Source organism: Vanessa tameamea, chromosome 3 (genome assembly GCF_037043105.1).
Source record: "Vanessa tameamea isolate UH-Manoa-2023 chromosome 3, ilVanTame1 primary haplotype, whole genome shotgun sequence".
Taxonomy (NCBI): domain Eukaryota; kingdom Metazoa; phylum Arthropoda; class Insecta; order Lepidoptera; family Nymphalidae; genus Vanessa; species Vanessa tameamea.
The window spans coordinates 6330379-6402467 of NC_087311.1; the positions used below are offsets into that span (position 1 = coordinate 6330379).

The 72089-nt window shown below is 31.8% G+C and overlaps 1 protein-coding gene across 1 annotated transcript; it reads left to right on the forward strand.

The window, feature by feature from the left end:
* Positions 1-16143: 16143 nt before the first annotated feature.
* Positions 16144-45934, forward strand: LOC113397402 (carbonic anhydrase-related protein 10-like). Its single transcript, XM_026635721.2, has 11 exons — positions 16144-16394; positions 22355-22586; positions 28879-28929; positions 33912-34048; positions 34589-34780; positions 39556-39651; positions 41189-41255; positions 41380-41534; positions 44415-44546; positions 44620-44668; positions 45070-45934. Exons 2-11 carry the CDS (start codon positions 22523-22525, stop codon positions 45090-45092), a joined length of 966 nt encoding a protein of 321 aa, XP_026491506.1. The 5' UTR covers positions 16144-16394; positions 22355-22522; the 3' UTR covers positions 45093-45934.
* The last annotated feature ends 26155 nt before the right edge of the window (positions 45935-72089 follow it).

Here is a 72089-nt window from a genome sequence, read left to right on the forward strand (position 1 = left end):
TCGTACTCAGACGATGACTTACGCCTCATAGTTAATTCTACTAGGCGTAAGAAAACCTGATTATTTTTAAATTTAAAGATAGTTACTTAAATTTAAAAACAATTAGTTAATAATTTAAATATAGTAACTGGGCATAAATTAATTTCTTATGTTATACTAAAAATAAAAAGCTTAAAATATTGAAAATTACACTTTATTGTAACATTACATTATCGGTTAGAGTCTTGCTTTTTGTTTGACATAAAACTAAAAACCGCCTGTCAGTTCTCGCGAATGCATCGGAAGTATGTTGCGATGACTCTGGGCCCCTCGGGACTCGCATTTCCATCGTTTCTCCTCGCTACGATGTTTATATCAGTTTAAGAGGCGACTTCACCGATCGGAACATTTCCGTTGCGAAAGCATAAAAGAATTTCGTGGAAATAACGGCTGTTTTGAATACAAGTACCACATATTCGAAAATGCTTTTCTCGAGCTTAAAATAGCAACATCATATCATTTCTTTTAAATTCTGTAAGACTCTCAAAACATATTTATAGAGGATAGTCGAATCATATGTTATATAACTTTTATATTTTGTGTAATGTATTGTATCTGATAATTTATATATTGTGAAATCACATTTATCATCATAGTTCTTCTTTGCTATTTGCATTGAAAGCAGGTACAGTCGATGGTAATTAAAATATAAAAGTTTTTTTGGTTCTTCATTATTTTGCCTGATCAATGGACGGCTTTAGCTACCACAGTTACAAAATCCATATTTTTCCATATTAATATTAATATTATAAATGCGAAAGTAACTCTGTCTGTCTCGCTTTCACGCCAAAACTACTGGACCGATTTAAATGAAATTTGGTACACAAATAGTCTAGAGCCTGAGAAAGGACATAGGCTACTTTTTTTTGGAAAAATGTGCTGTGAAGGATTGAAAAGGGGGATGAAATGTTGTAAGTTGTTGAAAGTATTGTCATTTTTAGAATTAGAAGCATAAAACTTATATTTTAGGCTGTACACTTATAAACTAACATATCATGACATCCACTAAGGAGCGAATTTTGGAAATTCTACCCCTAAGAGGTGAAATAGGGGTTGAACGTTTGTATGGAAGTCCGTAATTTTTTTAAGTTAGAAACATGAAACTTTAATTTTGATATACTGATTAAAAAGGAGTAGATACGTATTTAAGCGTTTATAGATAATCTACCACTAAGGGGGTGAAATAAGGGTTTGAAGTTTTTATGGGAGTCAGTCATTTTTTAAGTTAAAAACATGAAACTTTATTTTTGGGTTACTGATTAAAAATGAATTTAAGTGTTTTTTAATATTCTACCACTAAGGGGTTGAAATAAGGGTTGAAAGGTTTTATGGAAGTCGTCATTTTTTAAGCTAAAAATATGAACTTTATTTTTGAGATACTGATTAAAAATGATAAAATACGTATTTAAGTATTTCTAGATAACCCTAACTAAACTAAAACTAAACCCCTTAGAGGTAGAATACCTCTAAGGGGTTTAGTAGGGGTTGAAATTTCTTATACAGGTTAGTCTGGAAGTCCGTAATTTTTGAAGGTAGAAGCATGAAATTTTATTTTTGGGCAACCGATTAATTATGAGTTGATACGTATTTAAACGTTTCTGGATATTTTACGCCTAAGGAGGGAAATAGGGGTGACATTCCGTATACTAATTATAAATACATGTTAGTCTGAAAGTCTGTCATTTTTGAAGTAAGAAACTAGAAATTTTATTTTTGGTTTCCCGATTAAAAATGAGTTGATACGTATTTAAACGTTTCTGGATATTTTACGCCTAAAGGGAAAAAGTAGGGGTTGACATTTTGTATACAGGTTAGTCTGAAAATCTGTCATTTTTGAAGTTAGAACCTAGAAATTTTATTTTTGGGCTACCGACTAGAAATGAGTTGATTCGCATTTAAGCGTTTCTGGATATTCTACTCTAAGGGCTGAAATACACACCAGTGTGCTATAAAAGAGATCTTACGTAACGTTAATTTGTAAATATATTCATATATTACGCGAGCAAAGCCGCGGGTAACAGCTAGTACATATTATAATGTACAAGTGCGTATGATATGCAAATGCGTTTCCTAATTACTCTTTATTTTGACTAATCAAATACGGCTTGAAGGAGTTCAGTCTCAGGAAAAATAACTTTACAGGCTACCTTCAGAACACAAACCCCTAAATAATATTAAAAAAAAACTTACTGAAATACCTAATCACTTTTTACTGAGCCAACCCTTAGTTAAGACCAATGACTTCGGAATAAGCTATCCAATAATCAAAGATAAAATAAGGAAGATGATTAGATGCTGTCCGTATAACATAATCGTAAGTGATCTTAAGTAAGATAAATTATTTAATGAATTTATTTATATACTTTATTATTCTGTAAATCCTTAGAAAGAGGTGAAATAAAACATTGAATGAAATACGTAACAAACCTCTGGACACTTACAACAGATACTTTCCTTGTAAAAGAAACACCTTTTCACTAAGAACCTTTTTGCAGAGTTGTAAATCTCGTAAGAAAAATTGCCGCTTTTGTTTGCTGCGCTCGGATTATCGGAGTTGTTAATGGAAGTGTCGAACAATAATCTTATAAAATAAATATATATATTATATATAAATTAAATTAATCGGATTCTGTTATTCATCCTACATTATATTCTACTCACTGCTCAGTTTAAGACATTGAGTGTACTTGAGATAAATTTTGAAGTGTTTGCTTATTAATTTTTAATGATATGACCAAAATATAGCTGAGCATGCCTCTTACCGTAAGTGTGCTTCTTAAAAAGGTCCAAGGCCTACAAAGTTCACCTCTTACGATTATACCTGCGAGGACCCCACTTCAAACCGGAAGTAAGATAAACGGGGTTGCTCTCATTCTTATTATTTCTTAAAGTAGTTTAGAATAATACCTATAGCATTATTAGCATGTTATTAAGTAAGATATATTTTGATTTTAGTACCGTCGTTTTATTATATACAAATCGGTAGAGATTATTCTATAGTCAGATTAAAGTAATATATTTTTATAATTATTTCTGAGACAATATATAGAGTACTGTTGAAAATATAATGGTGAGTATTCACCTAACACATGGGCACCGTAAGATCTGCGTAGGTATACATACATAAGGTGTACCGTAATAAATTATTAAAAAATGTTGATAATTAAATTAATATCAAAATACAATATCATAGCTTTAATAAATATATTGAGTTATATAAGTCAATGGAACTGAAACTAATAATCTATTATAATATTATATAAGTCTACCATATATAATAGGTATTCTTTATTTCAAGAACTAATAACTCTATCGTACCGTGAGAATAACAACAGTATAAAGAATTCGAAGTTGAATTATTTATGTTCGAAGCATTGAGAGCCATTATTGAATCATAAGCAGACGTATTGAATAGAATGAGAACTGTTTTGACACCAGCTATTGACTGCACACTGCGACTTCTGAGCGATGGTTCCGTATTGTGGACTTTCGTCATTTTTCTTCTTGGCTTTCATTTTTCATGTTTGAAAGGAAATATATTATTATTTTATAAATATTATTTATATTTATTTATTGACCATTGTGTGCTTTGTATAATATTGTATTTTTGACAAAGATAAATGAAATATATATAAGTAAATAGACGAAATAAACCAGTGGTTATACTGCATAAAATGATGAGTGTGGATTCAATCCCAGCAAACACCACTAAATTTTTATGTGCTTAATTTATGTTTGATGAAATTCCACTGCAAGTGGTGGATACAAGATAGAATGAAAAGTGTGGTGGTAGACTTGATGGTACGCCTTTTTGCAAGTCCGTCTGGGTATGTACTCACTCATCATATATTCTACCAAGCAGCAATATTTAGTATTATTGTGTTCCTATTTCATTTCATTGGGTGAATGAGTGAGTGAGTCAGTGTAACAACAGGCATAAGGGGCATAACATCCAAGCTCGCAAGGATGGTGGTACTTTGGTTATGCAAACAGGAGTGAAAATTTCCAATGTCAATTGGCGTAGTAGTGACGACTGATGTCACATCTAGGAGTTGGTCACCTGACGGTAAGGTCACTAATTTACCCGTCTACCTATTAATGACATCAAAAATACCCGCTAACAGCTTATCCCCAAAAATAGAGTGTAAGTAATTACAGTTTATTACTTCTACTTTGTATAAAATTATACAATATAGTTGCATCAAATAGGTATGGCATTTTAAAGAGATTAAAACAATAAAAATGGTTAAAGTTACCGCAACGAAACAACGAAGGTCGTAACGAATTTAAATATTTATGAAACTAAATATGCTTTCCTTTTTGTAGAACTCGACTCGATTGTATTAACTGCATAAAGCTACCCTTTTTATTGTTTACAATTCATTTTTATGAACTACCTCTTTACATATATTTTCTTATCATACACATGAAATATATTTTGTACTTTAAATTTTCAAATATAAATAAAATATTAACTATACTTGTAGATATTCGAATCGATTTTATTTCTTAGTGTATTAATTCTATTCGTTAATTCAATTCTTATCGAGATAAGATCGAAACGTGAAATAGAAAATTCTTTTTTCAAACGAAAAACGAATGGATTAGAATACGAAAGTTATCTGGTAACCCGTGCGAACGGAGCAGGTGTGGTTCACACTTTTTATTTTGCCCGCGAGCTATACTTGTATTGCAAGTGAGCACAAATGTAGATCACCCCTTTGAATAAGATTTTATATATTTTCGTTAAGTGTCTCAGTCTATTTACTAAAATACATCGAGAAGATTATTTATTTCCGAAACCTAAAAAAAAAGTTTCATCGTTTTTCATTAAGGTTCCTTATACCCAAATGTGTATATTTTATTATGATAAATTATGACATTGTATTGTCATATTTGATTCACCCGAAAGGTAAGCGAGAAAAAAATCTCCCTTTTATATTATATTTGTATTAAATTTGATAATAACAGTTTTACCTGTAAAACCTAGTATAAAGGATAAAAGTAGTATCACCGATGACAGTATAGAAGTTACAGCTTCAGGCGAAACTCAAATGTAACTTCCTTTTCTTTGTTAAAATCGACTGAGGTGTTTAAGTTCTATTTGTTAACTTACAATTATACACACTTTTTTCTTTAATACTTATTAATTACTAAGAAGATTTTATTATTGTCTTTTCAAAGTTTTTGTCCATGTTGTGAAAATAATACAAGTGTAATTTATTTTTTATATATATAGTATATTTATAGTTCATGTATATATATGGGTAGGCCTTTTTTATATAACATTTTATTGAGTTTCCTTAACCATATTCTAATCTAAGCGTTTAATTTTTACTTAAATTTTCAACGAATACCGACAAATTACTTTTTAACTGTAGAATTAATAATATTTGATCTAATAGACTTTTCAAATGTGTACTTAAATATATCGGAATGTGTACAGTTCTGATGTCAATTGAAAACATTTGCATGCCGCATACTAATACATTTCAGTAAACAAACAGTCCGCGGGTCAGTCTATGATCGAACGAACCACAAAATTCAATTACGTGGCAGACAAAATAAAAACGCTTCAGACTACACCGTATCGTTGATTTGTTTCAGCTTTTTCTATCATGTCATATTCGGACTCGATTTAACTCTGTCGTTGTTCCCAATGTAACTGTGACAAAACTTTTATTAGTATTTTGTCATATAAATTTTTTTGATCATCACGAAGTAACACAATTATTATTACACGTAAAAATTAATACATTAAATACTAATTATATAAATTAATGAATCAGTAAGAAAAAATAAGACGAAATGATAAATGTCGAACACTTGCTATCTTAAAAGCATTTCATTTATATTGCTCGTGTCGAGTGTGTAAAACAAAATGTTGACGAGTCGCTCTTAATTTGAACCAAATCGTGATCGCCATTGTATATGACAGCTAGCCTGTGGTTATAATGTCAAACAAAGAAAAGTTTAATGACATTTATAAGTTGAATTAAATTTTTGATTGACTTGAGGAAATTAAATTTCAATCATCCACTCGACAGTTACTTTTGCTGTTTGTTAACAATCTTAACACGAAGAGCAAACAGTTTCTAATTAATTATATTTAAAAAAAATAATAAAAAAAATAACTTGGGTAAAAATCAACATTTTTGGTTGCACTTCATTAACAATAATACATCTCGCCAGGACCTGAAAAAAGTGAACCATAATAACATTTTATAGTAACTTCTTCAAAAAGGTGTGATATTTCCATAATTGCAAAGAAAATGATCAGCATATTATCTAAAATCGAATACTTATTTATAATAACAACGAAGCTTACACATTAAGAAAAAAAAATCGTTAAATTCTGAAATGTTGTAAAACTCTGGCACACACACACATTGAACAAATAAAACATATGTAATTTAATAAATACTGTATAACTTTAGGATTTCTATACAATACTGAATAAATCATACACAACGAGAAAGCTTAGTGTATGGATTACACTATTTATTTAATAACCTTATAATATCTATAGATACAATATCTATAGATAGATATAGATAAACAATAAACAGCGTTCATAAAATTTTGTAAATCGTTTAATCGATTTTTATATAAAATATTCAAATATTCCCTAAATTTTTGTGATTTGAAAATGAAGCTTTTCCTTTTTATTGTATTTACGAGTACGTAAAGCTGTCGTAAATAATTTTTTACTTAATATCTTCATTGCGTTGGCGAACTATGATAATGATAAACTATTATTAAAAACCAAAAGTATGACAAATTACAAAAATATAGACAACACGCAACTCCTCTCTTATAATTAATTATTCACAACAAAAATTTAAATATTAATACTATTTCTAATCTTACACTTCCTAAAACCAGCATAATCGTTTAAATAATTAGAACAATTATTACGAATTACGAAACTAGTATAATTTAATGATAAAATGAAAAGGACCATGAATATTACAAAAGCAATTATCTAACGACAACCGATCGCAATGGCCCGCAAAAGTAAGCCTGAGGATGCTGTGACGTAGCTTCTTTCGTCTACCCGACACTGTCAAGCCTTGACAAATAATTGGAGGGTAGGAAATGCTGGCTATGTCTTATTTTCTTGAAAATTCTCTAACACTATATTATTTTAGGAATTGTAAAAAGGTTACAAAAATATATTATAAGATATGCTATAGTAATTACTAAGCGAATCATAACTGTATAGTAAAATGGTGTTTATAAATCTAGTGGCATATACTCGTAATGTCACCGTTTGTATTGCGATACCGATTCTCTATGCGAAACAGAAGTATCCTGTCACCAGTGGAGGCAATAAAGTAGCATTTTTAATATTTCTTGCACAATTGTGCCTAAATATAATGATTTCGAACGAACGACAAAATATATAATATTTAATATGAGATAGTTTTTTTTTGCCTTTATAAGACTAAGTTCTCCAAAGGCGTATTGTGGGTGTCATTGATCTTACTATTACTGTTTAGTAGTGTGATGTATCTGTCTATTTTTATTTTCTTGCAACATCGGATTCGAAATCTCAAGGTTATTTTAGTTGCCTTCTGTATCTTTATTGTTATGTGTCTGTTGTTTAGAAAAATATTTGGCCGTAGAAATACGTTTTTTTTTTTCAATATTATCAATTAAGCCCTATTTAAGAAATTATTACCGAATATTACTATTTAACCCTCCAATCCAGCCTAAATCTTGTGCTAGGAGTGCGGACGATAACAGCCCACTGGGATGACCTCCGATCGAAACTGCGAATTTTTGTATCGCTGGGTGGCCATGATATAATTGCTGGATGAAAATTGATATAAAAACTTAGACTTCGTTTTCTTGTAATGAGGCGTGTTCGGTGGTTGGAGGTTGCGACTACGGTGGCATGATTACTATCGATCGGTTCAAAACAAGAACCATTACAGAAAAGCTTTTTGAGTTTCATGAATGGATATTAATTTACAGATATTTTAATAATTTGATCGAATCTGTTATTACGAAAATTTTGTTAAATATAAATATAAGATTGAAATAATGTAGCTAATTTAAATAAGTAAATAAAAACTAGGTAATTCTTATCAAAATTGTCTATTCTAAATAATCTTAACTGAAAAATTTACTAAAAGGTAACTTTTTATCGTAAATTTTTAATTTTTTTTTTCTGCAAATTCCTCGTTCACGTCAAGGATTTTTTTTATATTCCAGAATATTCCATAAAGTCTTCGAGACAGTATTTTTCGAATATAATAGATATTAAACATTGTAAAAGTATATTTTGAAACGGATAAAACGTTCTTACAGAAAAATATGTCAGGAAAATAATGGCGTACGGGGAACGTCGCCTGTTGAGATCATTTCTGAGACAACGGGGGAAATTGTTTGGTGGATGATATGATGGACAGTGTTTTCCCTTTGGATCGTTTTGTAAATATTTTTATATTCTTGACAACGACTCTCTAAATTTTAAATTATATTATAAATCTAAAGTGACGGTTATATGTTACCTTAGAACCCCGTCAATTATGAGTCAATTTGGAAAATTATTTTATTGTTTGGGATATTCCCTGGTTTTTTTTTGTATCTTTTTTTTTTTTATAGTAGAGGTGGCAAACGAGCAGGAGGCTCACATGATGGAAAGTGACTACCACCGCCCATGGACATCTGCAACACCGGGGGGCTTGCAGGTGCGTTGCCGGCCTTTCAGGAAAGAGTACGCTCTTTTCTTGAAGGTTCCTAAGTCGTATCGGTTCGGAAAAACCGCCGGCAAAAGCTGGTTCCACAGAGTAGTTGTGCGAGGCAGAAAGTGTCTTAAAAGTCGTGTTGTTGTGGATTTTCGGACATCTAGGTGGTGCGGGTGATATTTGGAATTTTGACGAGATGTCCGAAGGTGAAATTCAGCAGCCGGGATTAATCCGAACAATTCCTCGGAACATTCCACGTGATAAATTCTGTAGAAGATGCAGAGCGATCCAACATCTCTACGCAAAGCCAAAGTATCAAGCAGATCGGAGAGGGCTTGATCGTCAATAATTCGAGCCGCTCTACGTTGGATATGGTCAAATGGAAGGAGCTGGTACTGGGGAGCATCCGCCCAGAGGTGAGAGCAGTATTCCATGTGAGGCCGAATTTGCGCCTTGTATAGTCTTAGACGATGGGCCGAAGTGAAATACTGTCTTGCCTTGTTGAGCACACCGAGCTTTTTTGATGCCAATTTGGCTTTGCCTTCCAATTGACCGCGGAACTGAACGAGGCTGGAAACATCGACGCGAGTTCGCCGCGAAGAGAGAGCCTAAAAGATCAGCTTTCTCTTTCGCGGTATGGGCCAATGACTTACCGTCTCTGTGCAAAGATGGAAAAGAGGGCTGACAGAAATTCCCTAAGACAGCCTTAGCAAGAGACCAGAACGCACGTGTTCCTGAAGGGAGGCGCACCAGTCTCTCGCCAATTCTGCCAATGTACTGCGTCTTCGCCCTAGCAATCACGTTTTTGAAGGACCTAGAGGCAGAGTTATATTCCTTTCTGAATGCGCTGGTATTTACATCACGAGACGCCGATGCGTTAGCCCAGTCTTGGTAGCGTTCCCATTTTCGGCGTGAAGCCGTTTTGCAGAAACGACCAAACCAGGGCTGGAACTTGCCACCGATGGGGACCGCAGAATACGGAATGAACAGTTCCATAACCTGAAGTACCACATCGGCGACAGAGTCAGCAACAACGCTCGGATCACCCGGCGAGAAACAAACCTGCCCCATGGGTAGGATGCAAAGAAGGACCGCATTCTATCCCAATCTGCTGACTTGTAGTGCCACACTCGGCGGCAGCCCACGAAACGAGGTCGTGAGTAACGCGCCACCGGCACTGTACTCCGGACGAGACAGTGGTCCGACGAGCCCAGAGGGGGATCGACGATAACCTGGTAGCCATTCGGATGGGAAGTCAGCAGAAGATCCAACAGGGAAGGTATATGATCCTCCACGTCCGGCATTCGCGTTGGCGAGGTGACCAGTTGTGTCAAATCGTATGCTAAAGTGAAGTCGAGAACAGATCTACCCGCATGATCGGTAGTGCGTGATCCAAGCCATTCGGCATGGTGGGCATTAAAATCGCCAAGAATTACGATCTCTGCGGATGGGATCTGCTGCAGCACGGAATCTGTAGCCACTTGGACGTGCTCAACCAGTCGGTCGGTTTCGGCATTACCGCTATGGGACCTATAAAGGCACGCGTAGATTCACGGATGGTCGTCGCAGTCTACACGGAGCCAGATAATCGATAGTTCCTGCCCTTCAAGACTGCCGAGACGTCGAGAGCAGATATTATTTCTGACGTAAACGCACACCCCAGCTCGTGGTACAAAGGAATGTTCCAATTTGTACGCGGGGTAAGAAAGAAATGTCGTATCGGCAGGAGAGGATATCTGGGTCTCGGTAAGAAAAAGCAAGACCGGCTTCGCCGTCTCAAGATGAAAATGAACGGCGTTCAAGTTGGAGTTGAGTCCCTTTATGTTGCAGAAGTCCACAGTGTGGGTGCTGGGGTTGCCTTATGATGCCTGCTCCGCTTGCCCCGAACAGTGGCGAGCGCAAAATTGCCCCCCCCCCCCAGAATTCGGAGGGCAGCCTGGGCATCCCTGCTCAGGTGGTGTACGTCCTGAGCATGGATGCCCAGAGAGGGATTCTCCACCGCAGTCGCTGATGGTACCCTCCTGGGGTAATGAAACCAAATTCTGCACAACCTGTTTTGGGGGGGAGGGGGATCGGGCCTCCAGGACTCTCACATACCGGACGAAACGCGGTAGCATAGCTACCACTTTACGCCGATTTTGAGTGAGAGAGTGGTACTTCCCCGGGCGTGCCGGCCCATTCGGCTGCAACCCAAAGGTATGCAGTGTGGCACTACCACTAGTATCTTGATTGAGTAGTGCTGTTGGCCCTACTGGCTTTTACAGCGTCACCGAACGTTGGGGCGAATGTTAAAACTCTGCCTTAAGGTGAACCCTTTTGGGCTCGAGAGTGACGTTCGTCCTGAGGGTGTCTCCTATGAGATCGCACCTTGGCTCAGGACGTAGTCGGTGGGGTGTGAATTTAAGCACTGATAGAATTTACTGACATCACGGCCGCCTCCGAGACGTCGCTAGTCTGGGTCCTCGTTTCCGCCGGCGGAAACGCTGTGAGTGTGAGTTGTTTAGTGTGGTGGTTTTCCCTTCTAATGGCGCGTTTGCGATAGTGAAGCTATCGTCTTCGTCGTTCAGGACGTGCATAGGTCGCCTGAGTCTATTAGGTAGATTACCTCTGAGGGAGGTGTATTGACAGGCTTGTGCTATCAACGGATTACTATGTTGCTTGGCTCTCTCAAAATACGCCGTGGAAAGTATTTTGAGGTGTTTCGCGATCGAATCGATATTCCCTGGTTGCATCCCTATTTAATTTATATGATGTAAATAACCCACTGCTTGGCTTAAGCTGCCTGCTTTATCTCTAAAGGAGATAGATATGGTATTCTCTCTCGCTTTTAGACGAGAAGAATTATATATTAAAATTGAGCACGTGTAATTTCAGTAGTACATCCAGTTGCCTATATTTGAACTCGCGATCTATTGTTAAGATCCTGTGTTTTTTCAACTAGTCATAGCTCAGATTTTAATATTTAATATTTATTGACAATGATTTAAATATAATATAAAACTTTTATTTTTTACTTATATAAAATGGTATAGTATTCAATAAGAAAAAAATGTATCCAAATGACGAATTAAAAAAGCGGATAATCGTCAAGATATCTTGTTGGAATTATGTTATGGACAAGGCGTGTTAAAATGATCAGTTTATTGTCTTACAACAAAAGTAACTTTTGTTATAAACCGTTTATACAGGAAGCAAGTAACTTACCTCGCTCAAATGCCGTATCTTATAAAGTTTACGTCATCATAATATTGTCTGTCAGAGACAGTTGGGTCGGTTTATACATTTAAAGTAGCTAAGGAAACTACATAGAAAATTCAGGATAGTTTGTTCGTTAAAACTTAAGGGTTTCTCACGAAAAGTATTGAATATTTAGATTAGAAAAACGTAACTGATGACAGAAGTTGATTTGGAATAGATAAGTACACAGATAATTAATGCACTTACGAAACTAAAACTAAATATGTAATACATATATATATTTATTTATTTATTTATAAAAAATATCTGTATAGATTCATTGAAGGAAAGAAAATTACAAATAGGTAGAATTCTTGTAATGAGTAAAAAGAAATAAATTAATTCCATTTTATACAAGAGCGCTTTAAAATAAGGAGGCGATTTCCTACGGTGCGAGAAATACGCCGTGAAATTAACTTCGGGATTCAGTTCACACTGGACACTTCAGGTACGAAAGATAAACGACTAAATTGTAATTAACTCACTAGTAATACTGTAGGTAGACTATATTGATGTTCTTAAAAGTAGCTGTACTTTTGCGTTTAAAGTGATTTTTGATTTTCAAACTGATCGTGTGAAATGTCGGTAATGAATACAAAATACAAATTTTAATGAAAATACCTACACAATATAAATAGGTTCTATTATTCCAAAATAAAATAATAATTATTATTATTTAGATATATTATAGATTATTAGTATTAGTAACGAATATGTAACTTTTTGACTGAGTTAAAACTAAAATAATTGTATTAATTTGCTGCACACTAGACTATATATATATGTATGTGTGTATCTATATTATGTTGAGAACTTTCATATGTGTGTACGCATTCAGTAAAGTTCATGTGATTCAATGCACTCTGATGCTTAAGATGCATCTCAAGCAGTTACGCGTTAGCTTCGCCAGTCCTCTCAAGCCGTAATTATAATATTTATAGTAGTATGTGTTTTGTGCAAGGCGGTCTGGGCAGGTACCATCCACTCATAATATACTCTAATGCCACTCAGTAGTACTTAGAAACGTTGTATTCCGGTTTAATAGATGAGTGAGTCAGTAAAACTAGATATAATTAGACATAGGTTCCAGGGTTGTTCCTGCATTAGAGATGTAACGAAGTCGAATCGTAAGGAAAATAACGTTATGCTCGCTCTATGTGACCTTCTTTCTTCATTATCTTTCTGTTCCTCTCATCTCATCTCATCTCTTTCCATTGTATACGGTTTTAGATATTTTTCTTTAACTTATTCTTTGTTTTTATTTAATAAAAGTATTAAAAAACTGTTTAATCATTGTCATTTAAATATTCTTAAACGCTCTTAATTTATTTTGTTGTTATTCAATTAGAGGTATCGGTGGTGAACTCTTACCATTAGGTGGCCCTTTTGCCTGTTTGGCAATATTTATCTAAAAGATTAAATGTTACTACATTAGTATACTGTGCTACAGCTTTCGTCGTGACAACGGTTTTCTGCCTCAAAATATATATTACGTAAAACTAATCTTATTTTCAAGAAATTTTAGTAGCAGCCCCAAGTTTGGAAATTAGTAGTGTGAACAGCCCCGTTCTAAAAATCACGTAATGCTGTGGGTGCTGAGCCTGAACTCTTCCCGGTTTGCTATCCCGTTGGTTTATGAGAGTAAGGGAATAAAGAGACCTCTAGTTTTTGCGCACACATTATTGGACCTCAGAGAATAGCAGCCGTGGCTGAAATCGGTCAGCAGAGAATCATTGCTATTCGTTTAAAAATGTATGATAAATATTTACAGAACGTTATATTGATGTGCTTGATGCTGCTATAATAATCACTAAAGTACGTTTTAATAGAAACTGTAAAGAAATAAATATAGACTTAATACTGTGTATCGAAAGCTTCTTAAAATACATTTTTATTCAAACACACTCGAAAATAAAAATCATGATTTTAAAAATGTCTTAAGTATAATTATAGCACTTCCTTTAGTTACTACTTTTGTCATTTGACTTTCCATGATGTTATGCCAAGTATATGACCTCCATATGCAGTAATTATCACCATCAATTAATAAGTTTTCAATTCTTTATTTCTTTATTGGTATAGATATAGGTATAGAATCCCAATAGGATTATGACGTTATTAATAATATAAATGATAAAATAAATCTGCTATCAAAAAGACGTTTAAGTTAAAGATGAAAGCGATCAGCCGTAAGTGTCAGATTGTTCTTGACGTTACTTCACGTCGGCTGGCGTTCATAAAAAAGACAATTTCCCTTATTGCCGCAATCTGTTACACATGTTCCCAGCACGGTTATGTCTACAGCAGCCCTCATAAACGACAAAGTAAACCATAATTTATTACGCGAATTTAGGGTCAAACATTGGGCTCGTAAATTCCTTTAGTTGGTATATTATTGCTATCGTTCCGCAATGCTGGACTTAGAGGAGCTAGAAATGTGTGAGTAATGTTTGCTTAATTTACTGAAATTACTTGTTATTTACCGGACGTACTTTTTTGTTCTGACACATGATAAATAAAATTTCAAAATTTTGATTATTGACGTGCGATAATTACTACTTAAATGTGACACACATTAACAGCAAGTTAATTTAATAAAACAATTGCAACACGTTACAATCATATTTTTGCATTGTTAATACATAAATGCATATACAAATGCATCCGTTCTAATTTCATAAGTCTTATACATAGGCTGACTGGTAAATAAACCACCAGATGGTGATTGTTCAAGACTACCCGTGGAAACTTTAGGGGAGATGTAATAATCATTCCTCATATCACCAATTTGCCAATATTGGCAACAAAGATATCATGTCCCTCGTCATTGCACTGGTATACTCAATTTCAAATTCCATTGAAATAAAAAAAAAGAAAACAACTAATTATATTATTTAAAAAATGCATTTTAGTGCATTTCTGTTATTTTTGAAGTTTCTGTTAGTTTTTTGTTCTTCCTTTTAAAGGTGCCGCCTTTTAAAAGATTTGTATCGTGGGCTAAGTAAGTAAGATTTTCTAGAATATTATTACAAACAACTAAAGCCTTATACATATATAAATATGTAAAATAAACAAACATATAGTATTCTTTAGATTTCATATAAACTTTAAATAAAACTGCTTTCAAACCACTAATTAAATATCTGTGAAGGTGGATATTTATTTATTTAGTATATCATAACTATTCTATAAAATAACACTTAAACATTTACCAATCTTTAACAATAACTTAAGATTTCAACGCTTCACTAGAGTATTATTGTTTGTTAAGAAGAATACTATTATCTTCTTCGCTTAAAACAATTGAAGATTTTTGTATTTCATTCTAAAAATAACGAGTTTCATATAAAAGCAACTTCGTTGAACCCGAGATGGCTCTAACGACCGACACGCAACATGAGAAATGTAAGTATCTCCCTGAAAAATACTACCTAAACTTTTGAAAGTCTGAAACATAGCTCTTCTTTTATTCATGCTCTGACATGTGCCGTTTTCTTCGTTGTATACAGGCTTTCTTTCCTAACAAAATAAACAACATTTTGCTTTGACTTAGGTCCTTTGAAAATGTTTACATGTTTCATGAAAGAGTTCTTACACTAGTTCGTATTTATATTATTAAAGAATAATTCTGTGTTATTGATTTTGTACTCCAGTTTATATTATATTCATAAATCTATCGAAGAATCTATATTTCTACCGAGGTATAGATAGATAAACGAGTTTGTCTTCACACATCTTAGAACATTTTAAGATCATCCCCACCACTTGATTTGTGTAGGCCGTACCCTTTTGTCGCTAAAAACTCTATCTATCTCCGTCTGGCATGGAAAAATTCAAACATTTTCCAGCGTTCCGTATCAGGTTCACTTTTTGGCCAATCTCTTGATCACTACCTTATGAATGGCGTTTCAAAGTTTAATTTCCTGTGAAACAATTTGTTTCATTCATCCTTTTGTAACTCCGTTCAGTAAAGCGTTATTTGAAAGTAGTTACAAACGATACTAAAAATGATTCGCGTAAAACGACTTTGAAAGTTAAATATACTATGTTATAGTCGAATCTACATTGTTCAAAACAAGTCTTATGTGACATTTCGAATCGTAGCAGTGAATAGAAAACTTGAAAGGTAGGCCAGCGGGATCATGTTGACTGTGGTTCCCAGTGAAACATGCCTTCAGACTTCAGTCGCGCCGCGCACCTTGTACCGCATAGACGGGACTTAAGACCTATATTTCGTGAAATGGCGGGAACTTTACGACAATGCTCAAACTTTTAACTGCGATAAAAATATTCTCGTAAAAAATCTCAAATATATTTTAATTTCAGAAAATAGTTTAGTTAGTATTTGTAGTAGGTTGAAACTGATATCAGTGTTTTAAAATGTATAAAACTTGTTTTGAGAAACCAGCGTATTTAAAATAGGTACGTACGTTTTTTTTATTATTAGTAATTATAATAATTTATTTAGAAGTACACATATGTTCATATTGTGTATCGTATTACATGCAATAACAAAATAATTTAAAATATTAATCGTATATTTTTACTATCAGAAGTAAATCGATTTCTTTAGTTATTCTAGTTAATGTGCATATAATGCCATATATAATATTTTTTTTCATACTATTCTAAAATAAAACATTAATTGTTGAAGACGATCTAGTGAATAATGATACAAATTTACTTATATTACTTTTTACTTTATTTTATTTACTTTACTAAAATTTTAAATAATTTTATAATCTGGAAAACATTTTTGTCGAATTCAAAAATTACAAATATCTTCTGGTTGTTATATAACTATACCAATAAATATAAGAATAACTATAAAATTAATAAAAACTTTTCTATATTAATCAAACATATTAATTTAATAAATAATTCGTGAAAACTATTTATATTGTGGTCTTCACGATATTATTTAAGTTTGCCTTTCAATGCAATATATTTTAATCTTTTTCACTTAAATATTAAGTTTTTAAATTTAATTTATTTATATTTAACATTTCACAATGTGTATATAAATTCAATAAAACATAAAACGCCTAACTGAAACCAATTTGGAATGTACTCGATGGTAAATCGATTGTAACACTCGGAACTAATTCAAAATGTATCAATCGCTGCCATAATTTTAAATAGGCAGATGCCAAATCCCCGTGGAAATAATATTCGGCCGAATGAAAATTCCAACCGATGCATTTGGTATCGTGAACGCCGCTCCGAGGATTTAATTCCCTAGACTGTTGCGAATCGGTGCATGTTTTTTCATTAAAACGCATTCAATACAACGACGACGTGGCTTTGAAAAAGCGAACCTTTTCAAAAAATATTTTCCTGACATTCCACTCCGCTCTGCTTCCATTCTGTTCACGGCTTTTAGCATAATGTTATTGACATTTTTTGTAACCCTGTTGCTTAATAATTCTAGTGAATACGTTTAAGTTCTGTTCTTTATTTAATTACAGTACTTTTGTTAGTTATACGTAAAATTTAATAAAATATTCACTTATAAGTTGATGTTGTGAATTCACTGGCAAAATAGTAAAATAAATCGTTATACTTATGAAAAAAATTATACGAAAAAAAGGAAGATACTGAATTATCTATTTAACATTCATGAAAAAAAAAATTTTGATGCTGCAACAAGTTTTGCTTTTCTACATAGCATCAGAGTCACTTCCTGCCGCGCTTAGATCTTTTAGACTTTAATGCAGTTTTCACCAATAAACAAAGTAATTCGAGAGGAAGACTTATATGTATAATTTATGCATATTATAATATAAAAAGGAAATTTCAACTATTTTTGTTTCTTTAATCAAAAGTTTTATCTTAAGTATAACCCATATTGCTCTCGTGTGAAACCAGGACGGATACCTAATTATTAATAAAACCAAGTAAGATCAAACCGTGTAACCGCAATAAATTAATCGCCATATAAAAAAAAAAAAGAAAAAGTCCGAGCAATCAACAAATCAAGGACACGTGTGATGTGCTTACACCGTAAAAGTTGACATAAATCTCTGTCGTAAAGGGGACGAGTCACGCAAATTAAACATAATTTTAATTTTAACCGAGATAATCTTACATTGAGTTGATATACAATCGAACAATTCGCTACTATAAAGCCATGTTGCAATTTTATACCACGATATTAACACACACATTACATACAAAATTCAGTAGATTTGAATTCGTACTACTATCTTGCATCCAATTACGCGTAATTACGAATAAATACGACAGCCGCGATAAACTTTTATGTGCACATAGAACAGAGCAATGTGTAAATGTGTACGCTTTTCATTGAAACCTGGACGTCGACCGCGGCTTTTATAATCTATAAAATCACATAACTTTAATTCACCCAACTGTACATTTGATGTATTAATAAATGAATGGTCTTGTTTAAATCCGAAGCAAGTATAATTACAATTTTAAATATCTGAATGGATTACATGCATTGAAATAAAAATAAAAAAGATTTTGACGTTTTTTTAATGACAAGAGAAAATAAAAATCACACACGAATCTTAACTAAAGAAGGCGTCGCGTGTTCCATACAAGATAATGGATGTTCTTAAATAGGTACTGATAAGAAAATCGTGAGGAAACCTGCATGTTGGATGAAATTCGGCCTGCATGTGGAGAGTGAGAACAATGTTACGGAATACGGCTTGAAGCTTATGATTTTCATAAAATCTGGAGCTTAAAAACACCAAAGATTTAAACGGCACTACCCTTGTATAATCCGTCTAATTGAGGATAAAATATCTTCAGTGTTCGATCCAACTCTGAAGAAAATAAATGAACGCATTGATATTAGAGTACGATATAAATGAACATTTTGATTTACATGTTTTTTTTTTGTATTAGTCGTCGTACGTAAAACGCTAAATGTAAGCTAAATAATTTAAAATTAACTAAGATAATCAAGATCATGAACCATAACTAATACCATATGCATAAATTATTGTTACATTATGATTGTTAAATTTCTTCATTGTTTTAATAAACCTTAATTGTATTTAAAGTTGAATTATTATATGAATAGATTTCACTTTTCAATTCAATAAAATTGAAGCAACAAAATTGATTTAATAAAAGTATCCTATTAACAAACTGAGATGATTAATTTTAAGTTGTATTTTTTCAATTTATATTTATTTGCAATACAACTCGGTGGTAGGGCTTTGTGCTAGCCTGTGTGGATGGTACCACCCACTCCTATAAAACTGACAAACAGCAGTACTTAGTATAGTTATATTCGACTTGAAGGATGAATACACCGGTGTAGCTACAGTCATAAGGGACATTGCATTTTAGTTCCCAAGATGTCGCATTGGTGATGCAAGGAATGGTTAATATATCTTACAGAGCTAAAGTCTATGGCCGGTGTTGACCAGTTATCATCAGGTGGCAAAAGTATACCGTTCGCCTTCCTATTAAAAAAAAAACTAATACAATTAAAATCAAATCATTCACATCAATCCACTATAAATATTTTTAATCATCTGTATTTGATTAGACATACCCTAAGGGAGAACAACGTAGAAGAACCGATAGCTAATTAGAAAAATTAAACACGATTATGACAGAAATTAACATTGGATGCTTTTTATAACTAACTAATATTTATCCGTGTCTCAAGTGCATACATTAGGTCATACTACGCCAAAAACTACCTACTCTAAAAAAAATCAACCGATACTCTGTTGTTGCTTGAAAGTAGTACAAACAAGTAAGGAGATTTTCATTTATAATATCAGTAGAGATTGTGGATTGTTAACCTAACAATTGTTGTTTTCAAACTATTATTTTGTAATAAAAATGTACTTTCTATCAATTGACTTAGATCAAAACTAATAAGAAACCTAATATATGAAATGTTCTGTCAATATTTTTACATTTAAATTTTTTTATTTATTGGTATTTTAAAGCTCTGTCAATCTATTAGTCTGATCAGGCTTCAAAGAGTCAACAGTTAACTTTAAAACAATTTAAATTAACGATAATATATGAACTTATTGATTTTAAAACTATATGTTAGAATATAAACGAACTATGATAAGTTATTAAACAAACAAGTATATGTAGTCTCTATTATTATACAAACAAGTATTACAATCTTAGCTGTGCCGCCGCTTATAGTTGACGGTTTCGTTGCGGTCGTTTTGACACCCTCAGCTCCCATTAGTAAACCGTGAAGCAGGGTTAATGACCGGTTCGCGTGATACCACACAACTTCACGCTTATTTATACGATGAAGCGAACCAACGTAGGACCTTACATCCAAGTGTTACAACACCGCTACCTATCAAATTTCCATTATCAGCAAGTTTCAAGCGATAACTTATGTAGACACAAATCTCCGCTTTTACGAAATTATTACTGTAACAACTTTTGAAGTAGCAATTAGTTATGAATTCGTTACAAATCTACCTTACCTTTTGTTATTTTACATCTTTATAGTGATTTCAGTTGTGTTATTGTGGGTATATTTGTAAATGTTTTTGTCGGAAGACTGCGATGCATATTATTTATAACATTCGTTATCACATGCATAGAAAGCGTTGCTCTCCTGTGAAGCACTGTTAGGTAAATATATTCTTTGAATTTATGTGTCTAACTTGCACTTTAGTGCGGCCATGATTTTATTATTGTAAGATCTTGAAAAATAGAACCAAACTGACAAAATATTTTGTTTACAATTTTGTTTTGTAATAATAAATTACTGCACCCATTCTTATCCTTTTTATGTACCTACTTACACGTTCAAAATATATAATTTTTTTCGAACTCTTGTTGTTTTTAATTCCGCTACATTAGATTCATTTTAATTATATCGATGACTAACTAAACTAAATTTAAATCATTTTTATTTCATTCTATTAAATGGTATTTTTGGGTAGTTCACATTTCGTTTGGTTCACTATGCCTTTACCGACTACGCGTATAATATCACTGTTTATATATCGCCTTAAGTTAAAAATCAAGACGCAGAAATAACACAATTAATCATTGTCACTGTCACTGATTGTACGAATAATTAAAAAATAATTTTATCACATGGTAATTTTTAAGTAACGCATTAATGTTTTAAAATTGTATAAAATTTGTTTAAAAAATATTTTTTTAGTAACGTTTTAGTTACTTAAGTAGATATTTGTCATTTCATCATTTTTCCGCTGCAATAAAATATACAAAATGTAATGAAATAGTAAATCTTAATTAATTATTATATACGTCTATACAGATATAGAGGAAGGTACTCAGCTGTATAAATATCTATATAACTGTGTTAGGGTTTTTTGTTTCCGTTTATATATTATAAATTTTTAATTCTCATGAAAAATTCTTCGCTTGAAATTAAATTAATTTTATCGAGTTAGAATCAATACCGAACCGATGTTAATTTACCACCTATCATTTTTATATGACAATTAATGTAACTACGAGTTAACAAATCAAATAAGTAATTAGATTTACATGTAATAAAATTCAAATAAAAAATTCACAATTTTATATTAATCCCATAAAGCAAATCTTTGAATCGTAACGTTACGTGTTGGAATCGCGCCTGCATTAATTTATAAAGGCTATGAAGGATTTATGAATGCTGCGCCAATTTTGCAACAGAACGCGAATGCAAAAATGTTTCTATTTATTGAATAAATTCAGCAATAAATGTACTTGCAAGAGTAAACATTGAGTTCCGTATAGTTACGTTTAAATTAACCAACCTGTTTTTGTGGTTAATTTATCGTTAAATATTTATCTTATACCAATGTCGTTGGAAGCGAAGTTGCTGAAGTCAAACTTACTTATAACTGAATTATATTTTTCATTAATCAAATTCGTTTATATCTAAGTCTAATACTAGTGCCAAAAAAACATACATTTTAGGGCCCGTCTTTCCACAGAATGATAAACATACTTTCAAAGAGAAAATTCACATGCATGTTTTTGTCCAACTATGATATGTTTAAAATAGGAAATCAATATCATATTGAACAAAATATGTTATCAATTTAATTAAATATATATCTTTCACAAACTCCTGTATAACCATGTTTTAAATATTTAATTTTATCCGTAATATAGAACGAGTGATTTTATTTTAATAGTACTTTAAATTATTGCGTTGGAAAATAAAATGTTGACATAATTATGCGCTCGCATTTATGTTCGTTCATTAATAATAATTGTTTTATTATAAAAAAAAATGATGCTTGTGCAACCGAGTACCTACACGTGGCAGAAATGAAACATTTTAGCAAGAGCAACGTTACATATGGAAACATTGCACTATAATTCGACATATTTCTTTATTAATTGTTTTTTATAAAATTTGAAACAGTATATCGATTATTTTGTTTCAGATGACAGTATGAAACGGAGCAACGAGACACGCTTACTACATTCTCAGCTATAAGATTTGATTTGGTCTGAATTATTGACCATGAAAAAGTTAAAGGAAGATAATTATTTTACTCTTATAAGATTATAGACAATTTCAAATGCCGGAGCCGAAAGATATGTCATAGACAATGTACAACCTCCTTGGTGCGGTAACAGCGTCGGCAATACTGCAAATTTTACTGTCTTATACAGGTAAGATTTAAGTAAAACATCGAATTGCTTGTTTTTGAATTCATCAAAGAGTAATTTAATTATATCATAAAGACATGTTTATACAATCAATATAATCGCTATATAAATTAGCATATTGGGTATCTCGATTAATGGCGAGGTGAGCTTGCTACTAAAGGATTAAAAACTACGAATAACTAATAGTATGGTAAATGTATAAAGATAGACAGATATTGTCTAAAATTGTAAATATCAAGTAGACAATCATAATATTCGTAAGGAAATTGATTCGCCTTTTATAGTAATCGGGTTTTAGTTTATGTATAACATATTTAACAGGTCGTCACGTGACGTCAAGTAAATTAATTATTGTATTCATATCAATAAAAATTTACAACTACATCAACAACCAAAACTGTTTGTATTTAGAAAAAAGTTATTAATAATCACCGATAAAAGAGTATCGTATAATATTTGTAATAAAATATCTCAGTTTACTAAAGTCATACTTTATTTATACAATGGAATTCAGCTTTTTTTTATTTTAAATCTAGTAAAATACTGGAGTTGAAAACAAATAAAAATGTATTCATAGAACAGATAAAATAACTAACAACAGTATGGATAAACGAAGTTCATTGTTATGAATTCTATTTATGTTTGAAGTAATAAAATTCAATGTAGCCCTCGGCGATACAGGTCAATATTGTTCGGTATCTGAGACGTCGGTTGGTCTAAAGTAGCACTGCGACACGGCGACGATCGAAACAATCGAAAAAGACTAAGAAAGACAATCGTCTTATGGAATAACTATTAATTATCAACATACGCCGATTATATTAATATTCTAAATACTATGTAAATTGATAATTTTACTTGTGGTTTAATCTAAGCTCTTTACATGTGAACTGTGTAAGGAATGCCTAATAACTTAATCTGTAATATAACAATACAAATTGATATGTCAAAGTGAAAGGTTTATTCTGAATTTCACGTTTACTTTTAACGAATTAAAAAACACACCTCAACACCTACGCTTTGTAGTAAGCGTCGCTTTGGTTATCTGAAAACTGTTTTAAAGTATGTCTTGTCGTAACGTCACTCGTCGCAGTTTCGACTATCTCCGTAGCACTGCAATGGTCGAAGTCGGTGAGCTATGAAGAAGACAGGCGTGAGGTTAAGCCCGGAAACAGCTGTGTCGTTCGCGTGCTATTTACCAATTTATCACTAAGCTGATTATATATAGGCTCGTTCCAGTGACATGTTTTATGACCTTGTTTGAACTCCTTTTGCTTCACACTTTATTTGTTTCCATTTAAATCTCGCTTAAAAGGTTTAGTTTAAAGCAGTTTTAATGCTATAATTTATTTGAAAATAAACCAAGAAGTATCTATTGTACGTATGGAAATCGTATATAAATATAATATACTAAATACTCTCATGTATCGCCATTTTTATAACCATTGATTTTAGCAATAAGGTGTATTATTAATGTTTTATGAATTTAAAAGGGTTTACCACCGCCCATAGACATTGACGCTGTAAAAAAAATAACCATTCCTTACATCACACCATTGCGCCACTGACCTTGGGAGCTAAGGTGTTACATTGGCTGATTCATCCATCAAACCGATTAATAGAAAAGAGAAATCTGATGAGCGGGTGGTACCTACCCAGACGGGCTTGCACAAACCTACAAGTGATATCTGTTTAAAGGTCACAAAAGCTAATAATTTTATTATGACTCAATGATTTCTTATGTATTTGTAACGACTAAATCATATTGCGAAATACAAAATTGAACTGTTAAAAATAAATAGAATTGCTATGAATTCTGATACTAAAAGATTTTCTATACAAATTTTCGATAAATTTATTTTATTGAAATATTGTATTGCTTTTGTAAGCGATTTTTATGCAAAAAGTAATGTTGCCGTATTCTTTTATACTAAGGTAATACAATAAATATTAATTATTTAAATTAGAATTAATACATACTAGCGCTAAGTTTATCTGCACCTTTTTTAGTAACAGAAACACAAAATATGTATAGTTTATGCACAGATTAGTTATTTAATAGGCAAGAAGATTAAGCCGTAAAAAAAATATTATTTATTTAATTTGCGAACATGATATATACAATACAAATTAAACATATATTTATAAGAGCCGTCGTTAATCTAATAAAACCTCGAAAGACAAAACGGCGTATGTTTAGAAATCCTAACAGCGGTGACCATCTGGCGAATTAGAGAAAAGCTTGAATGAATGCTCGTGCAACGTACATAAACACGAAAAATAAATTGCATAAAAGTAAACAGGAGTCACAAAAGGCGCACCGCAAATTGTGTTTTCACTGGTAGGTCGGGACCAGGGCGCAGGTGCCCGGCCTTAAGCTCAGGCGAACCGACGCCAAATCCGCATACGACTTTAATTTAACTTTGCTTCACTGAATATTGTTCTTGTAATAATTTCTAGTTATTAAAACACTATAACGTCTAAAGCTGATTTGCTATTTTAATTTAAAAAAAGAATCCAAGTTATTTCATATTTAGTAACTATATTTATTAACTGACTGAAATAAGAGTATGACTTCGTTTCTTGTTGCTGTTTTAAAATAGTAAGATTTAAAAAAAAATCCACAACAAATAATAAATTAAGAAACTTTTTGTTTATTTTAGTTTAATTAATAAATTTTAATGAAAATATAAACCAGTCTTAACTAAGTTTTTCCATAAGTAAATATAATTTGTCAGTGCTTATGCAAAAATAATGGACTTCATTTAAACCCAGCTGTAATATCTGGAAATATAAGAATTTATAGAACAGATTTACAAACTGTATAATTAATTAAAAAACGAAATAAAGGACAACCTTAATTAACTTTTTATAGATAAAAAATGAATAACAAGTAGATTGTAACTCAAACAATCACCGTCCATACCGGACGCAAAAGTCCGATGACATAGTAATATTAATTTTCGAAATGAGACATACTCGTATATATTTTATCGATTTTTATAATATTACATTTATATTGATGAAATATTTTGATATAATATTAGTCTTTTTTTAAATCTAAGAATACGAAAAAATCTACAATCCGAACACACACGGCTTACCTAGAAGACTATAGTTTTTTGTACGTTATCGATACTTGCTGGATGTTTTATATTGATATTTAGAATATTTTTTTTATTAATAGGTCGAAATATTAAGGACGTAAAATGTGAAATGAATAGAAATGCTTTAAAAATCAAGGCTTTATTTATACAAGACAATTATTTAAAAAAAAAAGTTTCTTGTCATATTCAAATCATTATTATTTTACAATTTACTTAGTTATGTATGTATTTATTTATATTTGTTCCAAATATCACTTGATCAATCGCTTATTAAACACGTTTAAGGCTCACCATGTTATAATTATTCAAATTAATATAAAGAGCATTATTCGATCTTTTGTTTCCTTTCCAATCGAGTGATATTAAAATACCTATTACAATTATACGCGTCAATGCAATCTTTGCACTGCGCCGCGGGTGCCGACGATAAGGATTCATCGCTAGTTGCACTTGCCACGCACAGAACACTCAATGCACCGTGAAATAGCCTATTTTCCACGTGATTTTATTTATTTCATACGTCAATAAAATTGTTCTCCTTCCGTTGTGACTCGCTGTTTCGTAAAGTCGCCATTACTTGAAATGTTACAAACTTTAACTTATTCAGCAAAGCGCTTTAATATGCACCCCATGGCACAAAAAGCAAGTGCAAAACTAAATTAAATTACTTTTAATTCTCGAATGTTCACGAACTTACACTATGAATTTAAAATGCACGAATAAGTACGTTCGATATGTCCCTGACTATTCTTGTTTCCATTCTGGTAAGATTTCTAGTTCGAACATTTTTGCGTATAGTTTAGAGTCTACATTGGATTGCGCTTTGTTGGTGAGATATATCATATGCCCCACTCAAAACGGAAACTGATTCATTTCCGATGCATGGTTGAAGCTCTTTGTGGAGTTCGTCGGCTGCGAATTGCTCACGTTTTCAGCATTTGATTGCGACATCAATGCCATTGAAATATTGTTGTTCGATGGTTGATCGTTTTTCTGCGCTTGTATCGTAATAAATTGTATTCACTTCAAAGTTAAGGTATAGCCTCAATTTCCGAAGGAAATCTAATTCTTCCATACAAAATAATTTCGTATTCCCTTGTGTAGAACCGGCGCTCTGTCTTGCAGACTCGGTCGAGAGTTAAGACTACAAAACAGACGCTGACTGGCATCTCCCAGGCGGGCACTTTCCTCCGTCACGTAGCAATCGCGTCTGCAAAATGCAACAATGCATAAGAATTCAATCTTATGTTTGTTTCAGAGCATTTGCAGTACTAAACGAGTCGAAATGCGGAATAATTTAAAAGTATTTATTTTAAGTCTCTGGAAGTAATCTTGAGTATGAATTAATTCTCAGATATACCAAGTGAAATAATCTGACGAAATTCTTTCGTATAGAAACATTGTGTCACCACGTCATCGTCAATATATGTCGATAGTATGTTTATAGTAAAACATAACATGTCGTGTGTTTTAATTAAGCAAATTTTTGTATTTCATAGATCTCCTACAATGTGCCTGCTGCCCCAGGTGTCGTTTTCGGCGGTAAAGTTACTTTAAGCCGCTGTGAGCTGTATTCACTGGGCTCGTAGGCTCGTAAGCTTGGTTAATGTTATCCACGCTCTTGTATAACAAAGCAATGAAAAAGTCATTAGTTATCGTAACGAACCTTACACAACTAATAGTGGCGTCAGCACTGCGTCTAAAAGGTTAAAGTAATTTACGAAATCGTTCCAATCACAAACTTTAATTCACTGCGAAAACAGTTACTCGAAACATATTATTAACTGAAATAAACGTGAACGTATTCCGTGAGGCAAAAGTTTGTTGAGTAGCATTAAAAGATTAAAAGTCGACAGTTCGCTCAAGCTGTATCGAATCGAAACTGGAAACGATCTCTCGACTCGACTGCGACATATATTTGCAATGCAGGCGGCGCGTCCGTGGCGAACTTCGCCTGGCGAATGCAAAAATTTAAATTAAAAGCATAAATCAGGCGTGTATCGAGTAAGTTCGAGATTGGTATACATTTTAACTGTACGCTTTGGGATATGTACTACGATGGATATCGCTTATATATTTTGAAATTTGTTTGCTATTTCAGTTATTATTTTGTATTCTGCGGCGGAAATAATGCACTACGAAACTGTAATCAAATTAAACATTAATTACAGCTTTGTTAAGACAATTATCCACCGTCCGTTAAGGGAGAATATCTTGTAACAAGAAAGCAACTTCTTAGATAATTACGGTATAAGAATCTCATTTTAAGTATTTTTGAATTAATTGCTCCGAAATATTATGAGTATCATAATTCTATAATCTTAATTAAGAGAACTTCAGAACGCTCAAATTAGAAATTTTAATCTCCTGAAAATCCGTCTCTCGTGAGTTGGTGTAGTCCGTGAAGTTGAAATATTTACGTTTTTAAGGTAAAAATTATTCGTGTTTTAATTTTATCTCTGCTCTGGAGTGGTGAGTCACGGAAAGTTGCCACAATAATAATAAAATTAACTAATATTACGAGATGGTTATTAAAAAATAAAACTCTATTATAATTATAAAACACGAATTATGTCATACGTTTTAATGCAAATACAATAACGGACACTTTTATGTTTTGCACATTGTTTCGGAAACAAAAAGGCGGCAAAATAATCGACATAACGATTTGAGAACAATTGAAGTGTACAACATCGCCTCGTCAAGGAAAATGTTTTGTTTCGAAAGAAGACCGCTTTTCCGCGTCATTGGCTTATTTATTTCATTTCATTATGATTGTTTTTTAGTAAAGTAAAAGTGAAATAGAAATTTCGTACACACACATAAAAATAAATTTAGAGTTCATTTTGTGATTGTTTTTTTTTTTTTATACAGTTTCCATGTTTTATTTTATTGTTTTTAGTCAATCGTATAACGGAGTATTATTTAATTAATTAATAAAACCAAAACTTAAAATAATGTACAAACCAGTTTTCTAACAAAATATACAAAATTATATTGCGAAGTAGTTGTTACTACAATTACAAAAATAATAACAATTAAACTTAAGTAAAGTTGTGAGGACGTAATACTTTTTAACTTCTTTAAGTCAGAAAAGAAAATTGTATTAAAACAAAGGTTATACAAGAAATGTTAAGAGCAATGTTCATAACGAAAGTGCAGTTAATTAGACTTGGTTTTGATTGCAGCCGTCAGCGGCGTCAGCTGGGAGGAATGGTGGACCTACGACGGCATTTCAGGTGAGCACGCCACTTTGATATTATATTTATTACTAGCTAAACCTACGGCTTTACCCACGCGAAATTTATTAAACTTTATTTATATCACACCAGCCATCATCATCCATTTTAACACTAGTCTAGGGGTGAATAAAAAGTAGCTATGTTCTTCCCATACCGATTTTCATCTTAATCGGTTCAGCGGTTAAGCGTGAAGAAGTAACAGACAGAGTTACTTTCGCATTTATAATATTAGTATAGGGTATGTACGCATCTTACATTATATATCCCTTATTATTGTGTTGAAATTACGTGCCAGATAAACTTAATAAATTAATTACTTAATTTCACACATTCGGAAAATGTTATTCGTAAAAAGCCAACTTCAAAACGATCGTTATGAGTTTATTCCAAGTAAATATTTATTATATAAATTAGATTATCATTATTTTGAATATAATTATTTGTATTTAATATTTTATAAGCACAATAAAATGAAAATCAAGCAAAGCATGTAATAACAAATTATTAATTTTATATTAAATTCTGTAAATTGATTCGCTTCTTCAAATCATTTAATTTTATGTTAGCGATTCTCACCTTTATTCCGTTTACTTGGAATCGACACAATATGTAAAGAATTTGACGTCATGGAAATAATTTCGCAGACATTTACGGACACCCACCTGTCTTGCGTTAACTCTCCTTGGGAATGTTTTTGTTAGTGTGAGCGATATCTACTAACCATCATTTTACTCGGTGATTTCGAGAAAAAAATGTCTGGGTAGGTGCCACCTTTTACCGACAAACAGCAAATCTTAGTATTGTTGTATTCTGCTTGTATAGACCAGAAGGGTGAGTGGTAACATCTTAGTTAACAACTTTGGTTATACATGATTTCTTACAGCTTGAATGTATATGGGTGGTGGTGACCACTTACCATGAAGTGGCTCATTTACTCGTCCAACTACCTATTTAAAATGAAAAAAATATAGTTGATGCACTTACGTACTCTGTTAATGGGTGCGCTTCACAAAAAACCCCTTAGTGAGCTTTAACGACACCCACGGATTGAGATAAATTGACTCTATTCAGCTTATTTGAAACCGCGTGGCTGAAATAAACATAAATAAGGTTTTATTTAATTATTATCATTTTAACAATAAATGTAATGAACATATTGTCTTAATTACTTGACTGAATTTAATTGTAGGTTAGTTGAAATAGCTCCATAAAAATACAATTGAAATTAAATGTCCGGGCACAACACACGTTTTAATGCTGGTTCGAAATATATAAGTCTTTCACTGAAGGAGTCGTCTTGAGAAAATGCATTAATAACACAGCAACTGAACGATATGAGCTTACTACTCGTAACAGATAGAGCTCTATATTTATTAAAGCAGTTGGTCGGTATTATTATATAAACGAACATGCTATGGGTAGTTTATATAACTAACAATAAGATTATTGTTTTAAATGTAATTAATTTATTATTATACTATACTGACTTACTGGGTCAATTATGGTGTTACATAACGTAGTTATTCGAAACCAATTAACTATCGATCAACAAAGTAAAGGTACGGAACCATTGGGTTATACGTTTGTTGATCTGGGGTCACATTGAAAATCTCAATCGAATGACCTACCCCAAATCCGAAAATATTTCGTTTGTGAACCGTATCAATTTCTCTGTGCCGATAACATTTTTGCCAGTTTACGTGACATGAAATTTATACGGGCGATTTATCTTGCATTCATATTGCGTTACTCGCAAAATTGTGAGGTGTGTTATCGCATCACTCGGCTACAGATATTTCATATTATGGTCTTACTTGAATTTTATCATTCGATTTTTTCTGTCAATATTTTATGCCAAGATTATCTTTGACTCTATATTCCGATTCACCATCCAAGTAATTCTAAACATACAGTCAAAAATACACAAATTTTTAAAACCATAACCCATTTTTTCAATAAAGTAACAGATAAAATGAAAATTAAGTAGATTAGCAAACAAAAGTTAAAATGTATTGAGCAAACATTGGCCGTGGTTTTCGAAGTCCAGAATCGATGTTGCGTGCGTTAGAGCCCCATCCCTCCTAATATTCAAGCCCATTAGTAATCGTGCTTACGATACTTTGCCTCTCTTTTTTGATAACATTTGCTATGACAGTAATGGCATTTCGATATTATCCCATGTTCCATCTCTTTTGTATATACTAATTTTGTTATTAGCTTGTCTTGTATCTTAACTTTTTTATAATTTTTATTTTATTATTATGCTTTAATTTGTCTCAACTATTTTTGTAAACGAAAGCTTATCTTACAATTAATATCTATTCTATGTTTTTAATACTCCATATATGATTAAATTTCAGCAATATATGTAAACTTAAAGACTATTCAAATAATACAAAAATATCCATTATTTTGTACTTAGACAAAAACTTAACGAAAAATAAAAAAATACCCTTATAAATTATGACGTATACGTAAATCGTTGCAATTAGTGTTTAAAAAAAGATTAGGGAGGTAGCAAGCGGTTTGCGGTCGCATTTCCTCTAATAGTGTAGTGAGAACACTGTCGCTGACGTAATTACAGTTTTTATCCACAGCTACGTGAACAGTGCCAAAAAAATGTAGCCTAACCTATAGTAGCTGCAAGCTATAAAGTGAATGTTACCACAACCGCTGCGCCGCTGTTTGTACAACTAATACAAATTCATGGTTGTATTGGTCGCAATGTTTAAGTAATTGTTATGTGATACTTTTTAGGTAATTAGAAAAATGTTTTTTTTTTTTTATATATTTTCAGTATAAAACAGCGTGTGTTTTAGTTAAGTAGGTCTATTTACGAACTTAAACTTTATAATTGATTTCTTGTATTTCGAACCTTAAAACGTTTTAAACGATAATGAAATGTAAAAAATTAAAATGTAATTACAAAGAGCTAGGTCATTCAGGGCTGGATTTTGAGGCAAGGAGCCCTAAGACCACCCTATGTTAGCAGGGCAAGGCAGTGAGGCCCTTATTATTATTATACAAATTAAATAATTTAATTTCTGCCTATCAGGTACACAATATTTTTTTTTTTTATGGCATTGATTGGCGGTCGAGCATATGGGCCACCTGATGGTAAGTGGTCACCACCGCCCATAGACAAAGGCGCTGTAAGAAATATTAACCATTCCTTACATCACCTATGCGCCACCAACATTGGGAACTAAGATGTTATGTCCCTTGTGCCTGTGATTACACTGGCTCACTCACCCTTCTAACCGGAACACAACAATACAGAGTACTGTTATTTGGCGGTAGAATATCTGATGAGTGGGTGGTACCTACCCAGACGGGCTTGCACAAAGCCCTACCACCAAGTAATTATTTACAGACTTTTTATTTTTCTCCCTTTTCTATTGCGTATGTAAATATAGTATCTAAATGTATATATTAGATTAAAATGGTTTATGTGTAGGGATTATGTTTTTTTAAATCTCTATTGAGTGATCCCCTCTCTTGTGGAGGGCCCGGTTGTGGCCTCCTCTAAATAAGGCCCTGGCGAAACTATTGCTACTATCGAAAGGTCGAGACAAAATCGTGTATTAATTAATTGGGAGTATGTTTTATAAATATATGTATGTTACATTTAAATCTTTTGTGATGTTTTTTTTTTGTATATTGTCATTAAAACTTTCTTGAAGTGCATTTTTTCGTGCTATATAAAACTACTAATAAAACGTTTTCGTTTTAATTCCCAAGTAGAATTTAATTAACACAACGCAATATTCTTTGGCCCCTTTTCATCTTTCATAAAACCGATGCCAAAAAAACACATTTAACGCGTGGCCATAAAGTAGGCGTGACCGCAACCACTGCGCCGGCTTACTCGTGCAATTTTCAAGGTCATAAATAATAAAAACGTGAACGCTATCCAAAGCACTTTGGCCACTTTCGTACAATTTTCTCCATATTGAAATACCGAATATGAACGTTAACTTGATTTTATTACCAGAGTCGGGCGAATCAATTAGAAATAATAATATTTGTACATGGATGAAATATATGTGAGCGATTATTCGTATTATGATAAATAAAATACTATTTTTAATTGCTTGCGGTCACCGTGTGAATGCGCCTTTATGACGCTTTGACAGTACAATAATTAACAGAACATTTTGGTTTCAACTGATTACAGCGGACTGTGTAGGCATGAAACATGCTAGGTACACGGAACACGTCATTCTGAACACTTACTATTTGATGATATATTTTATAATAATACTCCCTTTCAATTTGTTTTGATTCTCTCATTAAACAATTCAGCGTCCTGTTGATTTATCCGAAATTAAACTTATTTTATAAATTTAACAGGAATTTATGCGATGAATCACATCATCGTCATATATTATTTCAATTCGAATACAAAGAACATAAAGAAAAACAAGACTACTGTTTTAATACGGCCCCGAGTTGCCATTGAATATTTTTCGCTATTCATTGTAGTTTTATAATTATACATATTATAAGCATATTATATATCTACATACACAAAAAACTAGATACTATAGGTAGCTAAGGCTAAGTCCGCCTGTTTTAACTCGATTTGTATCCACTAAGCCCTGCGATACCCTCTGCGTCTTTGAGCGACACTACGGGATCGTTTACGCATGCTGGCTACCGTGACATCCGACGGCTGTATGTCTATAAAGGCCACCAATTTGCCATTGTACCTGCTGCCACTTTGTACATTCTGATAATTTATTTTATGCATGTATAACATATTGCAAACAATAAATAAATATATTTGATATTCATAACTACATAACTGTGTCCAAAATCAAAATTAATAATGTCGGTGACATTTCATTTAATATTTTTGTTACAGTTCATTAGTAAATTTTATATACCAATTAAGTTCTTAATTGACGAAGTAATGTAGTCACGATGCACGGCTTAATAAATCAATTTACGTGGGCTAACGAATCTTATTTCCACAGGTCCAGCGTTCTGGGGTCTCATAAATCCCGAGTGGTCGCTATGCAACAAGGGGCGCAGGCAGTCCCCGGTCAACCTCGAACCGGAGAAGCTGCTATTCGATCCCAATCTTCGATTTCTGCATATAGATAAACATAGAGTAGGTTCAGTTTAGTTAGATACTATAAATAATATTTAATATTTTAATAATATTGTAACGCTCTGTCTTTTTAATGATAAGACGTTAGACAAGTCGCAACAGTTTATAATGCAGATATAATATTACATAAAATCAAATTCCAACATGTAATTTTAAGTTATTATAGCCAAAATATATAAATTCTAGCCATTTAAATTCAAATATAGAAGTTACTTACTTATTGATAATCAGAGTAAAAACTCTGAAGATTATGCTTTGATTTGACATTTATATAAAAACAAGGTTTTCGAATTATAATACCTACTAGATATTTAATTAATAAGAATTTTAGTTCAATGTTATTTTGCATTTTTTGCATATACCATATAAGTAATATTTTTATCTAAAAACTAACGCTGTATTGTAGTATTAGAAAACCCTTAAAATCTATTTAAGCAACGAAAGCACTCAAAAACATTATATCGTTAATATTAAAACTTATGTATGCATATTAGTTAATTCAAGTATACATCATAAGCTAATGAAAAGTTATATGCACAGATAAATGGTCTGATCAGCAACACGGGTCATTCGGTCATCTTCACCGTGGAGAACGAGACTCGTCATCATATCAACATCACGGGCGGACCTCTCTCCTATAAATACCAATTTCATGAGATTCACATACACTATGGACTACACGATCAATTTGGATCTGAGCATGCTATCAACGGATATTCGTTCCCTGCCGAGGTACGTTTATTTATGTTTATTTATGTAAATTTTTTTTACAATGTAATTTACATTGTAAAAAAAATCCAAAATAATACACTGTCACAATATCGAATATCAATCCATTATGACATTTTACAAATTCTATCAATGTATTTAAATTCACAATCGTTTATTTTATTCAACTTATTTTTAATATTTTGACAAAAAACTGTATTTAGACTGTTTTCTATTATCTCATTATATTATTTTTAATTTTATAATGTTTTATTTTATCAATTAACTTTTTATAATTTTTACAATGTTGACTTATATTTCAATTTTCAAGTAATTTTAGGACACCTGTAAAAAAGTAGGCAATTACACCAATTAATTATGATGACTTTTGGTCTATTGTGTATTGTTGTTGTAGAACTTGTTGGTGTTGTCAAATAAATAAATATCCGATATCTATATCTACAATAAGTAAAAATTAGTAAATTAATATTCAAAATGAACTTAAAATCAACGAAAATGAAAACAATTACATACATACCTAAAATATATCCGTATGTATGTATATACCTATACGTAAACACATTGATGTCTTTTCTATCTATAATTAGGTGACAGCAGATGAGTCGTGTAAATAAAAAATAAATCTCAGCTTTTTTATCCCATTAATGTATCGCGGGAGAGAAGGTAGCTTAAACTTCATTCGTACATCGCTGAATGATAATTTTAATCATTTTCAAAATGAAAGTGTTTTTTTAATGTCAGTCATTTATGAATTGATTTGGAAAAATATTTTATTGATTGAAAAAACTTACAATTAATTTGAAGAAAAAAATTGTAGTCGGTTATTCCAATAGGATCTCACGCACCTCCACAAAGATAATAATTAACAGTAAAATTAATTATACTTACACTATTCTATTGATATCTTCTACCTAAAATAATTTTAAAATTGCTGACAGACAATACGTACGTATAGCCTAAGCCAGTGGACCTAAAAGGATGAAATTTTATACATGAATTCTTACGGAAATGTAAGTGAAGTCTTTGAAAAGATTATTCAAAATTAATATCTGAGAAAAATCGATATTTAGGCTCATTTTAAAAACAGTTTATTTTTAAATTCATCACTGAAGAGGATGAAACTTAGGGTGAAAGTTTGTACAAAAGTACGTAATTATTAATTTAAAAATATTGTAAACTGTATTTAGGTTTCTGTTTATGATTAAAAGACAGCTGTTACCGCATTATTGAAAATACATCACCTCTGAAATGGTTAAATTGGGCAGGAAATTTTAAATGTTTAAAGTATGAAATTCAATGGGAATTTAAATGTTTGGCATCAAAAGTTTATTATTAATAAAAAAAAGTCTGTCACTATAATTATATATATATGTGTATATTTCTTATCGATTTTCTAATTGTTGAAATTTATAAAACCGCTTTGTTGAAGTTATTTGATTATTGTTGGGTAAATTTGTTACCTACCTGTTCTTACATTAAAAGATGGTACCAATTAATCCAATTAATTAATGTGTGTTACCCTTAATCACGCAGGCAAGATGTTTGGTATCGGGTATACTCAGGTTTGGATTATTTATAGTTTACAGAAACTTGTTAAGTTTTAAAACTACTCTCTATATTTTTAAAATTTTGTTAGAGTAATAATTTAAGAACTTTAATAAGTTTTTGTGGATAAGTTTCCCTAAATTAATAATAAATAAGCTGAATTATCCAAGACAAATGTTTTGTTAATGTGTGTGTGTTGTATATCACAAATAGCCGTGATCGAGATAAAATGAAGATATGTACAATTCTATTGGTAACCTGACCAAAAGTTTCTTATACTTAGAAACTCATTTAGTTCCTGAATAATCTCTGCACTGCTAGTAATTTTTTTTTTTTTTTACAGAGAGAGAGAGATGATTTATTTCCCATTAAGAACAAAGTTCACTTACATAGGAAACTTAAACTAGTAACAAAATAATAAACATATATATAGTTAATGGTGACCTTATTTATAGAAACATTCAAATATAATTATAAAGTTTGACAGTATGTTTTTAATTTAGCCTTAAATTTCAAAAAAGATTTTTCGTTAAATATTTCTTTCGGTCGATTATTGTACATTAGCGCTCCCTCAAATTGTATAGTTTTGTTACCATAATGTTTAGTTCTAAACTTAGGTATTTGTAATTTATGTATATTTCGTGTATAGTATTTATGTAATTTAGTCTTAAAAGTAGTTTGTGTGTGTATAGATCCTGAGAGAATTTTTCTTATAAGTATGCATGTTTTCTATTTGTATAATTGTGCTATAGATAGTGTATCAGTTTTCTTGTAAAGTTCATTGGTTGGAAAGCGGTAGTCCAGTTGGTGTAGTGTTTTTAATAGTTTGTTTTGTGATATTTGTAAATCTTTTAAATTATATGTGTATATACACCAATAATTATTACTACTTACGCAAAATTTCGAAATAAACAAATGAATCGAGTTAATAAAAGTGATGACTTTGAATTATCAACAAGAGGTAAATATAAACCATGGCTGACGATTCTATAGGCATTTTGGGAATTTACAGATTTACCATTTAAAGCTTTAGTACATCTGTTACAGTTACATTATGTTCACCTGAAAAGCATTCGGACAGGTGATTTTCATCTATGCTGACCTATTAAGCCACTATTAAATAGCCACTAATAAACAAACTATAATATTGTAGGCTGCGTTCATATTAAGGCTATTATCATTATATCTGCAATTAAATTCAACAAACTCAACCGCTCTTATAAGTACGTAGCTTGATTGACTAAAGCGAACCTCATAATCACCAACATATAAATCGTGAAATTATCCACAAATTTGGCTAATTATATGTAACAAAATAATATATTGTGAGAAAAGATATGAAAAATTTATAGATCGGTCGAGATCGTGATTAAAATAACCTCAGAAGGATTGAGTAGAGTAGTATTTACGATACTGACAACATCCTAACATAATAATTATATCTATCTCTGTCTTTCTTGAGCCGAGATGGCCCAGTGGTTAGAACGCGTGCATCTTAACCGATGATTTCGGGTTCAAACCCAGGCAGGCACCACTGAATTTTCATGTGCTTAATTTGTGTTTATAATTCATCTCGTGCTCGGCAGTGAAGGAAAACATCGTGAGGAATCAACCTATGTCTAGACATGTGTGTCTATGTCAAGACATGTGTCTAATTTCAACGAAATTCTGCCACATGTGTATTCCACCAACCCGCATTGGAGCAGCGTGGTGGAATATGCTCCATACCTTCTCCTCAAAGGGAGAGGAGGCCTTAGCCCAGCAGTGAGAAATTTACAGGCTGTTCATGTTTTCATGTTTCTGTCTTTCTTGATCATTTTATATCGGTTATTTATAACTTCTCTATCTCCGTCCATTTTCTCTTCATCAGACGGGAATCTCTTTGCCGTTATCGTCAATATGTTTAACATACGGCCAGACCGAGCAAAACACAGGCCATTCGAAAACCAATATCCCTTGCCATATTATTAGTCGATATTCATCGGAATATTGAAGGCACGTCTAAGTTCACCAAGTAAACAGAGGGAAGATGCGCACTAATTGATTGCAGCACACGTATGCAAACATTTACACCTACAATAAATACGCTTCTAAATTATACACTACGCCAACACACTACGAACGCACGCAATTTACTGTTCAAACGTATTGAGTACCTACAATTTCTTAATGACCTATTACATTGACAGGTTAATGCATTGTAAAATAACTAAAACGGTTGTATTATACTCTTAGCAACAATAATCATATGCGATGCGTGTTACGACGAAGTAACGAAGCACCTCGGACTTGAATAAGTGTATTCAAGTCTTACATGTTTGCCATTCATAAATTACCTTCTAAGCTAACGAAGTAATCCAACGTTTCATTATATATGTCTGAGTTAATTTATTTATAAATCGTTTCATGGATTTATTGGTAATACGAACGATTTTTTATAGAAACTTAACAAAGAAAACGTAACAGATGTTTTCACACAGGCCGTGCGTTCCCCTCGAGGCGCCCAAATCCCTAATGTAATCCCGAAGAACGACTGCGAGTCAACTCAAGCGTACCTCCTGTTTATTTATGTGACAAATTCTTACACAGCCACGTTAAATCCAAAATCATGTGCTTATTCTTGAAAGGATTTATATTTTTATCCACGCACTTTATTAAGGAAAGGGTTTTTTTGTTATAAATATTTTGAATATAATATTGAAACGAGATTTTATAATACCTACAAAAATATCTCTCAGCATTTATATTAAGCTCTAACATAATACTATTACTAAAGTTCTAAATTAACTATGAATTTTAACCGAGTGCAAAAAAAAAGAACTTCGTATCATTGTAAGCACGCTATACGTATCATAACTACATGACCGATTTTTATGATTCTTTCACTGTCGTAATCTACGTAGCAGTGGGAATGTTCTAGTATATATATATATATATATATATATATATATATATATATATATATGTTTATAAAATAAATGTGCTGGATCATTGACGTAGTTGGCTCATTAAAAAAACGTAGTTTAAGGACACAGTGTCTTAGTTCCCAAAATTGGTGGCGTGAATTAATTGACGACGTAAGAGATGGTTAATATTTCTTACAAAAAATATCTATGGGTAGTGGTGACCACTTAGCATCAAGTAGCCCATTTGCTACTATTTGCTATTGGCTTCTAATTTTATTTTATAATGTAATTAAATATTTCAAATAAATCTTTTCAACTTTGTTGCAGATTCAAATATTTGGTTTCAATTCACAGCTCTATTCGAATTTCTCAGAAGCTCTACACAAAGCTCAAGGAATTGTATCCATATCTTTACTATTACAGGTAAGTTAATATTCAATTTTAATGAAAATAATATTGTTATAAATCTGAATATGAAAAGAATGTAAAAATTCTATATTTTAATTTTAGGAAGCAAATTTTACATCCGTAATAATTTTAAAAAATGAACAAATTATTTGTTATCTATTCACAGTGAAATGCGGCTTAACGTTGTTATCGATGAAATGTTATCAATGGGCCGCACCTATCCATCGCTTCCACCCAAACTGGGGTAGTTAATTAAGTAAATTGGAATTTTCTGCGCGGCATTGGATTAGCTGAAGCTATTAGTTCAAATTAAGAACTGTCTGAACTATGATATAAAAATATGGAGCGCTTACAACGATATATCTCTCAATAATTACTTCATTCTATATGATAGTTTTATGAATTTCTAGTTTCATTTGTTTCATTTTAAATTCACGTCATCATCGCTACTTCAATATAAATGATTCTTATATTCGATATTACCTGATACTACAAGTATTGTACAATAACGAAAATAAACAATAACAAATATTATGCTGAAATTATGAACGTAGGACTAAACTATATATTTTTACTTTTATGTTCTTTAGATTTACTAAATATCTATCCTTAATCTATAAAAAATCAAGTAAGGATATTTATTAAGTGTTAATTTAATATCCTTAATGTTCCTTATCCTTTTGTTTTAACATCCTTAATGTTAATAGCATGAAACAAAAATATGATGTAATAATTACCCAAACTTTTTGTTTAAGTTTTTCAACTGTTCGACGTTTAAAGACTGTTAATTTACCTACTGTTTCATTGTTTGTATTATTCGGACTCGTATTTCTAAATAAATTAATTAAGAATATTTTTTGACCAAAATAACTAATAATATAATAAATAAGCCAATCAGTTGTACTGATCATAAAAAATAAATTTAATTTGTCACATTGATTTATACGAAAGATATATGTTTATATATTTGCAATCAGAACCCAATAAAGGTCGAGTAAGAAAGACTACGTGCTAATATTATCCTTGACTACGTTCACAATTAATCCAGCATAATTAGTTGCGTGGATTTTATACTGTTTGCAAGACAGTTTTCTTATAGCGTTATAAACTATTCGATCGTTTACGAGTCCTTAATGAAGGCAGACTGTTGTCCCAAGGGGTGTTTGCGAGTACGTTCATATTTCCACAAGCTAGCACGCTATATGAAACATGCAAAAGCCAGCGATTTTCACACGGCTATCTACTGAGTTACCTACGAGTCTCCAACTCTCTCTTAACTTGTTTGTATAATAATTGAATTCCGTGCGGTATATTTACTATTCAAGTTCATGACGGTTGTTTATTTTTCTCTTAATACTAGATTAAACTTGGGAGCTAGATGATTGTGTTTGCTTTGATGTAATTATCCTAAATTAATATGACATTCAATATGCAATTAGTAATGTAAATTATATCAATATCCACTTCACATGTAAATTGATTAATTATGAATTAAGGTTAAAAAATAGTTACGTCTAAAATTGTTATAAAACTATTGCTTTTTTTACTGCAGCTTGGTGATTTGTCAAATCCAGAACTCAGAATATTAACAGAGGAATTAGAAAATATAAAATATGGAGGTATAATCACGCTATTAAATATCAGTTAATATTTTTTTAATTAATTCATGAAACATGATAAATAAAATATAAAATAAAAATATCTAAAGCTACTCGAATAAACCAAATAATTATATTTCATTAGGGGCAGAAATGCCAGTCAACCGTCTGTCTGTCCGAGGGTTACTGCCCGACACGGACTATTATATGACATACGATGGCTCCACCACTGCGCCCGCCTGCTACGAGACTGTTACATGGATCATTATTAACAAACCCATCTACATCACTAAACAGCAGGTAAATTAATCTATTGTAACTTAACAGACATCTTATAAATTGTATATACTGCATAAACGTTTGTGGTTTTTCTATGAATGTCCGTTTCGTTTTCTTGCAATGTTATAGTGTTCAAAGTTAAATCAAGTTCAAGGTTAAAGATTAGGTTGAAATATGACAAAGCCACCTGACTTAGTTTTTAGAAACTATTCATTCAAATTGCAAAAACGTAATGTTATTTTTTACTCTGCTATTGTTATTTACTTTATTTCAACACTAATCGAAATAATTTAACATGTTACATAGAGTCACTATTCGTTAACGTGTTTAACTAATAAGTGCAATTATAATATAAGAATAAACTCTGAAACCACAGCTGAACACGATCATGCAATTTTAAAAATACGTATTTAAAAAAACATACGAATTAAAACAGCGTACTCCTGTAAGATGGTTTTCAACATTTCACGATTGAGATACGAAGAGTATTCTTAAAGAATAACAAAGCTGGAGTATTATTGTGACTTATCTTTAAGAGGTAGATATGTTCCGTCTCATACTTCTCAGTAGATATTATTCAGAGCATTAATTTATTTAGTTCGTCTTGTATTCAGTGACGAAAATGACGCCCGGGTTGATTAAATTATCTCTCTGTCTACATTGAAATAATTAATTAGCAATATTTAATTACTTTTACCTATATACTTTCAAATTCTATGTAATTATATGTTCATATATTAATATAATTCGCGGTAACATATAAACATAAATACATTATGATATAAGTGTGACTGTAATGATTGACTATATATGAACGTGCGTGCTACGAAGCTGTTTGGATATTTAATGAACCTGCCTACATCCTTACTACCTCATAACTACACAGCATAACTTAAAAATTAAGTCGTATTATTTGTACACGCCTTATTAAACAATGTTAGTTTATGTAAAAATACCATTTAAACATTGAAGAATGTCCATAAAAGGTCAATTCTAAATTTAAATACACTTGCCATGACAAGTGTATTTAAATTGAGAATTATAGAAATTTATTTATATTTAAAGGTCAAAGCAATTATTTCGATAACGCTCGGACAGTTATTTAATAGCAGCATATATTCGAACCCTTCATACTTGAAGCTGAAGTTACTCAAAATTTTAACTCGACGTTGCTACGTTTATACGAGCCGGTACTTGTAAATCAAACTGAAAACCTGTTCAGTGCTCATGTTTGCATGCATCAGTATAACGGTAATAATATTCATAAGCAAAGACCCGACTGCGGCTTGCACTCGAAATTAAGAAGGGAACTAAATATACCTTATAATTCATATTTATTTAATTAAGTTCACAACATACTACGATCTTGAATGCCTATTGACTAGCTTGTAAGGCTGCAGATTTCGAGACATTGAGTTCGAACACCAAGACGGGTCTTAGGAATGTATTCAGTTTTTTATTATGTTCTTAAAATATTTAATAACTCTTTGAAGTATGATCCTAGACAGGCACCAAATAAAAAAAAACCGCGCGTTATTATTTCTTATAATTAGTATATTATCATTTTAATACCCTATGAACAGGGGATAATTAAAAAAGAATTTGAAAGAAAAAGATGTTTGAAGAAAAATATTAAAATAAAATCACAAAATAAACAATTTCATCTAATTAATTATATATTGATAAAAGGAGATAATTCAAATAATTTCACTAAGAATATTATAGGTATAGTAGATATTATCTAAAGGAAAGTTCTTAGATATCTTTAATGAAAATATTTAATCAGATAAAAAGTATGAGTAGATATATAACCGGCCGCTGACACATCTAGCGTGTGGGGTACTCGCTAAGTCCGTGAACCGGCCCGTAGTTGAGGCCAGCGTAATAACATTTTCATTTGTGCTCATGCTACAATAAACAACTCACGTCCCTCGCCTTTAGACAAAGACTCCACCGTGAGTTATGTACGTGTTAAAAGTAAACTGAAAGTGCCGCGTTGTACGGCTGTTATTATAAATCATTGTTTATGTTTTCCGTTTGTTGGTAGGGAAATTAACTGCTAGTGGAAACTGCTGGCAATCTTGCGGCTAGTTCGCCAAGTCTTACGCTGCTCCCCAAGTTTGTCACTTTCGATTTCCAATCTATTCGAATCGAAACGGAAATTCGAATTTATTCGATCGTGTCTCAAAACGATATAGATTAATTAAACTTTTTGTTGAAAATTACATGCACAAGAGATATAAAGTGTGAAATTATGCTTAAGACAATGAAGCGATAATAGAGCTATAGGGAATCTTTTCAGCAATCTATGATTCTTAACTTTTAGGTGATGTCTATAATCACAATCAAACGGTTTAATACGGCGTAAACAGCGATGAGAATGATAGCGGCTCGCGTGCGCCGGGCCAGTTAATCCCGCCGCGTCCGCTATACCAACACTACTATATATAAAAGAACTTTCAATTTACCTGAAATCGTTTTATTCCTGAAACACAAATGAGTTTGAAAACAATAGCATATATTTTCAGTACCTGCAATTTCAGATCTAATATGCTGAAAAGTTTCATGGAATTTGGTAAATGTTTGCAAATAAGTACTAAGCTAAATAATATGTACTTCGAAATAGAATACGATAAGATACAAATTAATATTTACTAAAATGAGAATGGACAAAATATTAGGTAATCGATTTTACTTTAGTTAATCATTCACTTAAATAATTCGACTAATTTACATGCAATAGGAATCGTATTATGACGGCAACAACTGAAATTTACACATCTCTCGCGAAACGGTTTACATTTAACACAAATAGAGTTGTACAAAGCTCTTTTGCAAATTTGAAAAGTTAGTCAGTGTTCCGCTAACTGTGTGGTTAATTACATTTATATGTAACTTTAGCTGCATGCCCTACGGCGATTGATGCAAGGCGACGCGCGGCACCCAAAGGCCCCTCTAGGAAACAACTTCAGACCTCCTCAACCGCTACACCACAGAGCAGTAAGGACTAACATTGACTTTAATTTGAGCAAGGTAATTGTAACTATTTTAAGGAATTGAATTTATTTTGTTTTAAAATGTATATTAAAAAATAAATTATTTTCAGTATCCTGGTAAGACTTGTCCCAGCATGCATCGAGATATGCATTATAAAGGTATGATTAATTTTAATCATATTTTATCATACTATTTTTGTTTCGCCTAAATAATGTAGTAATATAAATATAAGGAATTATCCTTGCATTCTTATTATATGAGAATATCATAATATATCCATAACATATTATCCAAAAACACAAACACTTAAAAAAGAAAAGCAACCGTCTGTAAAAAAACAGTAGTACATGCCCGGGTTTGAACCTAAGCCTGTACTAACCGCTTGTTCGAGATAAAATTTGCAGTGATAGACTCATTAAACAACGATTACGAATTAAATATTATTCGTTTTAATTAAACATGTAATAAACTGTTATAGAAATATTCAAATGCCTTATAAAATCTCTTATAAAAGTAAGACTGCGAAAAGATTACATTAATCTTCGTTTTTCCCTTTCAGCTAAAAGCTGGACACAGTATTGAAGAAATATTCGGCTACTGTAGGCGTTCATACATAGAAGTAATATGTGTAGACATGTTATATGAAAAAAAATAATTTCTAAGTCTTTGTATATAAAATTTTGTACAGCCTTGTTAAACTATATCGCTTATGAAAAGAGCTAATTGTGTACTTTACGTAGGTATTACAATGTATTATAAATTATAGCGCTTAAGTAACATTATGATATATTAGATAAAATTATTATTATAGAAATTTTATAGGCTCGTGTGTATTATTGTTGATTATGAAATTGTAATTTAGAACAGATATTTTCCGATAGATTATTCAGAACATGCCTCTCGCTGTATATCCATTGTACTTTAGTACCTTATAGAATTAGATTAGTTATAAAATTTAACACAATGTTAACGGGTTTGTATCCTTTATTAATATATAACTAAAACCGCTGATAATTATAATATATTTATTTGAAAATAAAAATTAATATAATTTATTCATATCTTAAAATATTATTGACCTTATTAAGTTATTTCGTAGGTAGAACTATTATATTTATTACATAATCATTCTAAGTACATAATCAAACCAAATATACATATTTAAAAATTGAAATTAAGCCATATCATTTTTATATATAAAATGTAAATGGGTTTCAAACTTATAATAAATAAATAAATTTAGATTTGTATAGTGCTGTAAAGCATCTACAGCTTTAATAAGTTAGAATATAAATATATATGTATAATAAAATATATCGGCATGGCTATAAAATATGTAATGAGTTTAAATTGGCTTTTATCTGGAAAAAAAAGTATAGATATTGTCTTTTTATTTGATTAAATGATACTTCTTGATTCCTTTATTCATTGGCCTTTAAATTCAAAGCCTCCCTTTAAGTAAGCGCTGGTAAATTATGAGAGCAATGGGAGCCATTTCCAGTTATATTCGGAAACATTTTGCAGAGTCACAAAGTCTGCAATCGCGTGTTTAAAAATATAACTCTACGTTTTTCTAACGCAATGGAGCAGAACCGTCTGTTTTAGTGTTTCCTCGAGTCCTGTGTTTGAATAAAAAGCTCATTTGAATTCTATGAGAATCGAAATTGGCTCTCCTTTTCGCTGTTGTAACTTAATTTAATCGAGTTTCATCCTTCCATCATGACGTTCTTTACATTTGATACCCGAAAATTAGTACTTACAAAACTGTGGCAATGATATTATGATATTACAAAAAGTGTTTAAATGGAAAAATGAAGACGCTTATTTCACAACAATGTTACGAGTTAATAACGTCTGTTTATAATATAACTAATTATTTAAGTATTTGTATCTCGGTGTTGGGCGTTAAATCAGATATATATAAAAATGTTTCTGAAATATTTATCCTTCTTATATTAATTTCATTCTATAATATTATTTTAATGTAATATTATAATAAGCAAACAAATAATTCAATAATAATGATTTACTACATCATTATTAACATTACGCAATGATCAAATATATTCGTTTTGCTGTAATAATTAATTACAAAATACGATATGAAAAACTCGCTCCAAATCTGATCATTATTTTTTAATGATTTTTATTTGTGTTCAACAATGCAAACAGATACGTCAAGAGACAAGATTAACGTTACGATGTAAGAAAAACAACATAAATCATTTTAATTGTAATAAAATTCATATTTTATTGCTTTGAATATTATTAACTCACACAAATTAAACAGAAAATACCTGTTTTTTTAACTTGATTATGAGAATTTGTGGAATAAATCATTTTTTCTGCAAAAACCTTTTATTTTATAACAGAAATTTAGGATAAAACATAAGCCAAACACGATCGCAATGAACAACTAATTAAGACATAAAAGTCAGTTTCCCGATGGAACGTGTAGCCGCGTTATTGGAAAACTTTCCGTTCGATCCACCTTAATAGACTTACACTAATTGAGTTCATTAAAAATAATATTGTCTAGCCCAACCAACGCTCGATATTTAAAATATTGCTTTTCTGTTTGAATTTATTTAAAAAAAAAATAATTTTACGCAGTCACTTCCTCATTAGTAATTTTTGTCTTTTGAATATCGATTATTTTTACCAAAGTTAAAGTATTCTTAATGTTTTTGCCAAGTCGTGGATTATTGTTAGACTAGATACCTCCCGTAGCTTCTCCCGCGTGTAAGGGAAAGGTCAAATGTAATGTACGTCCCTAACGTCTCCCCAAAATATTCATGATGATCGGATGAGGAAATAAGATATGAAAGCGTGACTAATAAACAAATTAAACAAAATAACTTCGTTTCTTTCATTTATTATAAAAGAAGACCTGTACCACAGGGCAATGTGGTACAGGTCTTCGATTAAATATTTATTTTACTACGATACACTCGTACATATGTATAAATTTTGTCTGGAAATATTAATGGGCTCAAATAAATGACTAAAAAATAAATTATTTTTATAAAAACTAATTCACGTATCACAGAATCATAAGTGCGAGGGTGTTTACAAAGCCAGCTAAACACTTGACGAGTGGGGCGCGTCGAGTGTTCACTCGAAGACGAGTGTAAGCTTGCACTCGAGTCGAGTTTATTTGCTTTATATTCATTGAGTGTCAGAGATTTCGCGATGCCTTCATGTACTCTTTATGACAAATTGCAGCAATAAAATTTACCATTATTCGCTATTATCAGTTTTAAGGAAAATAACTAGCTACACGGTGTAGTGTTCATTATCATCACCTCTATTTGATAATACACGCGATTAAAGTATAACCATTTTGGCCCACGGGTGGACCACTATCTCCTTTCTTTTTTTTTTTAATGGTCTACGTGGCAAACTAGCAGGAGGCTCACCTGATGGAAAGTGACTACCACCGCCCATGGACATCTGCAACACCGGGGGGCTTGCAGGTGCGTTGCCAGCCTTTCAGGAAAGAGTACGCCTTTTCTTGAAGGCCTTTTTTTTATTTTCTCCTTTCCTCTTAACGAGAAGGTATCATAATATGTGCAGAATTATAGAAGTATATTGAGTTTCATACAACCCACGCAGGTTTCCTGCCTAAATTTTCCTTCACCACACAATACACACACACTTATTAATAAAACTCGTTAGTAATTACTCGAGTTTGAACCTGCAATTTTCGATTAAGATTTACTATTTCAACCATCAGGCCCTCGCGACATTCACTTTAAATAACTAACCCTAATGTAAAGCAGATATAACGTTGTAGATATTTTCCTTTATTACCTCGATTTCAAATGAATTCATTTTACAAATAAGCTAAGAGATGTAATATAGAAGTTCTAGTTAAACTTTCATTGCGGGTCGCATACGGTTTGTTGAAGCCAATTTGTCTTTATGCAAATGCATTTGCTGTTCGGGCGAGCTTGTGCGCGGCCACAGAGGTCGTTAGCAAAAACAATGATCGTGCAGAAATGAATTCAATATGAACTACCTTTTGTTCTCTATGCTATTAGAAAGAATATCCTTTGTATATTGTTATCTTTCGTCGGTTGTCAGCAAATAAACATAAACATTTTTATGAGATTACGGCACATGAGTGTAATTAGTGATTGCTGATTTCAAGTAGACATGAATGAGAATATATAATTTATTTCAATATAATTTTTAGTATCCATTGAAATAACTAACTAATAATTTGAAAAAACCCTAAAAAATTTAAATTAACTAAGGCGTTCATTTTAATAATTCGTCTGTAAATAAATGTTATATGCTTATAATCTTAACAAATATTCTAAGAATGAAAGAAGAAAAGTGAATGAAAAATTAAAAATTATATGGACCTGTTTTCTTAAAGGCTAAGACTTTAATTACTTATAGTTCATTATCAGCGGTGTCATTGATGAGATACATTTTGAAGAAGTTTTAATTCTAGATAAAACCATCGAATCAGGTAGAATATATTATTATGAATACGTAATAATATATTCATACTGTAACTAAATTAGTTATAAACTAAAATATAATAACAAATTATAAAACAGTTATTTACTACGGAGCTTATTTTACTATATGAAGAAAGGTACAACTTTAAAAAATCATTTTCATAAGTTATAGAAAGTTTTCGGTGGCAAGCGGGATAAGAAGTTTTTTACCTCAACTAACTCTTTATTTGTAAGGCTGATCTCGAGGGGAAGAAGTTAAAAACAGCTTTCACCGGCCGACGCGTTTGAATAAGTTTTACAAAAGTTTTATTGAAGTTGTAACATCGGGTCGCTTTGATATATGTAGTTCGACATCTGTAGCTGGCTAAAGTTAGTGCATCGTAAATTATTCAACCCCTCTATATACTCTCACTTGTCGTATTCAGCTGTTCGGCGACAATTTGATTTTTGAAGTCCCACAGGTCGATGCCCTTTGAAACTATTGTACTCGCTTTTGTATGTTTCATGCAGAAAATTAGAGCATGTAAAATATTGATCCCTTTTCTTTATATTTCATTTTCAAAACCTAAAATTAAATTCCCATTTATTTATATTATACACCGAATTAATAATCATTCCGTCTTTATATATCGAGTTTTTTTTCTTCAAATTTTCCACAATTCGTTACCATCGACTAAGACGCCAAGGAACACAGCCATAAAGGAGAAATCCTAATTCATAACCTCCTTACATAAAATCTTTATTATTTGAAGTGAGACAGTAAAAAAAAACATTGAGTCATCGTGGTACGCCTGATAGATGGGAAAAATTAAAAATGATTAGAGAGTCTTAAAGTCATTTGTACATGGCAAAACATTACCACAGAGTATTAGATGTTACATTCTAACCACAGCGTAGCGACGCATGAAAGCAGCGGGGCATCGCGCCAACACTCGGTCTGACGCTCCACATCAGATGTTTCATATCATAAGGTCTTATACGTACGAACGGATATACTATAGAATCTTAAGCACACCTGATTGTTTGGCCTGTATTGTTTTTTTTTTCTTCTAACAACCATACACTTATGTAGTTTATAACGATAACTTATTGTTGTACTAATAAAAATTATGTCGGTAGCTTCAGTATACATTACATTAACAAAATTTTCAAAATCAGTATACTTTTACATTGAAAGACACAATACTGCTACACTTACTACTCTATATTATGGAACCATACATTTTAAAACATATTTAAAAAAGATAAAGGTAGCAATTTTTCATTATATTCAGGAAACAGATACCCAAACAGGTCACTAGATGGTAACTGCGTCGAAATTTATCGTAATGATTACGAAAGTCGTACTTAATATTTACAATCTCTACGGTATAAAGTGATACGAATCATACGAAACAATGTCGTGCTAGGACGGTCCGTAGCCGATCGTAGCGTGAGAATACGTCCACATGCTTTTATTTGTGATATGTCAAAATACGTAGTTTGTGCTAAGGCATAGCTCGAGATACACTTAATAACTTAATTGAAGAGGTAAATTAATGTATCAAAAAGGCGAACTGATTTTAAAAATCATAAATATAAAAATAAAAGTCTCACAACACAAATTTATGTCTCTACTGTTTTATTTAATTTTTAAAAAGTATAGTTTAAAAGTGTTATTATTATGAAATATTGACTGGAATATACATAAACGCAACATTTTACATTTCTGAATATGGTGTGGTCACAGGAACGGGCAACGCAAACGAGGTGGATAGCAATCCGAGCCTCGCGTTTTGCAAACCACGGGTAGATGTGAGTAGACTCTCGTTCGATACTGGTCGCAACTACCCGTGGCTTGCAATATACAAACATATCATCTCTCGATATTGCTGCGGACGAGTAATTTTCTCGGTCAAGAAATTATATTTGGAAGAAATGGTGAAGTACACGATGTTATGTGGAAATTGAGTCTTTGTTTCATTCTATAACCTCATAAATAGAATTTTATTTTTATAGCTGGCCAAGACCTAGCTACTTTAGTAACAGAAGTTTTTATGTTCATTAATTTTCGACGAATGCAACTAAACGATATTAGTTCCTAAAGTATTCGCTGTGAATCCGTACTGATTCATATACTTTGTTTCTATCGCCCATCGCGTTGTCTGGCGTTCGTGCGATTCACACGGCAACATTCGCCGTTCGCACCATCGGCCGCAACAATCCGCGACATGCTTGCTGTATTTCCATACGTTACGTATGAGGTCTTTTAGCGTAGCTACGTACGTAGGTGTACGTTAGCTTTAATAGGGGCTCTGATTAGTGTGGTGTTAAAACATGCGAGCTTTTGCGTTATCCCGATAACTTATGTAATAATTAATAGCGTAACATATATATATATAAATTGTAACGATAGTCTACTCCAATAAACAATATTAAAATGTTATATAGCGTTTTATATATCAATATATAGGTACAATTAAAAAAAAATCAAATACCGTCGAAAATAAATATTTCATTTTATTCAGCAACATATGCATATAAATTTACATTTGAAAAAGTTACATGCTCGTAAGTCAACAGTGTGTATAAAAACGGTATCGCTATTTGTATACGAATACAATTTAGGTACTACGACGTGCTTATTTAGAATGAAACAGAAGGCCTCCATCGGTATTCATCGCGAGTTAGATGGTTCATTAAAATTCGATGAACAATAAAGCTGCGTCACGGGATTCGCGAGTTTAAACCGCATTTCAGTATGTTATTCGATATTACTGCCTATGTTGTGGAATATCACAGCATTGTTATATTATAACTTAGTTGAAAATGTTACAGTAAACATTATTTTATATTTTATTTTAAAATAGGTAGAAAATATTCATTAGGTAATATTCTACCGTCAAGAGCAATACTTGTGTTGTTGTATTCCAGTTTGAAGTGTGAGCCAGTTTGACTAAGGCGAAGGGTCATAAAATCTAAGTTCCCATGGTTAGTGTCGTATTGGCGATGTTAGTCACTTACCGATAAATTACCATAAAGAATGATTGAAAATATTAACCATTTTTTGCTCTATATGGTAGTTATAATGACACCAGCCTATGCAAATCAAAATACAGCATATTAGCTACTCATTAGTGGAATACGATTTATAAGTTTTATACTTTTTAGTCATTTATATATATTATATGCACTGATTTACATACATATACCTACGAGAGTATAATGATTGTTCATTTTCTTTAACTCTATACTTGTTATAATTCTGTCAAGAATACATCGTCACGTTACGTTTAATTACAATCAGACGCTTAACGACATTAAGTTTTGGAGAAATAATTATTTGTGAATGTCAAATAAATAAATAAATTTAATTTATATGTCGATGATATCCCAAACAGATTTTTACAAAACTCTACCAACTCTACAATATTAGATAAGAAATATGACAGATTCAAACCATAATCCGTTATTATTTAATATCCAAAGGTTTTTCTTAAATGCCTTTATTTAAAATGCAATATAATAAGTCTTAAAATCCTTAGTAAAATTAGAATATTAAGACTTGATCTCAGTCACGGCCCATTCAAAAGGCGCTCTCAACGTAAGGATACGAGCCGTAAAATAGGATTTCACGCATGCGTTGGCCTCTGTGAACAAATATCCACGGTTGACAACACAAGACATTTGTCGATTGCCTTCTTGCTAAAAAATCATTTCCAAGCATCAGGTGTGAACCTTTACGGTTAAAATAATCGGTCTAAAAATAAAAGAAATGAAATTGGAGACGCATATGTCTCTCACACAAGAAACATTTAACTACAAGTAAATAAGAGTATTTAATTTTGGAAATGTTTGAAGCAGTAAAATATACTAAACAAATAGGTATGCTTTTATGATGATGACTGAAAAGTTTTGTGCTTTTACAAAGCTTTTCAAACGAAATAAGATTACAACTTCAAAACAAGGTTCAGCATGAAAGGCCCCAAGTCCCAGACGCGAAGCCTTGGCTAATATTGTTCGCGGTATTTCAGACCGGACATCCGTAGCACAGCAAATTTTAAAATTACTTATAGTTTTTTATCCTAAGCTTCTTATATATTATTATATATATATATATTAAGCATAATAATATATAATATATATTATTATGCTTCTTATATTTTGTATACTATATTATTTATAATTTAGTAAATTTTATTAAAATAAACATTACATAAAATCTCTGCAATTTTTAATTCTATAGTTGATTTAATTTATAATTGATTTATTCTATAATTGATTTAATATACTAAATATCAATACCGCCGTACTAAGCAACGCTGTGTCGCTACCTTTCTCTAAACGCTGTGTAGGTCGAAAATATATAATAAAGGAAAATTATTATAAAAATTATATAAAATATTTAGATTTTAACAAAAATAAGACCATCGTATCGTATAAAAATATATATATTTTATACAAAAAAAAGCAGGTTAAAAATATCGCATGAAATACGACTCTACAATAAATCCCTGCGTTGGAATTCCTTTCAGCTAGAGTTCATTAAAATGCGTCGAACAATGAACGTTAATAGGATAATTTGTGTTAAGAATGTTCTTCAAATAGTCGATAAGAATCTAAAATATTTTCTTAGTTTTGAGTTTGCTTGCTATGTGAGGAACCTGCTTGAATGGGATAAAGTTGTGTTATATGTGTATCCGACGGGTTGGTACCCGCGTCATTACACAATATTCCAATAAGGGTAGCCGATTATAAATCCATAGATTAACATATTGAGAGAGCCAAGAGAACAAGTGAAGTATTTCAAGTAATTCTACTATTTAAAAAAAACTGTTAAAAACTGACAAAACTTAGTCAGATTCAAAAACAAACATACAGGTAACTAAAACGATAACGTATATATAATAAGATAAAAGTATATTTTGCGTGAAAATTTAGAAGTATATATTACAAACAATCAATAAACACCTTTATACAAACATTCTTTTTACTAATTATATTTTGAGCAACACGGTGAAGTTGTTTATTTACATTAAGGTTTTAAAGATCAAGCTATTATCTCAAGGGTACGTCCGGTGGGCAGTAGATTTTACCGAGGGCAAATATTACCACGACCACTGACGCGAGTATTTTGAAATATCCGTGCGTAAAAATAAATCTAGCTTCATTTTTACACTGAAAAATCTATGTTATTTCAGAAAAACTATTCCATAAAAGTTATTCGGAATGTATTTGGAGTATGCTATGTACCACATTTTTGCTTTTTTTAATTAGGCAGGAGGATGAATGTACCCAATGATACTTGGTCACACAGCCCATAGTCAGAAAGTTTAACCGTTCCTTACATTGCCAATGCACCAACAATCTTGGAAATTAATATGGTATATCCAATGTACCTGTAGTTACACTGACTCATCCACTTCTCGAACAGGAAGAGAACAGTATAGAAAATAGTTGCTTGGCGGTAGAATATGTGATGAATAAGTACTACTATAATTATATGTTAAAGAAAGCATAGAAACCGTCAATTTTTTTGTACGAAAGGTTATGTCACGCGAAACCTCACGTTGTCAGCAGATGGTGTAAGTATTAAAATTAAAAAAACAACGATAGTATTTTGGGTAATATTATAGAATTGACGATAACGTACCAGATTTATTAGTTAATAACAAAATCAAAATATACGTTATTCCAGTAGGCTTTTACAAGCACTTTTGAATCGTCATTTAACAAACTATACTAAGTGAAGCTACCACCGGTACGGAATGCAGATTCTACCGAGAAGAACCGGCAAAAAACTCAGTAGTTACTCTTTTTCAACATTTAAAAATACGAAATCATGTTAGTTAAATACAATTGCATATGTATATAATACATCCATTGAACCAATAGTAATATTTAAATCAAAAGAAATGTAATTATATTTGAAATAAATAATTTCAAAGATTTTGATAATAATAAATTATAAACACAAATTAAGCGCATGATATTGATATGACTGTGAAAGAACTTGCCGGATTTTAACTTGAAATCTTCCGTAAGGGCCGTATATTCAAAACGATTTTGATTAAATGTGTTTGCCCACTACACCATCTCATACCAAAACCGTGCTAGGAAAGTGTTAGGTAAATAATATTCTTTGAATTGAGAAGTGAATGGTATAGTAGACAAGTCTCATACTTATTAATTGTATTTAGAATATATTTGTAATTTTTGTCTTCAACTGATAGAAAGAAAAATGATTTGACACCTGGATGATTTGCAGATGAAACGGTTACTGATACCAATATTCACGGATGAGTTGGTCCGAGTCAATTCGTGCCTTTTTTCGTAACTACGTAACGGATAGATTAAAATACTGTAGTACAATATTGTACACCTTAAAAAGGTCTTCAAAAAAGTCCGTAATGATATATGTCTATCTCTTAAGGATAACCCACAATAACCATTTTTTATCGTTTACGTTTTACGAGAAATAATGGCTTATTTTCGAAGCGATTTTAAGAAATACAGCATAAATTATTATCCAATTAAGTAGCTTAAATAGATTTTGAATTTAATATAGAGCAATATGGCCCTTTACATCATGTAATTTAAATGAATATTTTCGAAGATATTACAGATTTAAAACGCTCCCTGCGGTTTGTATTGTCTAATGACTGAAACTGACGACTGAACTGTGCATGTTGTAAGACATTCTGTAGTATATTTTGTATCATACACCCGTGCAAAGCCGGGGCGTATCGCTAGTAAACGGATAAATTAAAGTATTAGTCCGAAGTATCGATTATAATAGAGAATTAAATTATATCTTGGAACATTTCGACGAGATTACTAAATTTCTTATGCCGATTGGAGCCCGTTGATAAAAGCTAGTGGCATATAAAACGCAACGCCCTTACCGTGTTCTTAATAGATATGAGTTTTTATCGTGTCTAGAATTTGCATACACTTCATAAGAAAATTAAGCGCATGTTTTAGACGACGCGCGACGTCGCACGTGCATGTTAAATATAGTTTAACACTAAAATCGCAGGTAATACTTTATTGTGTAAGAGCTTTAAATATACCTATTTTGAATGTACATTTATATCAAATCAAATAAAAATAACATTTCATAAAGCAAATAAAATGGTAACAAAGTTGAGTTCAATCACTTCATACTTTTAATGAAAGCTTAAATGCTTAACTATTTTTTTTCTTAGGTCATTTTTCTATGTACTACTGCTGTATTCATATTCTAAAAATATATTACAAAATTACGAGAATGAAAAAATACTGCTTTAATATTCTGTACAAATAAAATAGAATTGACTCGGAGATATTAAAATAAAAAAATCATGCATTATTTATGTATAGTGATTAGATTAAATAATAAAAATCAAATTTCAAGATAATTAAAATTCAATTAGGCAACGTGGTCATAGTAACTCTTGCAGGCGTGTTTCCCACGCCCGGCCGCAGACATGCGAAGCTCATTGAAGCGCGTTTTGTTGCCGCTGAGAGATTTATTACTTTTAATTACATCTCATTGTCCGCGCCGTTCTTTTAGGAGCCTTAAATTAGATGCTTACGAGGTAGTGATTCACGGCGACGAGGCGAAATATATTACTCGATGGGTAAGAAAAACGATTTTCTTTAGTAGTTTACTTTGGGCAATACATAGGAAACATTACATTAACGTTAACTAATTTATATTTTGTAAATTCTCATGTAACTAAGACGATGTTAATTAGTTCTGTCTGCAGATCCTAACTTCCTTATTCCAGAAAGCACGGTTTCTATTCAACCGCTTCGGCCACAAATAGTTCAGAAACATAGAAGTAAAGTGTAAGCATGGCTAACTGCACAATTTAATGTAACTGATAATTTCTTTACAGTAAAAACCGATATATTTTGTTCTGTCCCAGTATGTCAGTTGTGACTAATTCTTTTTTTATTAAAATACAAAAGCTTGATAGCGATCCTATGAGATTTATTTTTCATCGTCAAACTTTCAAATATGCTTTATGGCATAGTATTTTTTTTATTTGATTTTTGATTTTAATTGAAGCGAATTATCGAAATAACAGCAGTTATGAAAGACTTAAAATGCTCTTTCTAAATTAAATTAGTACCTTTCCATCGTTTTTGTTCCTTTTTATATCTAAAATACTAGGTTTCTTTATCTAGAAATAAATAATAAAGTTGTATTGTTCGCATAACATATTTAAAGATAAAGCAAGATTTTCGTCTTTGTTCAGACAAAGTTCATTCAAAGGATGCTCGCAAAGGAAGTATACGTCTGTAAAATAGAATTTCATGCATGCATTAACCCCTGAGGCAAATGTTTAAGAATCAAATGCTATCCGATCCGTCCCATAATATCAAAATTCAGGGGAGGTAATATGATGAGATAATGACGTAATCACAGAGAACACAATTAATTTATATGTATATATATTTGCATATGAATTATACAAACAATTAAAATATAAAGTACATGAAAACACAGTGGTGCTATAAATATGAAACCGCGACTTGCGACTTACAATACACTGTTCAATCTGATGAAACTTCAAAAGCGCAATGGTTTACGGGCCGCCTAGCGATGAAAAAAGTCGCAGGATCGATCCAGACCCCTCGGGCTATTGTCATACCCTCCACTCCTTGCACAAGCTTCAAGCTTAATTGCAAATAGGAATATGTAATTCCATAAAATGAAGCATTGCTACTGAATCATCTTGGTTCTTTTTATTAATTAATTTTTCCATTTGCCTTTTCGATTTTTGTGAAAAACCATTACTCAATACGAGGTTATATTTTTTTATGTTTTGCTGAAAACTAATTCATACAAGAAGCGCTATCTTCACTGTAATCAGCAATGTATACGTTTGTCTGGTCCCTCCCGTGTGACCCATCGCAGAACTGGTCTGAATATTGCATTTAGTTCTTCTATTTCTATACCGTCCTCTCGACAATGCTAGTTTTGGTATCACCTTGAGAGTTATTGTAATATTTTACGATGCAATTACACATTACAATTTGTTCTAACTTTCACCTGACTGTTTGTATGAAAGTAATCAATGAATCGATATCGATAATGAACTAAAAGAAATGAAAGCTACATCTCTTCTTCAAAATAAAGAGATTATTTACAAAACATAGAAACTACATTTGTAATTATTTAAAATTATTTTGTTAAAGATGTAATTTATATTGTGTAAATTTACTTGGTGACTCTAATTTTAGTTATGTGATAGGGCTTTGTGCAGGCTCGTTTTTGGAACGGACCACCATATATTGTGTAAGTGTAAGTAGTAATTAATATTTTCATAATAAAAATCATACTATATAAGATTTTAAATTAACATGGTTATTTTTATTACTAACAGTATTTAAAACGGGATATTTACCATGTTTTTTATTTTTATTTAGTGGAGCTCGATATTTCAACATTATCTACGAATGTCTTGTTCACGAGACTGACGTTTGCATACGGTGAGTTTCGTTTGTAAAACACGGGATCGAGTTTTGAGTGTAAATAAAACAAATAGTAGGGGTGAAAGTGACAGTGGTAGTGGTAACTAGTGTTTACGCAGCAAACGTACGAGAAAGGAGGTAGTCCTATATGGACACTTCTAATGCCGTCAACATCTACCCGCAAACGTCAGTCTCGTGAACAAGACATTCGTAGATAATGTCGAAATATCGAGCTCCACCAAATAAAAATAAAAAACATGGTAAATATCCCGTTTTAAATACTGTTAGTAATAAAAATCATACTAATTGTGAGACATACGATTTTATTCACATCAAGACTGATTCCGTTGAATTTTAGTTATCAGCAAATAAATATATTTGACACTTTTAACGTTAGTAGTACTGTCATTAATATAAGAAAGGGAAGGGGTCCTAGATTAGATCCTTGTTGTACTCCGGATTAGACGATGCGAATCCTTTAACAGGCACCATTTTTATCAATTTAGTAAATATGACTCGAAACACATCGAAATAGACTCAAAAATATAATAAATTAAATTTCATAAGTTTCCTATGTAATTTACTTGATTCTATATTACACAATGCGTCTAATATTTTTACTCCAAGTGCAGCTGCATACACTTGCCAACTTTATAAGCTTATCTAATTTGGTAACTTTGCAATAGTAATTTCAATCGCACCTTCGCTGCACTGAAAAATAAAAATAAAATTTTAAATAATTCAACAGACTTCAAAAACAAAAAAAACGAAATATACTCAATTTTTTGAAATATTTCGAATGTACTACAAATCTTCCCGATGACTATAATTTAGAAGATTTTTTTTATAATAATTGATTTAATCAATTTTATTATGAGCCAAATATTTAAAAACGATATATATTTTATATGGCTATTCTAACAAATGGACTTATTTTAACAAAGTCACATCGGATTTAAGAGTTACTATTGTCAGAATCACCATTGAAGCAGTGACGTTTCATTTCGAAGTAGACATTGTTTGATATAGGATTGCAAAACAGCAGTGATCTAAGTTACTGGTCGGATTGTGGAGTAACTTAGACAGAACTGTAGGACTTAGCGTACCCATTTAACTAATGCGTTGTCCGTCTATTGGTCTTAGTGCAAGCGGCCACTTTGTTCTGATGAGTAACGTATCAGCTACATTACAAACGCGTACATAGTAATGTTATATTTAACTTAATCTCATATTATTTTTATTTTAATTAATTATTTGTATTAAAAAAAAAAACAATATATATTTTTATTCTAGAATTTAAAAAATATTTATATTCAGATTAAAATTATTCTCTGTTAATAAAATTGTCTAGTAGCAATTCATCGCAAACAGAAACGAACTTCAATGAATAATTTAATACATCGATTGAAAATACATGAATTTTACTTGAAATTTATCTATTTTACTTTAAATTAAACTCTATTTTAACAAGCCATGCAAAAACAAATTAACAGCAACAAATGAGTATTTCAGAGAATCACTAATAAAAATCTGTTTAAGAATTTCCATTTGTTGAGGCAATTTACGCGCCTATAAAAAATCCGATTAAGATAAAAGTCCCTGCAGCGAACTTTCGATTATAAAACCTAATACTTTCCTTTACTTATATCAGTAACAGTATCGAGTAGAATCAATCAATGGTAAATACCGATTCCCGAAAATAATCCATACTAATATTATAAATGCGAAAGTAACTCTGTCTGTCTGTCTGTCTCGCTTTCACGCCAAAACTACTAGACCGATTTAGACGAAATTTGGTACACAAATAGTCTAGAGTCTGAGAAAGGACATAGACTACTTTTTATTTGGAAAAAGTGCTGTAAAGGGTTGAAAAGGGGGATGAAAAAAAATAATGAATGGTCCCTTAGTATGGAAGTCCGTCATTTTGAAATTAGAAACATGAAATTTTATTTTTTGGCCAACTATTAAAGATGAGTTGACTCGCATCTAAGCGTTTCTGGATATTTCACGCCTAAGGAAATAAATTGGGTTAACATTTCGTATATGGGATAGTCTGGAAATCCGTCATTTTTAAGTTAGAAGCTCGAAATTTTATTTTTGGGCGACCGATTAAAAATGACTTGATTCGAATTTAAGCGTTTCTGGATATTCTACTCTAAGGGCTGCAATACACACCAATGTGGTTTACAAAGAGGTCTTACATTAACGTAACATTTTAAGTTCATTTGTAAATATATTCATATTCTACGATGACGACCTCCGTGGTCGGGTAGTATGTGTACATACCGGTTTTCATGGGTACGGCACTCCGAGGTCACGGGTTCGATTCCCGGCCGAGTCGATGTAGAAAAAGTTCATTAGTTTTCTATGTTGTCTTGGGTCTTGGTGTATGTGGTACCGTCGTTACTTCTGATTGTCCATAACACAAGCACTTACATTGGAATCAGAGTAATGTAAGTGATGTTGTCCAATATTTATTATTTATTAATTTAGTCTACGCGAGCGAAGCCGCGGGTACAGCTAGTAATTTATAATAATAAATGGATTGTTGATGTTTCCAACTTCTATACTAATATTATAAATTTGAAAGAAACTCTGTCTGTCAGTCTATCTGTCTATTGCCCTTCACGGCCAAACCACTGTACCAAATATGATGAAATTTGCTATGTGGCAAGTTTGAACCCGAAGGCTACTTTTTTACGATTAGCACCTGACGACCAATCCCTAAAACTTGAGCGAAGCTGCGGGATCTACATGGTCTGTACTACATGTTAAGTAAAATTTGTAATTTTTATAATACTGATTTTTGTGTTTTTATTGTATTTAAAGACTCTTCATTCGTATTAAGACTCAATTAATACTTCAAAGATTCCAAAAACTAGGTAACATGCAAAACAAAGAGTAAAAAAGAATCTCTAATACCCGGTCAAAGTCCGAACGATGCTAAAATTCAACTTTATTTTAAATTGAAACTGAAAGCCTGGTCGTGAAATAATTCAATTATTTCGTGTTTATAAACAGTCTATGTTTCCATATAGAATGGGCAGAAACGCTATTAACTTCAATTAACATAGCAACCTCAGCGCATATGGTCAATTAAATGGAGTGATACCTTCCTTCCATTACCTCCCCCCTTTGTTTACATCAATTAAGCGATGTTAATTTTAATACTGGTACCCTATATTTGATTTTGTAACAAGATAGTTATTGATGGCCGGTTGCTTTATTGATGGATTTGCATATATTATGTTACTTTGTCGTCGATTACAGGTATTATATCTTACGCTCTCTTTGATGACGTTAAAATGTTTGTTATAATAACGTTTTTTAATTCGTTTAAAAATGTATTTTAAGTTAAAAATTCCACCATTTTCATTTATTTAAAAATATTTTTGTAACGTTTCATCATATTAATGTCGTAAAGAGGCAAGTTTTGTTTGTACGATTTTTTGTGCCGGTTACTCGAAAAACTACGGATACGATTAATATGAAACTTTTTATATTATTTAGGTTTATATGGATATTTTAACTTGTACAGCTTAATATAACGACGTTGGTGGAAAGAAAAATAGTCGGTCCAAGCGATTTTGAGGCTAACGATGAAAATTCAAACTGATACACAACTAAACATCTATTAGAGATTTTTAGATCTCTATTCATAGAAAAACACACAAGCATTTTTATTTTTAAAAAATGGGTAATGAATAAAGGCAGTTTAATATAATATAATTAAAAATATGACCCTTTACGCTTTGCAAACCAAACCGGCTTTAGATATGAATGACCAATGTAAACTATCGAAAGATTGTACAACGAAACATACTGTTTACAATTTAACGCATTATATGTTGGTAAATATGTTATATTATATATTATGGTTATAATCTCTCGAAGTGGATTATGGTTTAAAGCTTTACCGAAAGATTATAAACTATTGCACTCAAATCAAATGTTTTTATTCAAGTATACTTTACAATAAAGCGTTTTTGAATCGTCATAGTCGTCCTGTGATGGAACCCGAGCCTAAATCCAGGCATTTTTTTCTAAAAAGTATTATTTAAATTAATAATAAGATTTATTGATTAATTTAGTCTTTGTAAACTTTTTAAATTTGTTAAATTGTAAATTGATTATATTTCCCGGTATCTTATTATAAATGCGTATACCATTGCCATAAAAATATTTTCTGTACCGTATGCAAACGGAAAGTACAAGTTACTAGTTTATTCCTATTTCTTGAATTAATAGTATGTAGGTATATCAGCTTTTATGTAATATTTTTGTATATTCTTCTGTATAAATATTATACTATCATATATATATTATAAATAGTTTGGATAGTTTTTTCTGCAGAATAAATGCAATTTCAATATCAATTGTAAATTGAATCACCATTCACAATCTTTCAACAAGTGTTTATTGAAATATATATAGATATCGTAACGATCTATTTAAAACAGTGATTCCCAAAGTGACCCCCCAAAAGGACCCCCAGGGGTCCACGGGAGACTTGCTGGGGGTCTACGTAGGCGTGAATAAAAAATGGGGGCCAATAAATGTAATGGGGGTCCACGTAAATTTATCTGCTTTTGATAGTAAAGAGCAAAAATGTAAGCATAGTTTTTATAAGGGCCTACCTACATTGTGTTATGTACCTAACTAAGCAGATAATATTTTAATAAGGCAAGCGACTGTTACTTGTCCAAACTTGCGTATTCGATATTACGTACAATTTCGTGTACAGACTTGCAAAGCGCTATCCGCCCGACAATGCTTAATGCTTGTTCAGACATGAACTTGATCACCACTATAAATACTTGATGCCAAACCTTTTTTTTTTCGTCCTCAGTTTGAAAGAATCACTAACAAATTCATAGATTTTAATTGCTGAAATACTCGTAGGGTTACTATTCATATTTTAGTGTGTCTCAAACTGTGGTTACAGACACAGGCCAATAGGTGGTCCACGAGAAAAATAAGTTTGGGAACTACTGATTTAAAAGAACTCGTGAAAAAATACGCATGCGTGTTGTACCTACTTTGTATTTCGACATTCCAGGTGAATAGTTCAGTTCATTTCACGAATGTTTATAATTAATTATATATTATTAGTTAAATTCTTATAATCCATGTACAAACTAATAATTTAAAAAAAAAATCTAATTTTATGACGAGATTTTTTAATCATGAAAGTAAATTGAAAGTTATTTCTCAAATATAGATCACATAATTTAATCAAAAATAAAATAATTAACGGCAACAAAGCCTGAATATTATGTTATGAATATAATGTATTAAATAAATAAAGATCTGATATTGAACGTAATGTAACGTCAAGATATACATATTTATTTATAAAGTAAGAAGATAATAGCAATAGCATGCTAAAATGAATGTTAACGTTGTATGAACGTTAAGACAGGAATGCAATGCCATAGGTCGTCTTTTTATGCTCCCATTTAATGTTATTCCCTCGTTTATGACACTATAAAGACGATACCGGCCACTACGCGTAATGAAATCTTCTGTTCAATACCTGGTGATAGCGACTTTGCTATTAATGTATTGCTTACAGTAATGCTAAAAATGTATTATGTCCGACACGTTTTCGACGTTGGTTCCTGTCGCATGACGTCACTAAATATGACTCTATACAATTAGCTATTTCCGGCTGACGGGCCTGAGAAATCGCTTGATTGTACTAGGGCGATCCCTCATCGGGAACATTCGTCTGTATCGTTAGTCTGTATCGACAGTTAAGATTCGAGCATTTAAAAAGTGAATGAGAAGATCTGAGCATTTACGTGCACAACCTGTAATGATACAATTTGTAATATTATATAAGTTAGAGAGAAGAATTGAGGAATACAATGTCAAAAACAACTGATTCGCCTGCAGGCAAATGCTGGTGAGTACCGCTAGTATAATATTATATTATATCTAAAAAAGATTTAACAATAGTCTGTTTACTCATCAAATATTAAGCCTACATACATTTGTTACTGTATTTACAAATTTGTTATGAAATTAACTTTTTAATAACTCATGATTGAAAAAATACTCAATTTTATTATACATCGCGTATAACCTTTTTAATACAAATACAAAATTAATCTAGACAGATGTAAATATACAGACACTTTGTGTACACAAACAAGCCCGCATCAAGGAGCGATCTACATTTAGTTCTGAATTATATTACCTGCTATTTGAAACTATTGTTGCAAATATTTATAAATTATTATCATGACATTAGTAACATTAAGAGATGAACACTGATTATTAGATGAATATGCGTTTATAATACGACTTTTGCTCAGCGTTGAGGTAAAATGTCATGAGGAAACCTGTGTCGGGTCAATGTATGTTACATATCAACCCGCATTGTAGCAGCGTGGTGAAATATGCAATTGAGATATTAAGATCAGAAATCTTCTGCTCAAAAGGAGAGGCTTTGACCCGGCAATATTCCTATTGTCGGAATTTTCAAGATTTTAACTTATATAATATTAGATTCCAAGCAAAATTAATCTATTTAATAAATACAACAAGCATTAATAATCACATTATTTTTGAATAAGCATTTCTAATAGTATACAAAAACGTGTTTTCACCTTCGGGTTCGTTTTTCCTTTGTGCTAACGAAATGATTTATGAAAAGTGAGAAATTTTACTACTCAATATACCGTAAGCACTCCCATTATTATTATTGGACGATTGGATATCACTTCTAATATTAATCAAGAGATGTGTAGCGAGCTAAATCATATCAATTTTCTAGTGGTAGTATCTTTTGTCAATAATTTATTGAAATTTATTGAGTATCACAGATTCTGAAAAAACTTTTAATATAAATAATATACCTTATCCCAGTTAGTATATACATTGATACATATTTATATTGCTATAATATGTAACGGAAAAAGGTTTGACAACACATACTTCCTATACGCATATTATTACTAGAATTATAATAAAAAACAAAAATGATATTTTTAATGTATTTTAAACTGGGATTGTCGTCCCTTAGGATAATTTCGTCTGCAAAATTATCATCTGAGTCGATACAGTCACTTTTATTATTAAAAAAAAAAATGCGCGTAATTTTTTAGCAAATATTTTACACGCAAACGTGACATATTTAATCATTGCAATAAAATCTAACCCTCGAAAGTCTTATATTAAAATATTCGAATTGTCCAGATGATCATTCGCAAGAAAACTTTTATTCTTATTTTGAATAAATCCATTATATTATTTTACAAAAAAATATATAATCTGTAATTGCGTTGCTAACAATAATGACTATTAATACTAATAAACTATTGTATAAATAGAAATCTTTTAGAGAATTGTAAATCTATACATCGAGCAAAGTTTATAGTCGTGTCAAGGTATCACTATAAAGTTGGAGGTGACATTGTCGAACGTCTCTCGCTGTAATCTTTTATTCGTTCCGGACAGCTTCCAACTTTCAGTGACAATTCACACTAGCTTGAGATATTTCTAAGTCGACTTCCCACTTTTATACAGACGTTTACGCTTGTTATACAAAGTAGGAACGATAAATACGTGGAAGGAATGAGAAACTCGATAGAATTGTGATAAACATTCGTGATGTACTGGAGTAAATATATTTATTTTATTTGGTTAAATAAGAGGAAAACGTTATGACTTACGATGAATAGTACGTTGGAATATGTGTTATATTTCTCTCACTCTATCCTACATTATATTATTATTTTAAGAAAATGTTAAATAGGCTATATTTTAAGGTTTTTATTTCTCATGAGTTAAAATGAATTGACTATGATTAACATCATGAAATATATGTGTGATGGTTTGTAAAAGTTTTACGTTATATTACCTCATCCTTATTAAATGAAATCATTATACAAAAAGTTAAAACATTATTATTATGTCTATAAACGTCTATATTAATCGTCTCTAATAAAAATAAAAACTTAGCCGGCTTCATACTCAAATAGCTTAAATAATCAAAAGATTAAATTTATGCGGCAGACAAATTAACATAAAAAATAAAAATGAAATACGTTCTTAATATTCCATATGAGGTAGAGCACATTGCCTCAAACACATGGCAGAAATACACAAAGTTTTGGGCGGTTAACTTTTCTGGTCTCTTACCCGCACCGGGGATTAAATTTTAAACTTCCTCGACTAGCCTCATAAAGTTGATGAGTTGAATTTATATTCGCAGGATTCGAGACTGATTTTGTCCGTTCTAGTATTTTTTTATTACCTTTACATAAAAATATGTTTTAGGAACGTATTAAAAAAATAAATATAGATAGTAAAATACATCTAAATCAACTTCCAGATCTAATTCCAAAATTAGATCGGATGTTCGGGTTGTTTTTATTTAAGAGTTACAACATATGGAACCTTAATATATATAAATACATACATTCGTACGCATTCACACTAACATAAACTTGTACACTTTTGAACTTGTGGTCACTTCTCAGTTACAACTCACCTTTTAAGTAAGCTTCAATTTCTTAAGAAGGCTATACAAGATACTCACCTGTATTTTATATATTCTAATTAAATATACAAAAATGTACTTTTTCAGCCTTTTACTGTCCACTGCTGGACGAAAGCCTCCCCTATAGATCGCCAATCATCCCTATCTTGGGCAGCTCGCATCCCTCGCGTACCTGCCACCTTTTTTAAATCGTCCGTCCACCACGTAACAGGGCGTCCTACACTACGTTTACCTAAGCATGGTCAACTCTAGCACCTGTCGGCAATCATGGCGACTGGAGATATGACCAGCTCACTTCCACTTCAGCGAGCTAATTCTACGCGCGATATCGTTTAGACTTTAGTTCTCTGTCGAAAGTCCTCATTTCAGATTTTATCCGTCAGAGAAACCCAAAAATCGCGCTTTTCATTGCTCGCTGAGTGACCTTGAATTTATTGACCAGTAAGTTATTACAGGTAAGACGCACTGATTAAAGATTTTGATGAACTGAGGGATCGCTCATCCCGAGAACTTGTTGAAGTTTGTCTTGAAGAATCTCTCAGGCTATTTAGTATTTCTTCCAAATCCTGCAGTCTTCGTCAGTTGACAATATCATCGGCAAATCGCAGGTATTAATGTGATGGCCATTTATATTAATGCCGCGTCTGTTCCAATCGAGCGCCTTGAAGACACCCTCCAAAGCATTAGTTAAGAAGATTTTATCCTCCAGTCTTACCTCGCGATGCAATTGTATTAGACTTGTATTCTGTTCTTTTTTTTTTAATGGTAATGGTTGCCACTTCGTACAAATACTTCAACACGTGGACATACCGACAGTCAATTAGACATCTCTGCATGGATTCCAGAACAGGTCTCGATGGTATCGAAGGCTTTCTCATAGTCCACAAACAGGCAAGTATTTGATACTAAGTAACTAAAAGAATATTATGTCCACGTAGCTTTGTAAGAGTACATTACAAGATACTACCCTTCTTAATGAATTTAGACTCGCCTGACATGTATTATTGTCGAGATAATCATCTAGTATTATTTATATACCTACATATATCAAATGAGGAATCGTTCGGTCGTAACGTAATTGTCCCAAGTAACGCTAAATCATTCAGGTACCTTGAGTACTCATACAGTTGATACTAATCATTCATTTTACCAGGAATGTATTAATAAAAGTACAGTCCAAGCATACACGTGCACTAGTATACAGTGTTCACATAAACTCCGATTCAGATACCCTGATTGATGCTTGCTACAATTTGTTTTGTCATAGACAAAGGAATGTCATTGATCGACCGACGAATTGATTGATCGACGAAATATAACTCTAAATTTATTAATTAAATATTCGAACATTTGAATTAAAAAAAGAAACACTTATAAGTATACCAATAGATACTGGTGTTGTACAAACATAAAACATAATTTAAAAAAATATATTAATTACGCTAAACAAAATTCTACAGCATTATACTGAATTTGCCAGCTTGGTGTATTAACTGAATGATAACAAATAGGAGCTTTGCTCATGAATATTTCTTGTATTTCTTAAATACGTATGATATTATTTGGGTATTAATTAAGTCATCGCCCACGCCACTTTCCGGGCATGCTATTTTAGTACCCCAAAAATCAGAAAACTTTTGTAATTTTACCAATATTACTGATAATACTTAATATTAGTAACAAAACAAGTCGAGGCAAGTCGAATAGCAATCTTCCTTCTATTATGTAATCGATTGCTGTTATTGCACAAGTTTGCGACTTTATTGATAGAGTTGCCAAAGTAAGTCTGAGAGAAACAAATATTAGAACATTTCAAAAAAGAGAAAAAAATAAGTAGTTATATGTTTCACTTCTAAGACTAAAATACTTAAATAAAAATTTTAACGATATAATTTATTTTAAGCTATAATTTAAAAGAATTATCTATAAGAAAATAATCAGAAATATTTTATCAACATTCTAATCTTCTTAATGTGTCTTCTTCTTAATAAATGAAAACTATTTTTAGGAATCTTGCTTGTTCGAGCTTCACGCCACTGGATGAGCTGCTAATATAAGAAAAATATACCTTAATACTCAAATCGATTGAATATTTTATATACCTCAAGTAATCAGACGTTTGATGGAGGACAACGAAAATAAATGTTATTTCGAACAGAGGCGCGAAATCAGTGCCGCCTTTAATCGTCTCGAAGGAAATGGCTTCGATGCATTTCATCAGTCGCTCTAAAGAATTTTCTCTTTTTAATATGAGCATCGATTCCAATTACAAAAGATCAAAGAATTGCCGCGCGGCCCACTTCGTCTTTGTTCAAACGAAAGATGAATTATTCAGAGAACTGGAAACGTTTCAATTGGCCAGCTATAAAAAAAGAAACGGTTCGTTGCTTTTTCCACTAAATTAAAATTTTTCTTTATTTTCGATCAAGAAATATATTTGTCAATCCTAATTGCCTATAACGTAATATAAATTTAATTTTATCACCTAACATCAAACTTATATGACATTATAACAATTTAAGATTATATGAAACTATTTCCATCTAATCCAAAGCTCACATTTGGCTAATAATAAATGTATCTAAAACTAGAAATCTTTCATCAGCTTCCAGCGAAAACGAAATTATATTTTCTTATAACGTAAACAAATAATGTCATATCATTGCCATCGTACGGCATCTCCATATACTTTGACAGAGCATGTACATTTTTCTTGACAGTGTGTATAGAATCCAAAGCGACTTCTAAAAAAGGTGACAAGGTGGTACAATTTTTAACAGGTCTGGATTTATGTTGGCGACACCTGGCCGCCATACTTCGGTGATTGAGAGAGCAGGCCGTACGCGAAATTATTAAAGCATAATTTATGCTCGCAATTTGTACGCTACTTGAATTCGTTCTTGCGTCATTCATCACGGCTGCCAAGCGAAACGATTAATTTCGACAATCATCAGTAAAAACCGTCGAGTTACCGAGTGGTTGCACACGGATATTGTTTTTAAACGGCTATGAGTTTACGCTCCACGGTTTAACATACGCATATCGTGTTTACAACTTTTCCCTTTTAATATCCATAAGTACTTTAAATTGCTTTTGCTCGTAAATCGATTATTATTAAACATTTCAAGGATCATACTCGATTTATTTCATTCTTCCTTGTGATTGTTTTCAATATATACAACGGAATGATATCAAATTAAATGTAATTATTTATGCTTATATTTTGTAACAAATATATAATATAGTATATATATATATTGAAGTTGTTTGTAACGTAACAAACCTCGCTTAAGACTTCGGACCCTATTCTAATCCTGTAAGCTTTTGAAGACCACCACAAAATTTATCTCTCACTTGCAAGTCGCACCTATCTTATTGTTTGAAATTATATAAATATATGTATAAATAAGAATACTAAACGCATCTAACAATGCGATACTTATTTATTAGATATAAGTTTTCAAGTGTAGTAGTCACCCATAAATCTCTTTTTAGCCTTTTTATCCTCTTTTTTGTGTATTATTATGGTTATAAACAATGTTCATTCTATATACATATCTAAACTTGTGAAGCTGGAGAATTTATGTTTGAACGTGCTTGTCTCAAACCCACCAGCATGGTTTGAAAAAAAATGTGTTAAATACTCATGTATTTCAAAAGAGTTACATATTATAAATTAAGAGTAACGAACAGACTAATAACTAAGCCATGTATTGTCAGTCATTGGCAAACTGTAAGAAATTCGGTACAATTAAAATGTACCACAAATGAAACCGACTAATTTTGATGTAAATTTAAAGTCACTTAGTATAATTAACTTTGACCTAATTATATAAACGAAGTTGTTTATGTTCATATAAATATAAGTAGCAGCTTCCTAATTTCACTGAGTTTATTAAGATTCGGTGCTAGATATAGATAAGTTCCTGAAGACGCGTCCGCTTCCTGCAGCGTCTTCCGCCGGGGAGCCCCCTCGTTAATTTTATTTTAGTAACGCCTGCCTTAATTCAATACTGGTTTTCGGGAGGAGCGTAATGTATTTAAGCATTAAATTTAATGTTTACATCTGATATACAAAGACATATAATTTAAAATTATAAAACAAAGTAATTATTCGCGTATTATTTATTAAAACGAACTAAGCAAAGTTGCCTACTGTCATAATTTTTTTGGAATTTTTAATGTATACATAAATCTATCCGATTAATGTTCGATATTTCGTAAAATGAACTGAAAACTTGGGAACCTTCAAGAAAAGAGCGTATTCATTTCTTAAAGGCCAGCAACGCACCTGCAAGCCCCCCGGTGTTGCAGATTTTCATGGGCGGTAGTAGTCACTTTCCATCAGGTGAGCCTCCTGCTCGTTTACTACCTATAACATAAAAAAAGAAATAAGCTATATAATAGTGTTCTTAAAAGAAATAAGCAAGCTACAAAGCAGCCTTATTTAAAAAGTTGTTACCTAAATCTATAATTTATCATTGAAATTTAGTTTTCTCCTGTTATAAATCTACGCTAAGTCAGTCCAACGTATTAATATTGACACCAATAGAGAAAGACCAGACGACGAAAACATGTCATTTTTATAAACCTGGGTTACAATAATAATAATGATAACTTTATTATTGTTCTTTCAGACAGAAATGGTTACAGAAGTTGATTAAGGTGATACTGTGTAAGAGACTGGAAACTGTAGCCGATGCAAATCAGACCTAAATGACAGATTATTTATAATCCGACCGATAATGACGACCTCCGTGGTCGAGTGATGTGTACACCGGTTTTCATGGGTACGCCACTCCGAGGTCCCGGGTTCGATTCCCGGCCGAGTCGATGTAGAAAAAGTTCATTAGTTTTCTATGTCGTCTCGGGTCTGGGTATTTGTGGTACCGTCGTTACTTCTGATTTTCCATAACACAAGTGCTTTAGCTACTTACATTGGGATCAGAGTAATGTATGTGATGTTGTCCAATATTACTATTACTATTTAATCCTCTCCTAGCTCTAAACTAGTTAGTGCGTTCTGTAAATGTAACGTAATTATAAATCGTGTATTGTTATTATTATGTGCATATGGTAGTGTGTGTATGTTATATGTATGTATGTGTGTGTAGTACGTGTGTGTTTGTGGTTTTAAGGCTAACTTGTATATTA

Excerpts from the sequence above, each read along its gene's own strand:
- LOC113397402 (XM_026635721.2), top strand. The coding sequence starts at position 22,523 with ATGTACAACCTCCTTGGTGCGGTAACAGCGTCGGCAATACTGCAAATT. Across the intron at positions 28,930-33,911 it reads GACCTACGACGGCATTTCAG|GTCCAGCGTTCTGGGGTCTC; the intron begins GTGAGCACGCCA and ends TTATTTCCACAG. Across the intron at positions 41,535-44,414 it reads TCTACATCACTAAACAGCAG|CTGCATGCCCTACGGCGATT; the intron begins GTAAATTAATCT and ends ATGTAACTTTAG.